This window comes from Euphorbia lathyris, chromosome 1, assembly GCF_963576675.1.
Source record: "Euphorbia lathyris chromosome 1, ddEupLath1.1, whole genome shotgun sequence".
NCBI classification, from domain to species: Eukaryota; Viridiplantae; Streptophyta; class Magnoliopsida; order Malpighiales; family Euphorbiaceae; genus Euphorbia; species Euphorbia lathyris.
Genome location: NC_088910.1, coordinates 28,069,048 through 28,141,136, shown reverse-complemented (window position 1 = coordinate 28,141,136; position 72,089 = coordinate 28,069,048). Strand labels below are relative to the sequence as shown.

At 34.2% G+C, this 72,089-nt stretch overlaps 1 protein-coding gene across 1 annotated transcript; it reads left to right on the top strand.

The window, feature by feature from the left end:
- Positions 1-41,372: 41,372 nt before the first annotated feature.
- LOC136217435 (uncharacterized) lies at positions 41,373-46,429 on the top strand. The gene is made up of 6 exons (XM_066004029.1): positions 41,373-41,992; positions 42,038-42,474; positions 42,543-42,887; positions 42,983-43,030; positions 43,099-44,189; positions 45,790-46,429. Exons 1-6 carry the CDS (start codon positions 41,373-41,375, stop codon positions 46,141-46,143), a joined length of 2,895 nt encoding a protein of 964 aa, XP_065860101.1. The 3' UTR covers positions 46,144-46,429.
- Positions 46,430-72,089: the final 25,660 nt, after the last annotated feature.

The following is a 72,089-nucleotide window of genomic DNA, read 5'->3' as shown; positions in this document are numbered from 1 at the left end:
TGCTGATGACATGCTCATTTTTGGAGTGGCATCCTTGAGCAACTTGCATGCTCTCAAGGATTTCTTCCTGCTCTATGGACAGATCTCCGGTCAGCAGGTCAGTTGGGACAAATCTGCCATCTTTTTTGTTCTCAGATGAGTCCTCCAAGGAGGGTTCGTCTTGCTCATTGTCTTGGCATCCGTTTGGAGTCTCTCCCTTTCAGTTACTTAGGAGTCCCCCTATTCAAAGGAGCTCCAAGGGCTCGTCATCTCAGCAGTCTTACTGACAAATTTCTCTCTCAATTTAGCAAATGGAAAGGTAGCTCTCTCTCCTTTGCTGGGCGTTTAACTCTAATTAAGTCTGCTATTACTGGTTCTCTGGTTCACTCATTCTTGATCTATTAGTGGCCAGTGGGATTGTTGAATAAGCTCAATAGAAGTATTAGGAACTTCCTTTGGACGGGTTGTATTGATTAGAGGAAGCTAATCACGGTTCCCTGGTAGACTTGTTGCAAAAGTTTGGAAGGGGGTGGTTTGGGCATTAAGGACTTTAGGATCTTTAACCAGGCTCTCTTAGGTAAAATGTGTTGGGAATTGATTCAAGGTACCAATCTAGCTCTTTTTCTGTTGAAGTCTAGATTTATGGTTGTCTCTGGTTTGCCTAAAGCTACCATTGCTCCTTCCTCGATCTGGTCTTCTTGTAAGTTTGTTTATTCTTCTATTTGGGACCAGACCTTTTGGTGGATTGGTCAGTCTTCATCGCTTAATTTCTGGACAGATAGGTGGATCGTACCATCGGTGGCAGACAGATTGGGTCTTGATCATCAGGATAAGCGTTCTCGCTATAATTCTGTTGATGATTTTCTGGTAAATTCAGAGTGGCTTGACTTAGGCACTCTTCCTTCGGCTGTTCAAGACAGTATTCGATCTATTCACCGGGGTAGAGATGATATTGACTTCTGCGCTTGGCAGCCCTCTACGAAGGGTATTTTCTCTGCCAAAGAGTACTATTCGGTTCTCAGTCCTAGTTCCTCCTCGGTGGACTGGTATAAATTTGTTTGTCTCGTTGTGCTCTATGTGGTAGAGATGCTGAGTCCATTAACCACTTATTCATTAGGTGTTCTTCTGCAGATTCTCTTTGGAGGGCCATTGAGATTCATTTTGACTGCTCTTTGCCTCGTCATCCCCAATTTATCCACTTCTTCAGCACACTTCGTAGCATTCATTTTAGCTCTTAGGTGTTGATGATCTGGCGTGTTGCTGCTGTGACTTGCATCTGGTTAATCTGGCATTGCAGGAATGAAGCAATCTTTAAGGAAGTTTCTCCTTCTATTCAGCACTCGAAGATCACCCTCTTTCGAATGATTCGAGAGTCCTTGGCCACTTCTAAAGGTTTTGCCTCTTCTCGGAGAGATGCTGCTATCTTATCCCGCCTTCTGGCTTCTCCTAGGCCGCCTCCTGCTCCAAACATTTTTCCGGTCCATTGGCTTAAACCTCCTCCGGGCTGGGTTAAAGTCAACGTGGATGGCTCTGCTTTTGGCACTCCTGGTGAGGCAGGAGCGGGAGGCATTTTTTGCAACTATCGTGGATTTTCTAAAGGTTGTTTTGCTTTTTCTACACCTCCTTCTTTTGCTTATTTGGCTGAATTGAGAGCCGCTATTTTCGTAATTGAACTTGCTTGGGAGAAAAATTGGCATCAGCTTTGGGTTGAGTCAGACTCCATGTACGTAGTTAATCTGCTTCGACATCGTTCCATGGATGTTCCTTGGAGTATTCGACAAGAGTGGTTGCATTGTCTCAGCATTTGCTCTAGGATGAACATTCTTTTTACACACATCTTCAGGGAAGGAAATAGAGTTGCTGATGCATTAGCAAAGTTTGGAGTCTCTTCCTCAGTGATCAATTGGTGGCCTTCACCTCCTGCTTTTTGCCATAGGTTTATCAATGACGACATTTGTAATATTTCTCACTTGCGATTTTCTGGACCTTTTCTAAACTTTTCTCTTTCCCCTTTCTTCTTGTTTGTTCTCCTTCCTCTTCTCTTGTTCATACACTCACTTTTTCTTTTTTAATATATTTTTGGGTTTGTCAGTTCTTGGGCCTCGGGTGCTCACCCACCCAAGTTCTGTCTCGTCCCAATTTCTATCAAAAAAAAAATATAACGGCGTTCAAGATCCAAGAGGGATTTTTCAATTCTTGCGTCTCTTGCCAATCTCTTCGCCTAGATTTCAAGTTTTAACATACAAACTCCATAACTACTGTCTATATTAATTCAAAAATAATTTCTCTAATACATCCATTGACAAACCACACATTACAAGATTGAACTAGAATATTCATAAAATATCACTAACTAGTCCTTAATATAAAATTTCCCTCGTTTGGAAATCCTCTTAAATTTATGCACTTTGAATTATAAAGCTACTTCTCCATTGTACAATAAATATAATTAAGATCAAATTTGATATTTTTGCCCCAAGCAGAATTTGATTTGTTATGGGTTAAATTGTTGCGAAAAAAATGATAAATATTTATTGAATAAATGATGTCTATTTTTTAAATTAAACTAAAATTATGCCTATTTTGTAAATTTAGTTGAATGTAGAATTTGATTTTACATTTATCAAATATTGCCTTTTTATGGGAAAGTTGGAAAACTACGTTTTAAAGTTTAGAAAAACAATATCAAACGACACTAAATTTTGAATATAGTATTGTTAACTAGTTTTTGGCCCGTGCAATGCACGGAATATCTTCATATTACCCAACAAATGTAAAAAAAAATTCAACTTATGATTAATTTCATATAATATCAATCTATAAGGTACAAACTTTTAATATTAGAGAAATGCTAACAATACAATTCATATTCACTTATCGATGACTAATCATTTAAGTAAAAGAGTACTTGTTATAAACAATTTTAGATTAAAAATCACTTGATAATATAGTATGTGTTTTCAAGTTTTACACATCAGTGCAGTGCAGTACAAAGTTTTAACCAAGCTATACAAAAGATAATCAATTGCATGAGAGGGCAAAATATGATTAAAATACAAATAAACCAGCAATACCTGAACATAAACAAAAGACACCTAGTTAATGGCCCAATCAAGAAACCAATAGCAATGAACTATACATTATAAGGAAGCAATTAAATAAACCATAGGCATAAAACTAAAACACTTTTAGTATTGGCAAAAAATCATCAGTAGGTCTCTAATCTTTCTTTCTTTCTTTTTTTGTTCATTAAACATCTGATCATTTATTTGGATACATTAAACTCGTGATCATTTATTTTTTTGTCTCATTAATCCATTGTTTACCAAATTAGTAAGTTATGAACATCCAATTCTGTCAAAAAGATGTTATTAATTTCATTTGTATTTGAAATTATATAAAATATATTTTCTTACAGTTTGAATTAAGGTTTTTACCGTTATCCTATATGCACATTACACATCCAAAACTGCTTTCAAACAGTGAAAAAAAAATACAAATTTTGAATGTAGACGCAATATTGAATAATAGTCTATGATTCTGATTTTTATTTTCTATTTATCTCTGGCATCCGTAATATTTTTAAGAAAATCGTATGTTCTAGCCATCTAACAATTATAAAATAAAAGTAAGAATAATTTATTTTTATTTTTTTGAAACTGTAAGAATAATTTATTAATTATAAAATAAAAGTAAGAATAATTTATTAATTGAACAAAATAAAGAAATAGAATAAAAAATACATGTTGAAGTTTCTCTAATGTGTTCCATATGCTGAATATTATAACAAATTAGAATTAAAAATATTAAAAATAACAACGCAAAATATTAAGAATCAGAATCAGAATTAAAAAAACTGCATGCTGAATATTATAAAAAATCGGATACAAAATTATAGCCATACTTAAAAAAGCAGAACAAAAGCTGCTTATGAAAATATGCAACAGAAAAGAATATGGACAATATTGTTATACATATTGTACCAAAAAGGAAGAGAGGGACCGAGAGAAAAGGTAGAGTTTACCTAAAGAGAATAAAACACATAAAATTAATAACGTAAAATAACAGTCACATTGAATTGCCAGAAATTTATAAAGCTATTCAAGTTTTTTCGAGCAAACTGTCCATACTTAGTTTGATTAGACCGAGAGAAAAGTTTGCCTGAAAGAGAATAAAACACGTAAAATTAACAACGTAAAATAACAGTCACATTGAATTGCCAGAAAATTATAAAGCTATTCAAGTTGATTCGAGCAAACTATCCATACTTAGTTGATTAGATTGAGAGAAAAGCTAGAGTTTACTTGAAAGATAGGTTGAACTGGAATGTGCAAATTTTTTTCGAAAAATTAGAAAAGAAACTAATTAAAAGAGGAGGAGTTATAGTCCCACTTGGAGAAGAAATTATGAAGTTAAATAGTATAAATTGTTATTGTTATTGACTTAATTACAACTTATTCACATGGTTTAAGCAAAAAGAGAGAAAATAGAAGATTGGGGCATCGCCTATTTAAATCATATTAATCATGTTTATTGGATAATTACCACTATGGACTTATCACATTAAATATTTGATTTATGATCAAAAATTAGATTAGATATTTTTATGACTTATCACATTATATAAAAAAAACTGAAAATATTTAATGATAATATCACATTATAGGTAAAATCTAAGAGAAAATTAAGGGTGGGTAACAACTAACTAACAAACCCTTCTCGTTTTCAAAAAAAAAAAAAAAGCAAACCCTTCTCAAAAAGCTATAAATAGTATCATAAACCTCATTCCAAGACTCCAACAAACAATCTCAAAAATACTTACACAAAATATCAAGTTCTTAGATTCTTATATTGTGTTCTTCATAATTTCTAGTTTATTTCATTTCTTAATCTCATTTCAACTTAAATTTAATCTTTTAGCATACTATTTCCAAGTTCCTTACAATCAATTACTAACTCCTAGTCCAAAAGTTTCCAATTCATTAGCTAGAATCCCACTAAAATCACTTTTCTTTAGCTTTTACCAATTTCTGTCCAGTAATTTCTGATTTCTGTTTCCCATCCTTTACTGTTTGTTTTTGCTCTCAAATTGTTATAAATATTCGTTCCTAACTTCCTCAAGTTCAATTTAGCCTTTCGTTTCGCCAGATTTTGTATCCGGAAGTCAATTTTATGAGCTAATCTTTGCACTTCAAAACATTTTACATATTCTGTTTTCAGCTTTTATACAATGCGTCCCCTTTTCATTTACACGTTTCCGATAATCTAAAATTTGCTTCTATCCCAAATTTTCATATAAACTCATTCTTGACTCCCTGAGTTTTATTTTACTCAATTCCGTGTTCACAAACTAACATAGAAGCCATCCAAAATTCAATCCAATCTGCCCCTTACTGAACCACTTATCATGTTTTCAATTCACTCAAATATTGCTTGAATCAGAAATCTACTTATGAAGTCAGCCTCGTTCCTTACCAGTTGATTGTGGTGTTCGTGAATCTTAGGCCAACGTCAATTCAACGTCTTGCCATGATAGCCAAATGTGATTCCGAGTTTGTCGTTGAATTTTTTATTATTTTATTTTCCTTAGTGTAATTATTGCATTTCAATTCATGTTCATTTTATTGTTTTGTTTTATATTCAATTCAATTGATTTAACTATATGTTAATATAGAATTATTTTAATGGTAGTCATTTTAATTATTTGCATTGAACATATTTTTACTCAAACTCATATTTACATCAATAAATATCCACTTTTTTTTTTATCAAATATCGTGTCAATTTCGCACCTTTATTTTCTTATACCTGTCCTTATTTATGCAGATAGCCTAGAAAACATTAATTATCTAGTAAGTTTATAACGGCGTTCAAGATCCAAGAGGGATTTTTCAATTCTTGCGTCTCTTGCCAATCTCTTCGCCTAGATTTCAAGTTTTGACACACAAACTCCATAACTACTCTCTATATTAATTCAAAAATAATTTCTCTAATACATCCATTGACAAACCACACATTACAAGATTGAACTAGTATATTCATAAAATATCACTAACTAGTCCTTAATATAAAATTTCCCTCGTTTAGAAAACCTCTTAAATTTATGCACTTTGAATTATAGAGCTACTTCTCCATTGTACAATAAATATAATTAAGATCAAATTTGATATTTTTGTCCCAAGCAGAATTTGATTTGTTATGGGTTAAATTGTTGCGGAAAAAAATGACAAATGTTTATTGAATAAATGATGTCTATTTTTTAAATTAAACTAAAATTATGCCTATTTTGTAAATTTAGTTGAATGTGGAATTTGATTTTACATTTATCAAATATTGCCTTTTTATGGGAAAGTTGGAAAACTATGTTTTAAAGTTTAGAAAAACAATATCAAACGACACTAAATTTTGAATACAGTATTGTTAACTAGTCTTTGGCCCGTGCAATGCACGGAATATCTTCATATTACCCAACAAATGTAAAAAAAAATTCAACTTATGATTAATTTCATATAATATCAATCTATAAGGTACAAACTTTTAATATTAGAGAAATGCTAACAATACAATTCCTATTCACTTATCGATGACTAATCATTTAAGTAAAATAGTATTTGTCATAAACAATTTTAGATTAAAAATCACTTGATAAGATAGTATGTGTTTCCAAGTTTTACACATCAGTGCAGTGCAGTACAAAGTTTTAACCAAGCTATACAAAAGATAATCAATTGCATGAGAGGGCAAAATATGATTAAAACACAAATAAACCAGCAATATCTGAACATAAACAAAAGACACCTAGTTAATGGCCCAATCAAGAAACCAATAGCAATGAACTATACATTATAAGGAAGCAATTAAATAAACCATAGGCATAAAACTAAAACACTTTTAGTATTGGCAAAAAATCATCAGTAGGTCTCTAATCTTTCTTTCTTTCTTTTTTTGTTTATTAAACATCTGATCATTTATTTGGATACATTAAACTCGTGATCATTTATTTTTTTGTCTCATTAATCCATTGTTTACCAAATTAGTAAGTTATGAACATCCAATTCTGTCAAAAAAAGATGTTATTAATTTCATTTGTATTTGAAATTATATAAAATATATTTTTTTACAGTTTGAATTAAGGTTTTTACCGTTATCCTATAGACACATTACACATCCAAAACTGCTTTCAAATAGTGAAAAAAAATACAAATTTCGAATGTAGACGCAATGAATAATAGTCTATGATTCTGATTTTTATTTTCTATTTATCTCTAGCATCCGTAATATTTTTAAGAAAATCGTATTTTCTATTTATCTCTAGCATCCGTAATATTAATTGAACAAAATAAAGAAACAAAATAAAAAAATACATGCTAAAGTTTCTCTAATGTGTTCCATATGCTGAATATTATAACAAATTAGAATTAAAAATATTAAAAATAACAACGCAAAATATTAAGAATCAAAATCAGAATTAAAAAAACTACATGCTGAATATTATAACAAATCAGATACAAAATTGTAGCCATACTTAAAAAGCAGAACAAAAGCTGTTTATGAAAATATGCAACAGAAAAGAATATGGACAATATTGTTATACATACCTTGTACCAAAAAGGAAGAGAGGGACCGAGAGGAAAGGTAGAGTTTACCTAAAGAGAATAAAACACATAAAATTAACAACGCAAAATAACAGTCAAATTGAATTGCCATAAATTTATAAAGCTATTCAAGTTGATTCGAGCAAACTGTCCATACTTAGTTTGATTAGACCGAGAGAAAAGTTTGCTTGAAAGAGAATAAAACACGTAAAATTAACAACGCAAAATAACAGTCACATTGAATTGCCAGAAAATTATAAAGCTATTCAAGTTGATTCGAGCAAACTGTCCATACTTAGTTGATTAGACTGAGAGAAAAGCTAGAGTTTACTTGAAAGAGAGGTTGAACTGGAATGTGCAAATTTTTTTCGAAAAATTAGAAAAGAAACTAATGAAAAGAGGAGGAGTTAGAGTCCCACTTGGAGAAGAAATTATGAAGTTAAATAGTATAAATTGTTATTGTTATTGGCTTAATTACAACTTATTCACATAGTTTAAGCAAAAAGAGAGAAAATAGAAGATTGGGGCATCGCCTGTTTAAATCATATTAATCATGTTTATTGGATAATTACCACTATGGACTTATCACATTAAATATTTGATTTATGACCAAAAATTAGATTGGATATTTTTATGACTTATCACATTATATGTCATGGACTTATCACATTAAATCAATATTAAATATTTTATGGATTTATCACATTGTATAAAAGAAACTGAAAATATTCAATGATAATATCACATTATATTTTATGGATTTATCTCATTAAACATTTGATTCACGTAAAAAAAGGATTAGTTATTGTATGGACTGATCACATATGATATTAAAAAAATGAAAATATTTAATGATAATTAATTAATATTATTTTAATCAATAAAAATCGAGGAGTCGACACTTCAGTTTTATCGTTACTGTTTTATAAGATATATAGATATGTTTTTCTCTATATAAAAGAATTATTATCATAAAATCTATCTTCTTTTTGTTTAGAACATGATTAGCCTTATCTTTTTTAGGAGTATAGAATATCCATAAACAATATAATGTCTTTTTTTTTTTTTTAATCTTTAAGAGTTTCTTTTTTACAGATAATTATTAGGGTGCAACTGAGTCTTTAAGTTGAAACAGCATTATGGTTTCTTTTTTTCCTTACCAAATTGTGGAAAGTTGTAATTGGACTTCACAAAAGATTTTGTGCAACTTAGCCCATCAATTACTCAGAACTCTGTCTGATCTTAATTGTAGGTAGATCCCAATGATAAGAAATAAAAGGCTGCTGAAATATAATAATAAAGCCCGTAATCTCAAAACCCATCAGCCCACCTTTTACACGAAATCGAGCAATTCCAACATACATAATAATAAGGGAAAATTACACAGAAATTCATCTTTTAAAAACTATTTACAACTATATTAAGTTATAATTTTATGATTATGTCAAACTAATAAAATCAGTACTTTTAATATATTTTAAGGATTAGATTTTATAAATTAAAAGTCTAGAATATATGTGCTTATTATAAAATTGTGCCTGCACTGCAACTTGATTATGACTCCTACATGCAGTAGGTGTGTATCAATTGACTAATTATATTCAATTGCTTAAATTAACCATAATTCCGAATAGCATTTTTTGATACAGATATACATTTTATTTAACATAAATTTAAATTAGATGTCTACGTCATGACTTTTAGATTATATATAATATAGAAAATCAAATGCACTCTTTTGCATAATTATTATTGCCATTCAGTATATGATATATTATTCTATTAACTCTTTATATCAAATACAACTCTTTGATTCTATAAAAATAATAAAATCTTAAATTCTATAAAAATAATAAAATGAAATAAAAAATATGTTACTTGCAATCTTTTTAAGATAGACCACTCACATACTCCAACTCGAATAGATTATTCCAAGATTTTTATGTATAAGCTTCATATTACAAACCGATATTCAAGAATAACAAAATAATGAGGATACTTTATCAAAATACTAGTATATATATTTCATTGTAGAATCTTTAGTATAGTTCTTAAATGAAATAGTAGTATCCAAAGAATGGTATATATACAAGGTTTAATAGGCATCCAACCTTTTAAATTTATAACTTTTTTTCACATGACCCCTTAACTTAGGGGACAACCTCTCAACCCCATCAACTCTCCAAAAACATCACATATAGCCCCTTACATCCATATGTTCGGTCAAAATATTGACCCGTGTAGAAAACGCGCTTGACTGTTGACCACATCAATGCCACTTGTCATTTTTTATTAAATTTTTCCATTGAGACCCCTGCTCGGCGAGCAACTACCAGAGATGGATTTCGATCAGAATTCTTATGCCAGAATGGAAAATTTTAATAAAAAAATGACACGTGACATTGGTGTGGTCAACAGTCAAGCGCGTTTTCTACACGGGTCAATATTTTGACCGAACATAGGTGTGTAAGGACTGTATGTGATGTTTTTGGAGAGTTGAGAGGGTTGAGAGGTTGTCCCCTAAGTTAAGGGGACCAAGTGAAAAAAAGTTACAAGTTTAGGGGGCTGAGTGCCTATTAAGCCTATATACAAATTTCTTTCTGCAATACCAAACCTAGCCAAAATACAATGACAGTTCACAGGATCAATAGGAATTAACACTTCATCAACTTCTAACTAACTTTTTGCACATTTATAATAGCGACCATACATATGATAAGTGTGAAAAATGGCTTTGAGTATAAGCTTTGGTGTGAGTATATTTGTAAATTGTCACTTTGCTTTTAGAAGCTCTTTTTCTTATCCCACATGAGAAACTTATCAAAGTTTCCAAGGATATATAAAGGTTTGAGCTTTATAAACCTTTAAATTGTGTTTAGTGGGTTTTGACAAATATACTACACGCGCGCGACGCTCGCCCTCTCTATTATTTTCTTCAGCTTTGTGAATACACAGTTTTTTCATCTTCTCTTCACAAAATTTATGGGCAATTAAATACTCTTGTTGTTCCACTACTTCGACTTTCAGTACACAAGTTCGAAAGCCAGTTCGCTTTCCGTTTCAATTTCCGATAAGTGTTTTTCTGTAATCCTAATACTTTTCCAACAATAAAATACACATCTGCAATACCCAAATCTATATTTAACTATATGGTCGTTCATGATCTATGTGAACACTAACCAATTAAAAAGTAAAATATTAAAGGAAAAAATATATATATTTTTTTTAAATGAAAGGAAAAGGCTATTAAGATTCTCTATATGTAATTATATTGTAATGACTAAAAGTGATTATCTATGTTGTCCGGATACGAATACGGATACGGTATCCAACACGGACACGGATACAGGAAACGTCATTTCTATAAAACACAGGACACGGATACGTGGGGGACACGTGTAAATATTAAAAATATTGGGGCATATTTATAAATATTAAAAATATATTTTTATATATGATTTTTTGTAATATAACTAAATAAATACATATAAACGAAACTATAAAACTCTTAACTAAACATAATAAAAGCTTTCCTCCTTAACACTAAAAACCTATTTCTTCAATGTTTTCATTTCTATCTTCAGCAACAAGTAGGGATTCTAACTCCGGTTCATCTAAAGTGAGTTCAGCAAACTCAAGAACACCTACATCATCCATACTTCCAAATCTATTTGGAATAACGACGATCGATGATTGAAGTTGAACGGCTGTTTTTTCACATTTGAAGAATCGCTTGTTTTTTTTCCTGGGACACGCGTATCCTTCACTGATACACGTGTCCAACTTTCCGATATTACGGAAACGACCCCGACACCGTGTCACAGGCGTTTCCGGTCGTTTCCCTATCGGATACGTATCCGACACGCGATACGTTGGGTTTATGGCGTGTCCGTGCTTCAGAGGTGATTATAATCATGGTCAACTAAAGCAACGGCTAAGATTAATGATTATGTAAATAGAACTTATCAAACTTATTGAAGTGCCTTTCCAATCTCCATTATAAAAAGACACATAACTTGAATATAATAAATTCCATACATTATATTAAACTCCTACACCATATAGTTTATAAAGGAAAATAACGTTACATTTCCAATGAGAAAACAAAAATAAAATAAGAAAATATATAGTTTATTATAGTATAGTAAACATCCAAACACTAGCAAAAATTCCACATAGGTCGTTCACCTTCTGACAAAAAGCCATCCACCTTGTCATTTAAAAACAATACTACACTTGGCTTCCTATGCTGCTTTTTGTCTTCACCATAACACTTCTATAGAATCTATCTATCTATCTCCGCATTTTATCTTTCATGTGCCGTGCAATTTTCTTGCGCAAAAAAATGGTGTCCAAATTGAATTGCCTTTGCTGCGGCTTTCCTGCCGAAGAATCTCAGCCAACCGTCAGGTAATTATCTATTCCGATTTGAATTCCCTTAAGTTGAATTTCCAACTCGAGAGAAAAATAAACACAAAAAGCATCTTGAAACTCATGATCACTTTGAATTCTTTTGGTTATTGATCTTTCGAGTATTGTTATTTGTGTAGCGTAAGTAGCGAAAAGGATTATCCGTGGGAAATATATAGTTTAAAGGAGCTTGTGCAAGCAACGAATAGCTTTCATGAAGATAATAAGATAGGAGAAGGGGGATTTGGAAGTGTGTATTGGGGTAAAACGAGTAAAGGGGTTGAAATAGCGGTGAAACGGTTGAAGGCAATGAGTGCAAAGGCGGAGATGGAATTTGCAGTAGAAGTGGAGATTCTTGGGAGAGTAAGGCATCCTAATTTGTTAGGTTTGAGAGGTTTTTATGCAGGTGGTGAAGAAAGGCTTATAGTGTATGATTATATGCCGAATCATAGCTTGGTTACTCATCTACATGGACAACTTGCTTCTGATTGTATGCTCGATTGGAATCGCAGGATTAACATTGCTATTGGTTCTGCTCAAGGATTAGCGTAAGTCTTTTCTACTACTTTATTTACACAACATCTTCGTATCTTATTTGAGTAATTATATAATTTAAAACTGCTTTAAGCAATATTATAGCGCAATATTTTGAATAGGTTATAACCGCTAAACCAATTTAAAATCTATGAAGTTTGGTAATTACATGATCTTATAGCAGTCAAATAAGTTTGAATAATGTTTCGTTATAAAAGGTTATTTTGTATTAATAAAATAATTCATGTTACCATTTGAGTGGTTAAGGACCTCAAGTCGTTTAATTATATCTCGAGTTGGAGCTCTAATGTAAGGAACAAGTTTTCATTGGGAGAGTATCCATCTAAAGGGTGTCCGATAAATTTCGAATCGAGAAATCAAACAAACTATCCAAACCAATAATAAAGGGTGTCACATAGCATTAAAGAACTTACATGGCTTGGTTGAATCGACTAAGGGTTACTTAGCATTTTTAATGAGATTTTGCTAGAAAATATTGATAGTGACTTTATTGGTACAAAATGCAACAATAAGTTAGTTTATCGATACAAAATGAATTAGAATGTAGTAATTAAGACATGTTAAAAACTTAAAACTTAATGGATAAGTTACAACAATGGCCCTTTAACTTTTCCTTTAATTTAATTCTTGCTTCTGAACTTTAAAATCAGACATTATAAATTGTTAATTTTGTACTTTTTTAATATCTTTTTTACCATTGACTAAGTCAAAATGATAGATAATAACTTCAAAACGGAAAATTCTAATAATTAGAGCTGTTTGAAATCACATTTCCCATTAAATCATTATTTTTTATTTGCTAAATCACTATTTTCGGAGATTTCTTTCTCTAGACAACCAATTTTTTTCTCCCAACCATACAACACATAAGAATTAGAGTTGCTTAAAATATGATTTACAATCAATTCTACAGTGGAGGGTTACCAAGTATTGGAGTAGTTATCTTGATCATGTGTAAAATGGTCCTTATGATAATAAAATGGGTCATAGTGCTCGGTTTTGAAATTCTAGAACAATAATAATGAAAGTAAAAACAAAATTGAGTAACCAAAGATGTATTTTACCCTAAAATTTGCCTGTCATGATTTTTAGATATACTTTTTTTGTTACACATTTTTAGGTATACTAAATTGCTGGTGTAATTAACAAAATGTCACGGAACTATAAATTATTTACCCAAAATATTTCTACTATATGGAGTAATTTGTAAAGCTATTACTTGAAAATCAGGTATTTGCATCATAAGGCGAATCCACACATAATACACAGAGACATAAAGGCAAGCAACGTTCTACTAGATACTGAATTCCAAGCAAAAGTTGCTGATTTCGGATTTGCAAAACTAATCCCAGAAGGTGTTACCCATTTAACTACAAGGGTAAAAGGAACTTTAGGTTATTTAGCTCCTGAATATGCTATGTGGGGTAAAGTTTCCGAAAGTTGCGATGTTTACAGTTTTGGTATTTTACTACTAGAAATTATAAGTGCAAAAAAACCATTAGAAAAACTCCCTGGAGGTGTCAAACGAGACATTGTTCAATGGGTCACACCATATGTACAAAAGGGTGCTTTTGATCATATTGCTGACCCTAAATTGAAGGGTAAGTTTGATCGGAATCAGCTCAAATCCACGATTATGATTGCGATAAAATGTACCGATGCAAATCCCGAGAATCGGCCTAGTATGATGGAAGTTGTGGATTGGCTTAGAGGTGGTATCAGGATGATGGTAAAAGGGGTATCTAATTATGTTGGTGAAGATGATATTGAGACTGATTATGAGGAGGAAACCTTTGAAATGAAGCATTTCAATAGAAGAACTAATCAGAAAACCTTGAAAATGAAGTAATAAAAATTGAATTTTTTTTTTTAATTCAATCAATGGAATCTTGTTTGCATATTATTTTTCTTTTGAAAGTGATGTAAAAAAAAAATTGTTGCAAGATAATGATGGATTCGTTCTGTCAGTGATAATAAAAGTTATTGACGGATTTTATCTACCAATTTGAATTTTTAAATTAATTCGTAGCAAAAACATTTAGATGTTAATATTTTAAATTTCGGTTTGTTTTCATTTTTTAAAATTGATTTTTATTGGCTTAACATAATAATAATAATATTATTATTATTATTATTATTATTATTTAGGAAATGAAGACTTTTTCGCACTTGTTTGTTTAATTTAAAATTTAGTAGGAACTTCATATATTGAAGATGCATCTAAATGTCATTTAGCTTTTATTTATAAAAAAAGAATGAAATGTTGGAAGAAATATTCAACGAAGGCTGATGTTAACAATAATTGATAACGTTCAAAACAAGAAGACAACTGTAACATCAGCTCATTTCTAGGATATTTTTTCTGCTTACTTCTAATCATTATTATTATTACTTGAGAAGATTCTTATTATTATAAACTTCTATTCTCTTTTTAGTGAGGCTATGATTAATTATCTTGGGGCATCCCATAAAAATTTTCATTTAAAATAGGTTTAATAGGCACCCAGCCCCTTAAACTTGTAACTTTTTTTCACATGGTCCCCTCAACTTAGGGGACAACCTCTCAATCCCCTCAACTTTCTAAAAACATCACATACAACCCCTTACACCTCTATGTTCGGCCAAAATATTGACCCGTATAAAAAACGTGATTGACTATTGACCACACCAATGTCACATGTCATTTTTTTTATTAAAATTTTCCATTGAGACCCCTGCTCGGCGAGCAACTACCAGAGATGGATTTCGATCAGAATTCTTATGCCAGAATCCCAACTCGAATCAACTCATAACACTCCAATTCGACCAGAAGACCCAATCTGACTATGAGGCGACATTGAGCACTATAAATAGGAGTTAAAACTATATTGAAAGACAATTTTTAGACAAGTGTTGTTTTGAATATACAGGTTATGTATCCAAGTGATTTTGTTCAGGTAGTGGTCGTCGAGGTGAACCTTGGATACATAACCTGTATATTCAAAATAACACTTGTCTAAAAATTGTCCTTCAATATAGTTTTAACTCCTATTTATAGTGCTCAATGTCGCCTTATAGTCAGATTAGGCTTTCTGGTCGAATTGGAGTGTTACGAGTTGATTCGAGTTGGGATTCTGGCATAAGAATTCTGATCGGAATCCATCTCTGGTAGTTACTCGCCGAACACAAATGGGCTTACTCGCCGAGCAGGGGTCTCAATGGAAAAATTTAATAAAAAAATGACACGTGACATTGGTGTGGTCAACAGTCAAGCGTGTTTTCTACACGGGTCAATATTTTGACCGAACATATGAGTGTAAGGGGTTGTATGTGATGTTTTTGGAGAGTTGAGGAGGTTGAGAGGTTGTCCCCTAAGTTGAGGGGGTCAGATGAAAAAAAGTTACAAGTTTAGGGGTTGGATACCTATTAAACCTTTAAAATATGATGGTCAGTAATTAAAAAATAAAACCAATATACATAATTAATATAAGTTTATTTAGAATTTTAAACTATTCTTGTATGAATATGCATAGGCATATGCCTATTTAGTTTTTCACTTAAAAATATTGGCAAAAAACATTATTTTATTAGGTATGATCTTTCATTTTTTTAGTTGAATAAGCCCTTTATATTTTATTTGAATATATTAAACCCCAATCATTTATTCTTTATCTTATTACATCCTTGATAACTAAAAAGGTAATTTTGAACATAAAATCTAATTCACAGACGGTTATTCATTACATCTGCATTCGAAATTTGTATTTTCACTGTTTGAAAACATTTGGATGTGTAATTTGGTTATAAGAAAACAATAAAAACCATGTGATGAAGCTCTTAGTCTAGTGGTTGAGAGCTTACCTACGCCTTGGGAGGTCATGGGTTCGAATCACATCCGGGTCTAGTGGGGATTTTTCTTTCTTCTTTAATGTAAGCGCATTGCGCAAATTTAAAAAAAAATAAAAAATAAAAAATAAAAACCGTAAAAATAGATTTTTTAATAATTCCAAATAGATATGAAATTAATAACATCTTTTTAACAGAATTACATATTCACAAGTTACTAATTTGGTCATGAAGGGCTTAATAAGACCAAAAATAAAAAATCAATGACTTAATGTTTCTAAATAAAAGATTAAGAGTTTAATGAACCAAAAAATGAAAGATCAGAAACCTAATAATGCTTTTTGCCAAAAACATTTTCCAACTTCAAATCTAATGATGGGATAAGGTAAAAAAATACGTCTAATATTAATTAATAGTCAGAATAATTTTATTCATAACGTCTAAAATAATCTCTGAAGTTAACAATCAAAAGCAATTTTAGCTCTAATATTGATAAACTGGATCAATCCAGACATCATTCTAAAACATATATAATTTGTTTTTTATTCTCTACTAGTTACATATTAGTTGGTTTTAAAAAAAAATAGATTTCATATTTTTTTTATGATTTAATAATAGAATTAGAGATTAATATTTTTAAATTCGATCAAATATTTGAATTTTTTTATCCAATTCGTAGAAAATACAATACAATTTTTTTTTCTATTTATTTCAGATCTATTCATATGTTTGTGTTTTGTTACTAATAATAAGTGATAAAAAAGACACAAATCTGAAGTGTAGATGACAAGATTCGTGACTGATAAAACATTTTGATGAATTTTTTCTCAAATTAATCCAACTTGCCAATATTAGTGGTAATTTTGTTCTTTGTTACCAACGTTAGACACAAAATTATACAATTTTAGACGTTAAAGATAAAAATAATCTTGACGGTTAACGGTAACCCTTAATATTTTAATAATTATGTTTTGTTTTAAAATGAATAATTATAGATTAAATGTTTTTTATTTAAGAAAGTAACTAATTACTTACCGATTGAAATATATATTAAGCACCGCAATAATAAATAAATCAAGGAAAAATTACAAAATTGGATCAAATGGGAGATTCATTTATATATTTAGCTCATTTACCCAACCTAACCTACTACATATCTAGACTATTTTTGTGTGACTTTTCTAAAATACCCTAAATATATATATAACACTTAAAAAAAATTTAGTCTTTCTTCTTTTTCCCTTCCATCTGACTTTGCATAATTCGCAATATGCGAAATATGCGAAGATAATATTTGGTTCAGAACATGATTTTAATTCGCATATTTCGCAATATGCAAAGCATGCGAAGATAATACTAATTCGCACAATAACTTTTATTTTCGCAGATTTCGCAATATGCAAAGTAAAACACGTTCTTTTAAGCAGTATTATCTTCGCATACTTCGCATATTGTTAAATATACAAAGTGGTATATAACCAAAAAAAAAAGCATAACAACAATGGTGCAACAATGATTCTAACATTAAAATCATAAAATTATCAAAATTTACAACATGATTGCAACAATAACAACATTAAAATCATAACATTATCAAAATTTACAACAAGATTGCAACAATAATTTAAAACCTAAATCCTAAATCCCAGAAGCGAAGAAAAGCCAGCGGAATAAGCATCATTTTGAGATGATAAATGGAACCCAATGTTTGTGGTGATTTTTCTTTTCTTCTCAGAAAAGAATCCAAGAAAAATCGGCAGGTTCCCACCTCACCTCCCATACATCCCAGTACACCGCCTTCTTGAAAGGGATGTTATGTATTCAACCACATTCATAAAAATTAAGTCGTGTTAGCAAGAAAAATGACGATTTGGCTTCACGAAAGAAGATTCCGCGAAGTCTCCAAAGAGAAATGTGCAAGAAAGATGACGATTTTACTTCGCAAAAGACAATTCTGCGAAGTCAGCGAAGAAAATGTAACAGAAAAAAGACGATTTTACTTCGCGAAACCAGTTTACGCGAATGTAAAAATCATGAACATTTCTTTTCGCAGACTTCGCGGAATCTATTTTCGCGAAGTAAAATCGTCCGTTTCAGCCTCTGTTTCCTCGCAGACCTTCGCAAAAATCATTTGGCGAAATGATTTTCTGAAAAAAAAAACAAAGAGAAAACAGTAGATACTTACATTTTTTCCTCCTTTTACCATTAAAATCTTCAATAACCATATGATAAACGCAGAAAAACAATCAAAATAACGTCGAATAACGATGTCTTCGATCCGCACAAGAAGAAAGAAACCAAGAGACGAGAAGAAACAGGAAGATGAAGAACCATGACTTAATTTTCTAGAAATATGAAGATCAAGAATCAAGAGAAAAAGAGAGGAAGAAGAGAAATACGTGATGATGAAGAAATTGGTACAGATTTCGCAATATAAAAGAAGAGAGGAAAATCAAAGGTATGAGAATGGGAAGGGGAAGAGAAACCGTAAGGAAGGGGAAGGGAAAAGGGAAGATGAAAGGTTGGGATATTTTGTTAAAGTAATACAAAAATAGTCTACATATATAGTAGGTTGAGTAAATGGACTAAATATATAAATATGTCTTTCGTTTTACCTAATTTTGTAATTTTTCCATGAATCAGTATATATAGGTTGAGTAAATGGGCTAAATATATAAATGTGTCTTTCGTTTTACCTAATTTTGTAATTTTCCCATGAATCAATAACTGATTCTGATGGATTGGTTAATAAGTTTTAGGAAAGTAACTGATTAAGGAACTTTTTTTGCTAGTGAGTACTTCCATTTTAAAGGTGATATATATGTAACACTTTTATTATTTTATTTATTTATCAGAATTCATTGAAGGGACCAGAGGGTAATTGCATGAAATGGGCTTCCAGATATTAGGTTGGGCTTGGGCTTTTCTCTTAAGAATACAAACATGGAGAAGACGACAACATCAAAAAGCCTGTCCAATTCATGTTTTCAATTACGTACGGACTGCTTCAAACAAATACTAATAATAATATATAAATCAATAATCATCACACTTTTGAACAACACAGAAGCTAGAACACAATACTCCTTGATTCGGCTGCTTTTAATCCGAAATTCTATCATATCTTAACTATTTCAATTTATAGATATTATCTAGCTTAAATATCTACAAAAAAAAAAAAAAAATTGTTTATACTTACCAAAATTGATTCTTTATTATTTGGCACAAGAACGAAAAACAACTTCACTTATAATCGATTTAAAGTCTTTTTCTCTAAAAATGACCATGTTGTTCTAAAATGTGAATACTAATAAGTACGCTAAATACAAAGTAATAAAGAGTGAGTAAATTGTCATTTCCACACGAATTGATTGAACAATACCACATTTCTTGGATTAAACAATCAATTCAAGGGATTTCTTAAAAATGACTTTTGATGATTCGATAGATCTAACCTTTTTATGAGGCAAACTATCAAGTAAATTGAAATGAAAGAAGAACAGTTTGATAAAGTAATTAAGAAATACCAAATATATAATATATGGAACATGTAGAATATAGCTAGAAGAAGTAGTTCGCAGTCATTCGTTTATTCAAATGCATAATTTGTAAAGATCTAAATATCTTCCTACGAAATTCACTTGAGTCAAGTCTAATGTCTTTCCAAGATATCTTATTAAACTTGTTTCCATTGTTTTCAAAATCGGACCAGTTCGATCAAAGAACTCATGTGGGTTTTTTTTTTTTTTTTTTTTTGCATATAGGTACTTGTGGTTTTTTTGTCCTAAAACAAATAATGTGCTTTGCGCTATTAACACAAGACAAATGCCTTAACACGGTTGAAACAGTGACATGGCAGAGGATATTTTTAGAAAAAAAAAGTTTTGACTTTTTTTCTTCTACTCTCTTTCTTCATATTATTTTTTTCTATTTTCGGATTCTAGAAACGACATGGAATTCCAAAATTGGAATTCTGTTTCTAAAATTCTAGAATTATGAAAATTTTGGAAATTCTAATTTAAATATTGATTATGACTTTTCAAAGTCTCCTATATTTTAATAGAGTTAAAGCTTTTGCATTAATTCTGCTAACGACGCAAATCACATGTTTATTTTTGGACAAAAAAATCACATGTACCGAAACAAAGATATGGTTTAAATATTGATTCTAACATTTCAAAGTCCACTATATTTAAACAGAGTTAAAGGTTTTGCCTTGGTTATGCTAACAATGCAAAACACACGCTTGTTTTTGGACAAAAAAAAATCACATATACCAATCTGTAAAAACGTGAACATACAATGTTTTTTTTTAAATTAACCATTTTTATATGCTCTTAAATCAAGCTGAACAGATTGAATCAGCCAGGTTAACCGCAACTCATGAACCGGATCCGATTTAATATCAATAATATAAATATATATTTTATATTACGAATTAAATAGTTAAATACATGAAACTTCTTCACTTTATCAAAAGAATTAACAATGTTGATGATAAAGATAGGCTAAACTATGAAAGCATGTGATATTTGTGTATGTAATGTTAAATTGTGTATTAATTTTAATCTTAACTAGTTTTTGGCCCGTGCGATGCACGGATTCATCTTAACATATAAATATTAATAAAAATATAATCTAATAATTACAATTAATGATATAAAGGTGCTATATAAATTAAATATTATTATTTTATTTTCACATTTACTTTAAATAATCTTTTTATAGATAAATATAATAATATAATTAAAATTAATATAGTATATATTATATTATATTTTTTATCAGTAAAAAAGGAGGAAGTGACACCTCAGCTCTATCGTTACTGTTTTATATTATATATAGATATAGATGCACGGATTCATCTTAACATATAAATATTAACAAAAATATAATCTAATAATTACAATTAATGATATAAAAGTGCTATATAAATTAAATATTATTATTTTATTTTCACATTTACTTTAAATAATCTTTTTATAGATAAATATAATAATATAATTAAAATTAATATATTATATATTATATTATATTTTTTATCAATAAAAAAGGAGGAAGTGACACCTCAGCTCTATCGTTACTGTTTTATATTATATATAGATTATTGTATTAAATCAATTTCTTATTTTTTGATATATGGATTTATATATTATGAGAATTTATTGACTTCTAATTCCATTGTAAATTTATTTCAGTTTTTAAAACATTTGTTTTTTCAAGAAAAACTATTTATGCAACTCATGTTTATTAAATGCAAATGGGCAGCCCTATGCTAATTATATAATGGGTATGAGTATGTATTTGGTATTTGTATCCCAAAAATACACTAGTTATAAACATGATGATTTGGTGTATATCTATAAAGGTTTTTCAAATCAAATGTCAATTAAAATTGGTTTGAGTGGTTAATGATCTTAAATTATTTACATTAGATGTGGAGTTCGAGTCCTAACATAGTAAAAAAATTTAATTGAAAGATGATTCATTTAAAGAGTACATGACAAACCCCGAATTGAAAAATTGGATAAATTTTAGAAAAAATAAAAAAGTTAAATTTTATGTATCGTGGCTTATTGAGAATTACAAATGAATATGAAGCTCAATTATTATTAAAATATAAATATAATCAATATATCAAATAAAAAATTCAAAAGAGTAATAAATTATTTACCTATGATGAATAATAGGTCAACTTAATAATTTAACTTGATTGGTATATGATTGCAAACGAGAGAACCTCTTCCCCCGCCCATAGAATCCTCATCACCTGTCTTTACTAAAATTTCTTAAATAATAATAATAAAAAAAAAAAAACTATTTATACAAGGTAAAAGGATGATCACATTTTAACCATAATTAAATGGTGCAAGTTTTAACCATAATATTTCTAGACAGGATCCATTTAGTTTATACATTATTGGAAGTTTGAAAAAAAATTTGTTTAACTATTGTTTAATAAATTTATTGATAAACCGAAAAACTTCCGTAAACTGAAAAACTTCGGTAGATTTGTTTTTATAGATTTGTTTTTATTTGTTATTTGTAACTATATTAGTAACATATTGACAAAAACAATTTGTGATTAATAGTTAATGTTTATCTTCCATCTTAGTCTAGTATTTGAGAGCACATATGACTTGGAAGGTCATGGGTTTGAATCACATATGGGTGCGGTTAGACATTTTTTTTGTTATATATATAAGTTGTTATCTATTCAGTTTTTGAAGTAAATGTAACATAGTTAGGATGTTAACTCGGTATTAACTCGTTAATATTTCAAACTGAACTTTGCTTTGATTGAATTTGGCCAAACCGAGCTTTAACCATATTCTTCATACATGCATTTGAAAAATAACATCCATATAACATAATTCAAGTGAGTTTAAATGATTACAAAAAAAAAAAATTATATAAAACAATGATGACCAAACTCTAAGAAGAACAGTGTTACTAGTGTGAATGATATAGTAGAAGGAGAATTTTAGGATGGAGAATCTAATTAGTTGTTAGGGTTTCTATTTTGAACTTTAATTTGAATTCCTAATTTTCACAATAGTTAAATGTCTAATTATAGTCTTTGTTAGCTGAGAGTAGTTCATGACTATTTACTCATTTTCTTTTTTCGTCCATGGTGAGCAATTATTTTATTTTGAATTAATTATTAATGAAATACATATAATAATTAAAAATAATCGAACTAAAAGCAGTTCAAGTTTGACTCATTAATGTTTTGAGCGGATTCGAACTCGAGCTACCTACTCAAATCCCAAAGTGCATGTTTGTTGAGAGTAGAAACCTAAACCTAGTTATGCTACTATCCTTAATTAGGTTTAATTATTAGAGACTTCTTTTAATGGATAGATAAACATAAAGCCCATGCATGTCTTCTCTGATCTGAGTCTGAGCTGAGCATCACTTCATTCAGAGCTAAAAAAGAAGTGCAATTATCTGTTAAAAGCTTATATGATAATGGTGATTTTGCATGTGTATGTCCACTTTTCTTTTTATTTAACATAAACACTATAAAAATATGTAAAAAGTGAAAGAAAGAAAGAAAGAAAGAAAGGGGGTTTAGCTGGAGAAGCTATATAGGGGTATGTACAGATGATGGAAAGGAAATCAGCCGCCCTACACTCACTAGACCCCTTGTTTTCTATCAGGTATTCATATGCCATTTCCTTGTCTTTCTGTGTTTTCTTTTTACCATTTACTCTTGCTTATTTTAATTAACTCAAATGTTTTATTTCCCAATTAAGACTGTTTTTGTAATAAAAAATAATTCATCAAGTGTTTTGTAATTTATAATTTGGGTTTCATTAAAATACTCTTGCAATAAATTAAGATTTTAGATGAAAATTTTAATTTTAATCTCTTGTTAGATATTTGCTCTGTCATAAAAAAAAAGGCGGTCCGACGCATTATCCCGTCACCGCTTAAGCAAGGGTCCAGGGAGGGGTTCCACCACAAGGATGTACTGATAGCAAGCATTTCCTTGCCAATTTTTTTTTGCAAGAGGCCACTTCTAATAATCGAACCCGTGACCTTATAATCACACGACAACAACGTTTACCGTTGCGTCAAGACTCGCCCTCATATATGCTCTGTCATAATAAAAAAAATTTAAAATGTAGTATGTACTTATAAATTCACTCATTCAAAATAAAGAAATGAGATTTGATATACCAAGGCTTGTAAGAAGGAAAGGTCCTTCCCTTTTCAAAGCGAACTCGCACCAGAAGCAGAACTCTGCATTTCTTCTAGAAAATCTTCTAATTGTTCTTTTGTTGAATTCTCAAAACTTTTGTCGCTCCATCCCCGCAGGATTCAACGAATTCTCAAGTTTTATCTAGGAGTTTCCGCGCTTGGAAAAAAGAACCTGATGCGTATCGCTCAAATCATTGGACCCGAAATATATCGTCAAATATTCAATTCCACAAGATCTAGTTTCGTCCACGGAAGGAATTCTAGTAAAGAAAAATGAAACGATGATATTATGGCAAAGAAAGAATCGCGTCTTCTATTCAAAGAATCACGAGAAATTATTATATCTTCTATTTAAAGGCAAGAAATAAATATGAATATTCTGATGGTTCAGAAAGATGTAGAGCGGGTAACGGGAATCAAACTGAGAATGGATCAGATTTATCCCGACGATGGGGTCCATAGAGCGGCTATGCACTTGACGTGATCTCCACCGCCCATCCATAAACAGACGGTCAAACAGAAGTAGTTAATCGAACTTTGGGAAACTTGCTGCGAAGCAAGTGTAAAGATAAGCCCATGATGTGGGATGTAGTTTTGGCCCAAGCTGAGTTCGCTTACAACAGATCTGTACATTCAGGAACTGGCAAATCGCCATTTGAGGCAGTATTTAAGAAGGTTCCGAATCATACTCTCGATGTAGCCTATCTTCATAAAGGGAACGCAACCGCCAACCAGCTAGCAAGAGACTATGTACAAATGCACCAAGAGGTGAAGGAAACTCTTGAGGAGAGAAACCATAAATTGAAGACTAAAGCATATGAACACCGCATGGACTTACAGTTTGAAGTTGGGGACGGGGTTATGGTTTATTTAAGCAAAGAAAGACTCGTTAATGCCCCAAGTAGCAAGCTTCGATCGAGATAGTATGGCCCCTACAAAGTGAGCAAGAAGATAAATGCTAATGTCTATCACATGGCCCTACCAAATTGGCTCGGCAAGATGTCACCAGCCCTCAACGTCCGTGATCTCAGTCCGTGGAAGCAAGATAGTCCCTCGAAAACTGCTAACAGTGGGTCTGAGTCCAACTCCTCTAAAGAAAGAGAGAATGACGTGGTCATCCTGTCTAGATCCATCAGCCAAGCCCAACCTGGTGGATCCTCACCTCTGGCGGACAATACGAACAACCCATGTACCACAAGTTATCTCTATCACGGCGAATCCTAGGGGTATATAAGGACTCATCTTTCATGGCAGATCCTCGAGATACTTCCTTGCGAAGGAAACCAGCCAACAACCCTGACAGTCCTTGATTGTACATTCAGTACTATTTGTCTATACGTATTACCTATTTTACCCTTCTTATCTCTTCTTTATTGTAACCCCAGTAGGGGTATTTCTTATCATTTCGTTGTCTTTATGGAAGTATTTAAACTCCCATTTTTATAAAGATATACAATTTTTATCAATCAAATCAACTCACTATTTGAAAACAAGGTTATACCTTTTATTTGAGATTCACTCCTTCTAGTTTAGTTAGAGAAGAAACATCTTTATTAGTTTACGATTAAAACCTTTACTATCGTCTTTCAATCTGTATCAGTGTGGTGAACTCCGTGGGCCAGGGGTTGTTTTTGTTTCTTTGAGTCAGGACTACTTTTTGTTTCTTTGGGCCAGAAGTTATTTTCTTTTTTTCGGATAAGCTAGTAGTTCTTCAATGTCATGTTCAGCCTGAGGGTGAGTGTAATGAATTAATGATAAATATGAATTATTGTTAAGTATAAAGAATTCCTAAGTACTAGTATTTTCTTATTTATATTATTCCTAGTTGCTACACATTACTTGCCTATATAGTATTTGATTGTATATTATGTTAGAACACCAGCTTCCCTTATACAATTTTAATAAGTATATACTAGATTTGACTTGTTTGATAATATTATTTAAAATTTTAAATGAAGTAAAAAAAACACTTAACGCAGTACTCCCTCCGGTCCACAATAGAAGTCTTTCTAGATAGTTTTTTTTGTTCCACAATACATGACATTTTGTTTAAATCTATACATATCAATTTACTTTTATCAAATATAGCCCTATTTAAGTTGACTTTTTATCTTGGGAATAGATAAAGTTACTAGTGGATGCAATTATTACAAGGGTAACAAAGTCTTTTACTTAAAATTAATTGCATTTCTTAATTAGTGTGCATTAACTTTAAAAGACTTTTATTATAGACCGGAGGGAGAATAATATAGGGGAATATGTCAACATTAATTAATGTTTATAAGTGAAAGAAAGTAAAAACATGAGTAGAAGTTGAAATGTGGAAACAGTGGAAGCAGAATTACAGAAAGGTATGAGTCTGATGACTGACAACATAACAAGAACTAAAAGCCTGGAAATGTAGAACAATAATGGATTAAAAAAAGAATTCCTAAAATTTACACAAGAAAGTAAGTAATAAATAAGAGCAATGTTATGTTGGGTTGGGGTAACAATTTCAAGAAAACATCATGAAAAAGACTACTTAAAGAGACACAAACAAAGGACCCCCTCCCTATATAGGGGAGGAGAACCTACCTTTCTTTTTTTATAAAAAGAAGGCAAAAAGCAAAAGGTAGGATTAATTTAAATTTACTACTTCAAATAAATTTTATTTATGGGTAGTTATTATAAGAATTACTACTACTCGTCTCTGTGCGGCGGCTTGCATGTCTTTCCTTGCCTCCTAGCTTTCCTTTCTTTAACAGACACACAAATTAATGTATTTGAATTCAACCACATTTACTTATTTCCCACACTTGTTTGTCGTCTCCACTATATGTCTTGCCTTCAACAATGCATTAATGCATTCATACTATTACTAATTTCTTTTATCAATATTAATTGTCCATATCTTTTATAATTGTACATTTTGAAGATAGCCATAGTCAGAGGCATATATAAGGATCCGGGTCTCTCCAGCCACTGGAACCACCATGATTGGTTCCGTGATCAGATATAGTTCAGGCCCCTGTTTTCACAAAATTTAAGAATTAGAGTGCTAAATTGGTGATTTGATTAGGTATTTGATAAATTGGACATTTGACCTAGAATTTTGATTGAGTATTTGATAAATTGATCTGATCAATGACAGTTTCAGCCCTGTCTCCAAAAAATATTAAAGGTGTGTTGGTTTAGCACTCCCAAGATGGCTCGACAAGTGTTAGACCATTTATGTAGTACTATACAAAATGACCATGTTATTATGCTATTTTATGTCTCTCTATTTATACCAAAATATAACGGTTAAGAATCTAAAAGTTATAGAGAAAAGGACCAAATGGTTAATATTGACAAAAGATATAGACCTCATAATGCGTTTTTCGAAATATAAGAACTAAATTGTGTGTTAAATAAAAAGGAGGGGCTAATAAATTATTTATCCTAAAAAAACAGATTTTGCTACGGGCTTCTTTTGTGCCTGTGAGTGGCGGAAAATTCACACACGAAAAACAATTGTTTATTATTTGATTTACCCTTTGGGATTTTTGACTTTACCATTATCGAGCTCACTCCGTTCTCATGGTCACCATTTCCTACTTTGTGTTTCTTTAGGAAAGGATCTTCTTAAGGATGATATTTTACGATATTTTGTGATTTTGAGTTTCGGTGAACGGAACGAACGTCTATTTTCGAAGAGTAATGAGAGTCGTCACATGGTTTTTTCCACTATATATCGAGAAATAATTAGTACAGCAGACGCCAGAATGAGACTACCATACTTTTCAGAAAAAGAGTTCGTGGAATTTCTATCTACTTTACCGTAATTTAGAATATCTTAAACATCTCTTAATGAGTTCGTTTTATGAATTTCTACTTCACTTTCAGCCATAAATAATTACTATGATGCTAACACAATATATCAATAGTTGTTATTTATTTAGAGAAATCGGGACTTTTCGATTCTCGGGTTCGTTCAGACAATTATACAAACATGACAAGAGAATGCATCAACGAATAACATTGAGGAAAAGAGCACGCAATGAATGAAATGTATTCAAGGTTTTAAATGATGAAGAAATTGGTGTAAAACCTTCTAATGATCAAATAATAGAATGTCGCTCCAAATCATTTATAAAACATTTCCAAAAGGTGTTGAAGAAATAGTTTAGGAAAACTATGTTACGAGACATATAGTATGTACGATAACTATCCCATATTTCGAGAAATATTCTATAACCTTGTACGATTGTTACAGGAATGCTGTAGTAGACGAGATGATTACTGGTAAAATACCATTTTAGTGAAAATCTAAAAAATTTATGACAATTACCTAAGTACGCTTGAAGTATGTTTCAATGAAAAGAATATCACATTTGATATCCTCAATAATGAAAATAGGACTTTCGTCGATAAAATTCTGTTTTGGTTGATTGAAAAGCTAATAAAGCTAACTGAAATTTAGAATATCATTATAATTTGCCTAGGTATCCTCAAATTGAATTCTGAATTGAAGAATATTGATTTCAATATTCTTGAAATTATTGAGAATGAAAATAAGACTTTTATCAATAATATTACATTTTTATTGAAATAAAATGCAAAGTATTTTATAATAATCATCCACATATTCCCAGAAATATTTCATAACCTTATACATTTGTTACTTCGTTCCGGAAATGCTATGGTAGATGGGATAATTACTGATAAAAAAAAGCCCGCTTATTCTGGTAAAAACTTAGAAAATTATGATAATTACTTAAATATTATCGAGATGTACTCCAATGGAATGGAAAGAATATCAGATTTGATATTAGAATCTCCGAGAATAGAAATAAGACTTTGATTGATAAAATTCTATTTTTATTGAAATAAAAGAGCTAATAAAGCTAGTTAAAAACTTAAAAAATTATGACAATTGCCTAAATATCCTCAAATTGAATCCCGATTTGAAGAATATTGATTTAAATATTATTGGAATTATTGAGAATGAAAACAGAGCTTTCACCAATAAAATTCTATTTTTTTCAAAATAAAAGCCAATAAAGCTAGAAAAACTTAGAAAACTATAATAATTATCCAAATATTTCCAAAATAATCTTCCAAGTATTGAATATTTATGGAATTTTTGAGAAATAAATGAGACTTTTATTAATAATATTTTTGTTTTTAACTATTAAAAAACTTAATAAAAGCTAGAAAATTAGGATTAAAATAGTAAAAAGCTCTATATGTGTTCCAAAAATATGTTTTGGGATATTTTTCATGATTTGGAAATATCTATAATTGATGAGAATTTTCTTTTGATTTGTAGTAATTAAAAAACATTCAGTAAATGGCCGCTCTCGTTGAAACCTAACACCGCGATCCACCTATGACCGACGATGGGACTCCGTCGGACGGTGGAGGCTCCCCCGAAGAGATGGACACCGTTGAACCCAGATCCTACAGAGACTCCATTGTCGGTGTGAGACCGATGGTGGTTGACCGCACTCCAATTGATTTAGCAGCAACAGGCCTCGTCTCAATATCGATGGAAAAACCGTTAAAACCAAGCTTCATAGTGGCTCCTGAATTAATGCTAAAATGGGGAAAACCTTGGAAAGATGCCTTGATTGTCAAACTCTTGGGGGAGAAAATTGGCTTCATTGCTTTATAATGCCGGGCATTGGAGATTTGGAAGCCTACAGGGATAGTGGAAATAATGGATATTGGATACAGTTTCTATCTTGTCACGTTTGAAAATATAGATGATAGAGCAAGGGTAATCTAAGAGGGTCCTTGGAGTGTGCAGGGTCACTACCTCATTGTTCGCACGTGGTCAGATGATTTCGTTGCAGCCACAGCCACCATCTCGTCAACTCTGGTTTGGGTAGGATTTCCTGAATGGCCAATTCAGCTCTATAATGTGGATTTTATTTTGACAATTGCCAGCTCGCTTGGGAAGGCTGTTAAGGTAGATAAAAATACAATCAAAGCTCTCGGGGGAGGTTCGCAAGGGTTTATGTTGAAATTGTCTTTTAAAGCCATTGATTATCGAGTTTGAAGTTAATGGTTCTTCTTATCGCATTGAATATGAGGGGTTGTATGTTGCATGCACCAACTGTGGCTAATATGGTCATACCATATTGGGATGTACTACTCCCCATATCCTAACCAGTAAGGCAATGCAAACGCCTAGGGACACAACCATGCCTCTTTCAATTGACCAGATGAGAGTTGAAGCTCAGATCAGAAATGTTGAAAACATGGACTCTAGTTTTCTCAAGGGCCCTGCTAACGTTGGAGGCGAGCCTGTAGGGGACTATGGACCCTGGATGATGGTAGCATAGAAGAGGTGGCCAAATAAGGGAAAGACTAACACAGGGGAAGAAAAAAACATTGTGCACACAAGTCCGAGTATACAGATTAGCACCTCTAAAGATATGGCAAGTACCTCAAGGTTGAAATCTTCTGACTTTGGGGGGTTGCCCTTCAATATGGGCCCGAATCTGATCTTCTCTGCTGCTAAAAGCAAAATACAGGGTGGGGGAAAGCAGTTTCCCTATATGAATACTAACCAAATGAAACATAAAATTGTTAGGAATGTTTTTGGGGTGCTCTGTAATGATGTGAGTGACTCAATCAGTGGACACACTGCGTCAAGAGGGAGTCCAAAATCGTGGTAAAAGGAGTCGTATGGAATCAGGGGCAATTGTTGATCCACACATTGTTATTGAGACATTGAAGATCAGCACCGGGAAACCATTGGGAGAATTATCAGCCAATGAGAGAGTCTTGACTGATATCACAAATTATCCAACTGAAGAGCATGGGGGATCTAGTGTAGCTGGACGGGTTTGAGCCTTGTTGTTTCCGTTTTTGTTTTTGATGGGCAGTTTTTGCGTTTGTCTCCTCTTTTATATATTGAATTCATGAAAGTCATTTCCTGGAACTGTTTTGGTGTAGGGGGCACCACCTTCTTCCGCGCTGTGAAGCATCTTCTTTCTGTTCATGATCCGGATATCATTACAATCCTTGAACCTAGACTATAGGGCAGCAGGGCGCTTGCCTTAGGCCGCAGGTGGAACTTCTCGAAGGTAGAAATTGTGGAAGCGGAGGGATTTATTGGAGGTATTTGGGTTTACTGGCACCTTGAGAGAGTCAGGTTGGTAGTCAAAACTAGTAATTCTGAGTTTCTCCATACTTCTGTGAGCTGCTTGAGTGACTCTATCCCTGAGAGACGTTTTGACATTACTTTTATATACATTCGCCCTCAAATGATCTTCAAGAGATTGGTCTTGAGAGAGCCTTTTGCCCTTAAAGAAACTTTGAGTGATAATATGGGTCAAAAACCCCTATCTTTGGGTACGGTTTTAGGACGATTTTTAGAGTTATTTGGTTAATAAGCGAGCAATTCTCGCATTTAAATGCTTTTGTGTGAGTTAGTTAGAAATTGGAAACGTTCTATTTACTTTTCGTCATTTAGGCTCGTTTTGTGATCAATTTAGGCAAATACGGCCGAAATAGCATGCATATTAGAATTCCGTTATCTTTTGAAGCTAATTGGTCCGTCAAAAGTCGCACCAAACGAAGCGTTTGCTCAAAATAAGCGATTGACGGATCAATTTGGCTTTTGGACTAATGTTTTCTGGAGTTTTTATGCATGTGCAGGTGTAAGTTCGGACGAAAAAGGGTATAGAAGTCACTCGGCACGGATCGAGCATGCTTCGGGCGAATTGAGCATCGACGCGCAGTCCGGGCGCTGCTCAGCGAGCAGCCCAGGCACTGCCCAGGCACTGCCCAGGCACTGTGCCTGCTCGTCGAGCAGGCCACCAGGCGCCTGCTCGGCGAGCAGACTTGCGGGAATTGGTCAAAAAGACCAATTCCGCCCCCACGAAGCCACGTTCGGCCCCACGTCTTCCTACACCAACAAGGACACGAAATTAGGTCAAAACGAGGCCCGAGACGCATCTATAAATAGGGGTTTTCAATTGTAATTCAATATCTTTCGTTTTTGTAAATTGTTTTAGCTTTCCCCTTGTAATTTCTCTCCATCTTCTCCATCTTCCTCAAACTCCATTGAAGCTCCTTCAAAGCTTTCTACCGAGGAATTACTAAGGTTCATCCTTAAGATCAAGTCGCCGGCTGCAGAGTAAACAGGTTCCCTGAAAGGGATTTTTGTATCTTCTTTCATCTTTCTATGTTTGTACTCTTTGATACAGTTGCCGAACTTGTCTTATTGTATCTTGTGACAATCATCTCGCCTTTAATAACAATTTAGCTCTTGTTTTGTTCTATGTTTATTGTCTAATTCTTGTCTTACGCTTTATTCAATTGGTTTAACTCATTCCAAAGCCCCAAAATCTAGTAGGCACATATTGCGAGCTGAATCTGACCTAGTCAGAGCCTAGGAGATTGACAACCTCTTAGTTGATTAAGCGCCAATTTACTGAGCCTTAGACCTAGTTTTGGCCTTAGGGAATCACGCGCTAGGAACCTCAGGAGGGTAAGTAGGGTTAATCGCCTTGAATACAAGTGACTTAGATTAGGTCTTTATTCAATAGACTTGATAATCTATCTTTATTATTACCGTTCATACCATGTTCCTTCGAATAGTTTCATTAATGAAAGATCAATTAGGGGTAGAGTAACTTAGTTAGGCTTAGAATAATTTAGTTAGAATTAGATAATTTAGCTAGGATTAGCACAATTCAACCTAGGAGTAGATTAATTTAACAAACCAAACTCAAAACCCCCTAAGCCTAGATAACATTCGAGACCGAGTAGCTTGATACTTGCAGAAATAAATCCTGTGGACGATAACCTGGACTTAAACCAGAAATTTATTACTTGATAACGACGGGGTACACTTATCCCTTAGTGAGTCCTCATCTCGAGTTAGGTGAGGGCGCATCAAGTGACCCCTGGCTTCTGATTGGAGATTTTAACTGCATCAAATCTCCTGAGGAAAAACAGGGTGTTTCGTGTCGTACGTTGGATAAGTGTTTCCTGTTCACTAATTGGATTAATGATATGAGCCTTGTTGATCTTGGCTTCCAGGGCCCGGGTTTCACTTGGTATCACGGGTTATCTAAGAGGACTAGAGTTGCTTGCCGGCTTGATCGTGCACTTTGTGGGTCAGATTGGAGGATTACTTTCCCTGATGCCCTTGGTCAAGAAAATTCTAATTCTTTCATTTTAATGAAAATACTAAGATTTCTTCCTCCTAGATTCAGATTTGGCATCTCCAAGTACCAGAGAGAATTTACGTTTTCATCTGGCTGACTCGACACAATGCTATTTTGGTGAACAAAAACAGAGTCTGAAGGCATATGGCAACTGATGATAGATGTGGTGCTTGTGGGTCGAGCGAGGATATACTGCATGCTTTATGGGACTGTAGTCGAGTTCAAATGATTTGGAAGCAGCTCATTCGGTCGGCTACTGCTTAAACAGATTTTTTTTTGCAGCTAATAGGGCGGACTGGCTGGACAAAAATATCAGCACAAAAGCAACGCTTCAAGGTATCCCGTGGCCAACTATTTTCGGTTTGGGAATTTGGTGGATCTGGAAGGAACGAAATGCTTCATGCTTTAATGATGGTAGTGCTTGGAATCTCAATTCAGAATTCATTATGGGTCATGCCAATGAAGTTTTAAAAGCTACAAATCTGCCTACAATCTATCCTACTAGCCTGAGAATGGAGCGTTGGATCAGATGGATCCCTCTGGATGTCGATTGGGTGAAGATCAATACTAACGGGGCTAGTAAAGGTAACCCGGGATTGGCCTCTACTGGGGGGACTGATCCGCGACAATGAAGGAAATTGGATTGGGGTTTCACAGCGAATTTGGGTGTATGTACGACTATGCTTGCATAATTGTGGGGAATTTATTTCAGTCTAAAAATTGCTTGGGGATAGCGGTCATAGACGGGTCATTTTGGAGATGGACTCAGCTTCGGCTCTGATGTTCATACAGACAGACTCGAGTTTTCGAAATCCTATCGGGTGGTTGATTCGTGAATGTCGAAAACTACGGGACAGAGCTTGGGAGACATAGTTCCACCATGTTTATCGGGAAGGAAATCAGGCAGCTGACTGGTTGGCAAATTTCGCAGGCACTCTAGCCTTGGGTCATCACGTGTGTGATGCGTCTCCTGCAGACCTCCAGCACATTCTCTCTGAAGACCGGCGCGGTCGGATCGTCTCAAGGATGGTTACGGTTCAATCTGAACCCTCATTGATTTAATTCTCATACTCTTACTTGTTCTTGCTGTTATCTTTCTCTCTGTTTTATTTTTTCCTTTTTCTGGGCTTCTAAGCCTTCCATCTATAAAAAAAAAAAAAAATTAAAAACATTAAGTAGTTAAAAACCTATTTAAAATAAGAAAAATACCAAAAAAAGTTCTAATTTCTTCAAGAAAATTACCCAAAGGGTATTTATATCATGTCGAACATCCTAAAATTTTATATATATTATTCATCATTTTAATGAAAATACTAAGATAGTCTAATTCTATCAAGAAAATTCCACAAGGGGTATTTCTATCATATAGAACATCCTGGAATTTGTTAGATCAAAATAATAAATTCAATATTTAAAAACCACTTTAACTCTAATGAAAAAATATAATCCTAAACAAAAACCGTTCTCTTCTCTCCCTCTCCAAAAAAAATTTCTAACTGCTCCTTCCTCCTCTCTTCAATTTTCATCAATTCTTCACCAATTTCATCCATTAATATTTCAATTGATTGAATTTTTCTTCTTTTTCAAGTTGTAGTCTTCTATTTGAGGGGGAAGAAGGAAGATTGTCTTCCTTTTTCCTCCTTGCACCATCCTGTTGTTTTATTTTTCTTCTTTTTGTTCAATAAATTATAGTTGAATTGCAATATATTTCACCAAATCTCTTATTCCGCTTGAATTGCATATGTTGTTTGTTATCTTTTCATTGGTAACTTTTTTCTGTTTTAGCAAGAGCAGAAATGGTAGATCTTATACGTAGATCACTACATCTACGTGATTGCAAAAGAAGGGATTTGGATCCGAAGATTCAGAAGAGTTTAAATGCTGAAGATGAGATTACAGATGTTTTTCTGCAAATTTGGTATTTGAAGAAGTATATATTTCATCTATTGTTTGTTTTATCTGTACCTTTGATGGTTTATTTTGCTCGTTGTAGCCGTTTTTTTACCTTTATGGATTTTGTAATAGGCATAGCCTGTAATTATATAAGGTTTTATTCCTTACTTTTCTTGTTGTACTTGATGTTTTCGTATCTATAAAATGATGTATGTATTTTTATCAAAAAAAAAAAAAAACTCTAATGGGCTCTTAAAATAAATAAAAAAAATTACCAAACATATTTCAAATATTCTCTAATTTTTATCCAAATCTCTACCAATGGGAGCTTACTTGACTTTTGGGGGTTAAAAGGAAGATGTTTGCTATTTAAAGCAAATTTTACAATGAAAAGTATAAAATAATTGTTCAAAAATACTAAATAACTTTGAAATAAATATTTCTCATATTTACAAAAATCCTTTAGACCAAGAAGTCTCAAAGTGAGGATTTTTTATCGGAAGTTTAATCTGAAAGCATAAAAAAGTGGATTAAGAGCATCTCCAAGGTAAAATTTTCATTTTGCCTTCCCTATCCCCAATTCTCTATATTTCTATCTCTAATCCCTATTTCTTCTCCAACCCATTTATATATTTTCTTCCCTATAAAGTATATTCCATAATTTATTCTACTTTATCTACTTTTTATCTCTAATTTATTATTTTATTTATTCCCCAAATTAATGGGGAAACATAGATTCTTCCCCAATTGTAGGAAAGAATTGATTTCTTCCCTATAATTAGGGAAAACAGTGGGGAGGGTTGGACTGCCAACTCTCCCCAATTCCACATTTCCAACCCTCCCCATATGGAGAGGGTTGGAGATGCCCTAATAACACCCAAGTGAGGAAAAAATATTTTTGAAAAATCATTTTTGTAAGAAATCGATGATATTGATTATCAAACCATAGAAATATCAAATAAAACACAAATGATGGTACATTAAGCAATTACCTTGAAGACTTCGTCAAAATCCAGATTTGGGTTTTTTTTAAGCTCGAGACCCGTGAATGTGTGGAAGAGAGTATCTTCCAACACATTAATTCTTAGAATTTTAGGTCAAATGGTTAGATCAATAAAAAAGAGTCACTACAAGAAAATAGCTAGTTAGCTACTGTTTTTAGCAACCGTATAGATTTTGGTCGCTATTTACCGACTAATTTCGTCGCCCATAGTTTTTCCTGGTCGCTGCATAAGGTGGCAAAATTTCCGGCCATTGCAACTACTGGAAATTTCATCCAGCGACCAAGCCTTAGTGGCAAAATAGGAAAAACCAAAATTATATATTAAAAAGAAAAAGAAAATTAAATTAAATTAAAACCTAAACCTAAACGTGTGCGTCTCTCTCTTCTCTCTCTCTCTTCTCTCTCCTCTGCGATTTACTTCTCTGTTCTCTCCTTTGCGATTTTCTTCGACCTAAGTCCTAAGTCATGAACAACGTCTTCTTCTAGTCCCTTCTCTCCTCAACGTTTTCTTCTGCTCGCATCTTCCTTGACCCAACTCCACCTTCGACCTTCGACCTTCGCCCTAACCCCCCTCCATTCGATGTAGCCGATTAGCTCATGGGGTGAAGGTTTGTATTTGTTTTTTCTAGATTAGGGTTTTGATTTCTATTAATAACAATAATATTAATGTTGGGAAAGTCAGAGAAGAAAATAAATAAAATAATTAAAGAGAAAAAAAGTATAATAATAAAGGGAAAGTACAAAAATAAATCTTATGGTTTGTGTCATTTTCAAAAATAGATTATGTGGTTTAAAAATTGGCAAACAGGTACATTGAGGTTCATTCCATTAGAGAGCTATGAAGCACCGATTCAGGTGCGGACATGGGTGCATGTGCGGATGTGGGTGCGGCAAACAACAATTTTAAAAAATATAAGCATGGGTGCGGCGGGACACGAAATTTTTTGTATATATTACATATAAAAATATATAAAAAAACTTGATAAATCACAAATTACTTATAAACCATAAAAACACATTCATAATAAGATAACTCATTAATTCATAAAAAACAGCATCTAATACTTCAAATAAAATTAAAAATCAAACTAAAGTATTTTAAGTTTTTTGACAAAAAAAAATTGCAGGAGAAGAAAGAAGCCCTATAGTATCGCCATAACAGGAGGTGAGAAATGTATTTTAGGTTTTCTTTTTCAAATTTTGTAATTCAACCATATGCTTTAACAACTTTTACATTTTTTCACTATTAGTCGTGTCCCGCCGTGTCACTGTGGAGTCCTCGCCGTGTCACTGTAAAGTCTTCTCCGAGTCCTGCCGTGTCCTCGAATCCGGCAAGTCTGACACCGCCACGGCGATCCTGGGAAGAGTCTGCGCTTCATAGATAGAAAGTTTAGAGCTTTTACCAACTTGTACTTCATAGGGCCTGGTACATTTAGAATGAATATTGAGATTTCTTAACTTCGAAGTCAGATGATGAACTGCACCCGAATGAATGACCTATGGTTAAGGAGCGGCAATGCTTAAAAGGAGATATAAGAGCATCCATAATAGATGTTATTTTATTATTACTAAGAGGGACTTGGTTGTTCTCAACCATTAGGTAGTTTGTCATTTAATTTAGTTTGTTATCAAAAAGAGTAACAACCTTTATATTTTGGAATAAACACTCACATATAAAAGAGTGGTCATCACTACCATCATACAATAAGAGTGGCCTACGCTACCATCACTAGGAGACTTGGGCGTAGCATAAAGTATAGGAGAAAAGTTAGGCGTATCATAAAGTATAAGGGAAAAGTTACTTTATAACGGCTAAATTCTTGTCAAGTCCTTTTTGTTTATTTCTTGTTTTGTTTTTTACTCTTCTAGTTTGAAGTAACAAAGAATCTAATAGAATATTACTTTTAAGTCCAACTTATATCTAGATGGCATCACTTAGGTGTTACCACCATCAGATGCTTTAAGAGGTAGGCTGAATAGAATTATTGTACGTGAAACATGCTCAAGACCCTTGCAACTGTGGTAAGTCAATAAATTATTCACACATAGTAGGTGAAAACAAAGAACCAGAATAGTTGATGGTCAATGGTCATTGAGGGACTAGATGTTTGATTTTGAAAACCACCACCATGATTGACTTGATGTCCACTACCCCATCAACGATAGTTAGATTCACAATGTACATGGTCGTTGGTGGTATTAGATCAATAATGTAGTCTCTCTCTAATTTTCTTTCTTCAAGTCGTTCTTCAATTGCCCTAAAAATTTGTCTATATTAGGGTCCTGGACCCATGATAATGACACCAACAAGATCTTATTCGCTAGTAATATGTTGAAGGGATGTAAGTTGATCAAAGATTCCATTGGCTTTAAGAATATATATAGGTGGAAACAAGGTCATTACCTCGACACAAATTTTTGAATTGAGCACGTAAATTTCAGCTTTGAGACCAACACATAGACCAATATGCAGGAACCAACTTGTTCCATGCATCATAGGTTGAAGGAGCACCAGTAACGACAATAGAAGCACTGGCACCAGTAGTGCCTGAAGTTGCAAATGCGGCGGAAGTGTTAGACATGGCTGACAATACACTAGGCTTAGGATTAAGGCTCTGGTACCTTAAAAATATGCAACAACTTATCTTATTAACAATGTACAGGAGAATATATATACAATAAAATTAGGATTTTCATCAAACCTTATATACGATATTCCTATGCAATAAACATTTCAATTATGTAACTCTATCATCATTCTCGTTAAAAGGGACAAAATACGGCTAGAGAGAATGCATAGTTTTATGAAGCTCCAACATTTTCACTTCAAGATGGAAAAAAGTTTTATCTTCAATAAAATTATAGATAAGTAGAGATTGTTTAGGTATTTAATTCAACCATATAAATTTCTTGCTTTTCTATTCTGTGTTTAATTTGAGTCAAGAGAGGGGTTCGTCAAATGCAATACAGACGGTGTGAAGTTCTCGGATCCCGAGGCGGGTGGGGAAGGAGCAGTTGTTCGTGATGATTTTGGCCAGTTTAAATGGTACAGGAACAGATTTCTCATAGGCAATTTTAGACCTCAAATGATCGAAGCCCTCGTGATTAGATCAAGTATGTTGTGGCTTCGAGCAAAACAGGAGAGTCGAATTTGAGTCGGATACAAAACTGGTAGTTGATGCAATAAATTGCGGATCGGAGGATTTAACTGAGTGTGGAGCGGTAATTCAAGACTGTAATAGAGATATTTTTTTTGCCTAATAAAAAGTTCTTAGTGTTTTATGTGTTTCGATTTGCGAATGATGCTGCTCATTTAATTGCTAGGTAAACTTATTCTCATTGATTTTAGTTTTTAACGTAATATAAGTTTAGTTAACATCTATAATAAGTCAGGAAATCAAAATCGTTTTTGAATCCCACTACATGGGCATGATTGGTGGAAAGAGAAATATATATACACGTGTCATGGATTGATTGGTAGGAAGTATTACTCCAGGAGTACCCTAAAATTTTCCTATAATCGACAACGAATTCAATTTCTAACAACATACAAATGAACAGGAAAAGAAAACCTACCATATCTCTCTCGCCACCTCATTCTTCAGGAAATCTCCATCTCTCCCTGGCTCCATCTCCTTCATTCTTTGGTTTCTGGAACTCTTCTTCTCTACTAAACCTTAAATTTCCCACTTTTGCGGATTTTTTGAGGAGGAATAACCAAGCTTGTCTTCCTTCTTTCTCCTCCCACCCATAGTGTTTTTTTAGTTTTTTTGAGTAAAGGCGGAATCGGGGAAAGGAAGAAGGACATCCCAACTATGTTGGCACCCCGAAAAAACCTTACCTCAAGCCAATATTATTAAATCAGAAACCAAAAAAGAGCATTACAAGAGGAAAACAAAAGAAAAACCAAAAAACAAGTGAATCCGTACACAGAACGACCACTCAAATTACAAAACAAAAAAAAGGAGTACAAAAGGTAGGAGGTGCCTCCACCACTCATATCCAGATGAAGTTCTTCTGAAATTAGCTAGCGAGTCTACTACTTGATTTCCTTCCTGATAGACATGAGAGACCACGAAAGTTTTAATATGAAGAGTTTGCACTCATTGAAGCTAGTCTTGGCGAATATACCAAGGAACAGAGAGAGATTTGGAGCGTTGGAGATGAACCACATAGGTTGACTAGTGTTTTTTTAGTTGAAATTTATATATTTTATTGAATCTCTTTTGTTTGGCTCAACTCCATGTGTTATCTATAATTTTATTCATTTATACATTTTTCAGATTCAGTAAAAGTGGAAATGGTTGATCTTGTTTGTAGATCACCACATCTACGTGGTTGCAGTCAAAGAAATGATTCGGATCTGAATATTCGGAATTACTTTAAACGATAAAAGTCTTATTGCAGCTACTTTTGTACGGATAAAAAAAAAGCAAATAAAATGAATAATACAATGAGTAATTCAATTAGCAAATTAGATATTTACATCTAATTTTGTTGTTAATCCACAATTCAATATATTAATTAATCTATGATGTAAAACAATATTAAGAAATAAAAGTTAAAAATGCAATATTTACTGTGATTAAGAAAAGTAAAAAAAGGTAAAAATGGAGAGAGAGAGAGAGGGAGAAGCAAATAGAAGAAACAAAAGAAGGCATAAGAGACAAGAGGCACCAAGGCAGAGAGGCATTGATTCGATATGTCCACATCTGACTTTTTTTGCTTCTGCTTCTTTTCTTTTCTTTCTTTCTTTCTTTCACATCTCACACTCCCTCCCTCACTCCTCGCGGGGATTCTTTCTTTCTTTCTTTTTGATTTCTCTGTCCCCATAAAAAAAAATTAAATACCTCAACCTAAAACAATCTTAAAAGTTTTCTTTTTTCTTCTCATAAGCCGCTCTTCTCAGACCAAGTACAATCATCACCTTTTTTCAATCATCTACTTACATATACATATATACATATATACTACTACTACTCTCCTCTCTTACTTGTCTATATCACACATTTTTGTAGTTTCTTGCATTAACTCATTAATAATCAACTGAAGTGTCTTATTCATCCCTCCTGCCACTCCTCCTCTTTCTATTTCTATTTTTCTATTCTTTTTTCCTTTTCAAGAATCAAATGATACTGAACTAAGTTAGTTTAGTTCTATAAGAATGGTTCTTGTTCTTCTTGTTCCAGTTTCTCTTAGTTTCAACCCAAGTGAAAACTGATTTTTCTTTTTTTTTGTTTGGGCCCATTTTGAGATATGGTGGACAACAAAGGAGAAACAACTAAGAAACAGTCACAACAATCACACTCATCTTCCCCAAAAGACCCACTTGAGGAATCCCCAGAAGCAGCAGCAGCAGCAAGGTCTCACCATCAGCAGCAGCCGGCGGCGGCTGTTGTGGTCACTGGTGCAGCTCCTTTCATTTCTACTCCATTGTATGTTCCTTTATGCTCAACTTCATCTCCTTTTGACCCACATTTTGAAACAGTCACCCCTAAAAGACCTAGGTATGCTACTGCTCAGTGGAAACTATTACCTTCCCCCTCTCCAATTGGTACAATTGTGGGTACTGAATCAAGCCCATCTCCGACCACCAATTCAGCCCCAATTTCAACCCCCAAACCACAAAGTCAGCAACTTCAGGGACAGCTTCATGCTCCGGCACCTGCAGCTTCTTCCTCCGACACACCATCTTCTCCTCCTCACTCTCCAATTGCTTCTCTTTCAGTGGCTTCCGGTCAAGACACAAGTAAACCAGAATCTCAGTCTCAGCAGCTACACCACCAGTTCAGAAAAGGAAAGTATGTGAGCCCAGTTTGGAAACCAAATGAGATGTTATGGTTAGCTAGGGCTTGGAGGGTTCAATACCAAACAGGGTATGAACCAAGTTCAAGAAGTGATCACGTGGAGACTCAGAACAGCGGCGGCGATGTCAGTGGAGGACAATCCAGTAGAGGCAAAACAAGAGCTGATAAAGATAGAGAAGTGGCAGAGTTTTTACAAAAACATGGTGTAAATAGAGACGCTAAAACCGCAGGTACTAAATGGGACAACATGTTGGGCGAATTCAGGAAAGTGTATGAATGGGAAAGAGGCGGAGAAAGAGATCAAGTAGGTAAAAGCTATTTTAGACTTTCTCCTTATGAGAGGAAGCTACATAGATTACCAGCTTCATTTGATGAAGAAGTTTTTGAAGAATTATCTCAATTTATGGGTTCTCGCATGAGATCATCATCTCACGGCAGAGTAATATCGCCAGGAAATGTCTCCGGTGATGATACTAAAACTGCTTTAATTTCTGGTGCAAAAGCTCTCCCTCCACCCCATCCTTACAAAGAAGAAGCTTTCACCCACCAAGGTATAGTCATAGTCACTCAATTTACTCTAATTTAATTAAAGTTTCAATCTTTTCCTCTTATGTTACAGGAAGGACAAAGCAACTGGTGACAACAAGTGGAAGTTTGTTAGGGTTTGAAGAGGGTGCAGGAACATCTTCTAATAAGGAAGTTCGTAGGATTGGGAAAGTAAGGATGACATGGGAAGAATCAGTAAGTTTATGGGGTGAAGAAGGAGAAAGTAACAATAGAGGGAGAATAAAAATTCAAGGATCAAGCTTTTTAAACGCAGATGAACTTACTTTCTTTGATGAATCTATGGTTGCTTGCACCATGGAATCATTTGAAGATGGACCCCTAAAAGGTTTCTCAGTTGATAGATTCGTCTCTGGACAACAAGTCAAAGTCGTTGGCAGACGAAAGTCTTCAACTTCTGGTACGAATACTTTTTTATTTTCTTTTTTTGTCTTGACCTCAAATGTTTTTTTTAGTCTTGGAATCCACATCTTAAAACTTTCTATTTTCTACCAGGTTTCATTGAAAGAAACCAGCTTCCATCTTCAGAACCCTCAATAAGATGTAAGTTTTTCTTTATAGTAATCCCTAAATCCATTAATGGTAGAACCTAATTTATTAAACAATTGCAGCAAACCCTCCATTGGAATATCAAGATCCATCTGAGTACTACATAGGTTGTCTCCGTGTTCCACCACCGGCACTTCCAAGTTTATTCGAGCTTTCCTGGTATTTGCAAGAGCCACCGCCGGAGGAACTACGCTTCCCGATCAGGAGAGACATTTTCCGAGACTTACCTCAAGGAAAAGACACTTTCTTTACAACTTCTACCGAACCTTTAGATTGTAGAGGCTTCGTTTGTGAAATCTTAAGCTCACTAATCCGATCAAACCCTACAATCACAACCTCATGTAAAGACTCATTTATAGGACTTTGGGATGATTGTATCAATCGAGTCATCTCCAAATTCTGCTCCGGCGAAGTTGTCATTGTAAGAAAATCCTCTTTTCCTCCATCAGATCATACATTACAAGATCAGTGGCCAAATGTCACCGGATTTATCAGAAATTTCTGCTTATGGAGAGGGGAAGAAACCGATCAATTAAGAGAAGGCCAAGTAGATCCATCTTCTTCAATAGTAGAAAAGTTGTTATGGACATACACGGACATTCCATACATTCTCGGGTATTACGCAGTTGGGTATTTAGTTACATTCTGTGCATTATGTAGATCACAAGATCGGATTCTCCGTACAGATTTATACACTCTAGACCTTTCTTCGCCGGCGGAGAGAATAAAAGCCCTAGTGCCTTGTTATAGAATAGCTGGGTTACTGCCATTGTTAGCTGAACGGTGCTTGAATAATGTGAACAATGGAGGAGGGTTTATAAAGCAATTAACGTATAGTGATTTTGAAAGATTGGATTTGGGAAATGGGAATATAATTGAAATGACGCCGAATACAGTGACAAGATTCTTTCCGAGTAAGAGAAAATGGGCAGCGGTGAAAGAGATATATGATTATTTTGATCAGAGAATCCCGCATGCTGAGTTCATATATAGATCACAGGAGAAAGATTTAGGTTTGGTGTTTAAGCCGCGAGGGGTCAAGTTGAAGCCGGCGAATTGCGAGCAACTTGTGGAAGCGCTTAAATATGTGACCAAAGCGTTGGTGGCGTTGCACGATTTATCTTTCATGCACAGAGACTTGAGCTGGGATAAGGTAATGTTATTAAGAAACTACTCCAAATTATTTATTAGCATCTGTTTAATTTATTACATTACTCACTTTAATATATATTTCAACATTATTAAAAAGCTATAAGTTTTACTACATGCCTGATACACATTGGTACGCGTAGGTTAATAATTTGATGTCACGTTAACATTTCAATCAATAAAATATTAATAATATATATTAATTAATTATATGTGTTTAGTTAATTATATTTATAAAATTGAAAACTTTAAAATATAAATCCTAGAACTTTAAAAATAAATTTTAGAAATCTAAACCTTAAAATTTATGAGGTTGGGTGATGTAGTGCTTCAGGTTTATTGTAGAATTTTTACTTTAGTCTAATTTATTTTGTTACATGAAAGTATAAAATTGATCTTAGTTATTTAAACCGTAAAAACTTATCTTTTTAGTTTTAAATTTAATTAATGAAATATATATAGTATATATATCAAATTTTTTAGACTAAATATAAAAAAAAAACATTATTTATTCTCTCAAATTTTTATTTTTAGGGTAAATAATTTATTAGTCCTCTAGTTTTTACCTAACACACTGTTTAGTCTCCCTATTTTGAAAAACACATTTTAAGGTCCCTATCTTTTACCAATGTTTACCCTGTGGTCCTTTTATCTATTTTTTTATATATTTTTAACCGAACATATTTAGCTTTTAGGACAACCATAGTACAATACAAGTTGACTATGTTACTCTGTTATTTTATATATGTCTATTTATGCTAAAATATAGGGACCTTAAATTAAAATGTGTCTTTTAAAATAGAAGGACTAAACAGTGTGTTAGATAAAAACTAGGGGATTAATAAATTATTTACCCTTATTTTTATGATCTTTATTATTTATTAAAATATTGTTAAATTAATATTAATAATCTTTAAAACTTTATGAAATCTTATTCTTTTATCCATAAAAACTTATTAGAAATGAAAAAATTCACATTGGCAATTTTATAACTTTGGAATTAATTTAGGCCCTGTTTGGTTCAGTTGTTAAGTAATAGCTGTTGCGGTTGCTATTAGCTGTTTGCAGTTGCAGTAAGCTGTTAGTTGTTGTTGTTAGCTATTTGTTATTAGCTGTTTAAATATTAGTGTTTGATAAAATTATATTAAAATGTTGTTGTTAGTATTTAAAATGTCTAATATGGACATGTTTTAAAAATATTTTGTGAAAATAAGAAGAATAATTTTGTCAATAACAAATAACTACAAACAGTTGTTAATGAAAAACTCTTCGTGAAAATCTCAAAAACGCTGCAGTTTGCAGAGAAAATGATAAACGGTGCAGTTATATAAATCTAACTAATTTCATGCGGTTTGGAGTTAAACGTTAAAAATGAGTTTTATACCATTAAAATAAATTTTTATATTTCTCAATTTTTTTTTATAATTATGTAATAAATGATAAATATTATACTGGACTATATTATGTGAGAAATAATAAAAAATAATAATATTATTTTAAATTTAATTTAACCATTGACTTTTTGGGGGATTTAAAGAGTTGACCCATGAAAAGTCTTTGTTTCTAAAAACAAAAGGATTAACCATATATGATCTCTAACACAGGTAATGCGAAGGAGCGACAGGGAAAACGAGTGGTTCGTGTGCGGGTTTGAGGAGGCAGTGGGAGCACCACAGATATACCCGTTGCCGTGTGGGGTGGTGGGGGAGGGGCGTGGGAGACACGCACCGGAGATGGGGAGGGGTTTACATGGGGTGAAAGTAGATGTATGGGGTATAGGTGAGATGGTAAAGACGTGTGGATTAGGGTCAAATACAGTACCAAAGATGCTTAGAGAGTTACAGAATAGGTGCTTAGAGTTAAACCCAGAGCAGAGACCCACCGCCGCCGATTGTTACCACCACCTGCTGCAGGTTCAGTCGTCTATGCAATCATCTGCTTCTGGAGGACCCTATTGATACCTCTAAATGTTGCTTTGCTACCTTTGTTTATTATTATCATTATTATGTTATTAGGTCTTGTTTGTTTGGTGGTGTTTCTTTGACACGGCGAAGGGAAATGTTTGGGGGCAGTAGTATTTAATAGCTTTAACTAAGTTGGTTCCCTCTGATTTTATTGCATGAGAAATTGGCGGCTGCTAGTAAAGGGCGGCTTCTCGGTTTAAGCACTTCTCAGTCCAATTTTAAATTTTTTTAATAAGATAAATTTGTCTCGATTAGCTGAATTTCAATCATCTACGTTCAAAGTGTTGCTTCTAGGAACAATGTTAATTTTTCAAATTAAAGAGAAATAATTATTTACGGTTGTAGTAATTTATTTTCGATGCTAAAATAATTGTAGGATGAAATTGAAATTTTGTATGCATATGAAACCTCATCTTATAATTACAAAGTAATTGCAGGATGAAAAAGCTGAAACAGTATTTGTTAGGGTCCCTATAATTTTCAGCTTTTGTGTTACGTCCCTATAATAGTGTAAATGAGTAAGGGAGGTGTCTTCCAATTAAAAGGAATTGGAGAATCAATGATTCGTTGAATCAAAAGATTTTTCGCTTGAGACTTGAAAGAGCTCGAGAGCTTTTTGTCCAAAAATCACTAAAATTTGGTTTCCCAATGATAAATGTATTCGTTTGGTTTTGGATAGGGGTCTTTAATGTTCGTGGGATCATAATGACAAGTGTTTTGGTGTTTGTTTAATGTGATATACATTTTCTGAATAAGCTCCTTAGTTATGATTTGATCATTAGAGCTCTTCCGCAGTGTGTTGATCTTTCCAAGGTGGAGGTGGTGCAATTTTTTTATGGAAAAACTCTCGAACCTTTTGATAGTCTTTTTGAATCACTTTTTTTGTATCTCCATCACGTGACTTTGTGTTTTTGTGTATTGTGTCTAGACGTGGGCATGGGCCGGCGAACCCGCCCGCCCGGCCCGGGCCCATGCCCATTTAGCCGGGCCTGGACACATAAAAATGTATTCAGGCCCGGCCCGGCCCAAGCCCGTTAAATGGACGGGCTTGGGCTTTACATATATTACATCGGGCCTGTCCGGCCCGGCCCGATACAATATATACTATTTTTAAATATTATTATTAATTATATAAATATTATTATTATTAATGATTTATTATAATATAATTATATAAACAAAAAAACAAAATCTTTGTCTTAACCCAATCTTTCTCCATCAACAAAAAAAAATGCTGTCCTTCACGATTTTGATTTTGGTTTGTTTTTTGCCATATTGTATGAAAATGTTATATTTGATTTTGATTTTGTATTTTTGCCATATTGTATTGTTTTGCAGATTTTTTTGACATTTTAATTTTTTTTTTTTAATATACAGATGGGCTTGGACGGGCGGGCTTGGGATTCGTATCTCAAGCCCGAGCCCAGCCCGAGCCCGAGCCCGATAAATTTCCTGCGGGCTGGGCTTGGACTCAGCAGGCTTTATGAAAAGCCCGACAGGCCCGGCCCGAGCCCGGCCCAGCCCGGTCCATGTCCAGGTCTAATTGTGTCTAGGAGGCCTGGAAACTCCGTAGTATCAAAATTATACTCGGATTTGTAATAATCTATAATAATCTCACTATTTTCAAATTCATCATTTATGGATGTTTCTTTTTGTTCTTTTTATGCTAATCATTTATTCTAGAGCATCTCCAATTGAGGGTGAGTGTCAAAGCTTAACACACAATCCTAAAATATAATATTTTATTGTCTTTTTCATCCAAATCACTTTGACAACCTTTACTTAAAAAAATGCTCCAATTGCTTGAAAAGTCGCCATTATAATCCTACAAATTATTATTTTATTATAAATATTAAAAATAAAAGGCTTCAGATTTTATTATTTCTAAGAGAGGGACCACATATTTTATATTAAAAAATAATAAATAAGGTTGCCAAGAGGTTGCCAAAAATTGGCAACTTTCTTTGGCACCCACAATCACTCCAATAGTGGACATCCTTTAAAAGTTGCCAAACATGATGCCACATCAGCTGACACTCTTTTAGGCACCCTCTATTAGAGATGCTCTTATGAGGAAGGAGGAGGATTACCAACATGTATTTTTTTTAAGAGGAGATAAATTTTAGTTTCAATTCACATTAATCGCACTAAATGATCGGAAACATCCAAATATCTGACTGACTTCATAAGATTTATACATTGTGATAGGCTTATGTAGAAACTCAAATGCTAAAGTTGATAAGAGATGATACGTAAAGAATTTAATAGTGTGATGCGGGTACTTAGTCCACGATATGTGAGGAGACAAGTGGTGGACGAAGTTGGATCAAATGGACAACACACCAAAGTAAAGAGAAGATCCTTTGTTGAAAAACAGGTTCACAAGCCGTGTGAAAACCCACACGTCATGTGGATTTTAAAATTCAACATCAGAGACTCAGCACCAAGCCCACACGCCAGGTGAGCTCTTTAAAAAAGCCTTACAGATCATATTTGAGCATCACTCCAGCTTTCTCTTATGTAATTTATTCTTTTGGGTTTGAGATGATATAAATTCATTTCTTTCATTTGTAATATTTAAATTTTTATTAATCAACTTATTATCTTTCTCTTCGAGAAGTATTAGGGTTCATCCCTTTTATCAATGGGGATTTTTGCTATCTGAACTTTATCATGTTTATACTTTGATACATGAAATTTATTTTTATACCTAAAAGCTTGTTTGGCAAATAGAGTAAAACCTCGATATATGCATATCTTTGGGACCAGAAAAAATATTCATTAAAGCGAGATTATTTATTTATCGATAAATGAATAAATTATTCATTTATCGATAAATCAATATTTATTATTTTACAGATAATTTTTCATTGTAAGACGCATACAGAAGAAAAAATTATCCAATCAATAATGAACAATTGTGATGGAAATGATCCAGAGCCAGATGATAGTTGTGTTGCAGCAAATGTATCGTCAAAAGAGGCATTTCAAGCAATGGTCACCTTAAACAACTACTTGTTACAACATGAGCAAAATATACCAGAAGTTGTGTTTGCACTGCAAAAAGTTAAGGATGGTGTTCATTTTAGTTTAGGTGAAAAGAAAAAACAATCAACTATATATGCATTTTTTCAGAAGAATTAACTTCTAGTTGATTGATTGAAAGGTTTTGGTTTATATATATATATATATATATATATATGGGGTTGTTTTTAATGGTGAGCACTAAATTATCTTCATGGGTGGTGAGTGATTAATATCCATTGGATCAAGATCCAGTGGTCCATGATTTAAGTTGTGATTTAATATTAAAATTGGTTTACCTGATGACATGTCAGTTGTAACTTGAAATATTGTGCTTTGAAAAACGTTTTCACTTTCCTCAAGATATAACTAACTTCCAAGAAATAATTTTTTTTCCGCATGTTTCTATTTTACATAAGAAGACGTCTTCTTTTAAGTAATTTTATATCCGTCTAATCAATGTTATATGCATTAAATCTTAATAAATGACTATTCATTGGGAACACGAAAAGTTTGACATTAAGAATGTACAACATTATTTATGATAACCAAATACAACATTAATGATGTTCTAATTAATGGTGTTGTCCCCCTATTTATTACCTTAGAATTGTAAGTTCAATTTATAAATTTCTAGGATTGTAAGCTCAATTTGTAAATCCATAGGATTCCAAGATCAATTTGTAAAACCTTAATTTTTTATTTTATTTCTTTAAGCATTCATTTATTTATAAACAATCATTAAACTTACAATCTCTATAATTCATATATTCTAATGCCTTGCTAATGACAATAATAAATGTCTAATGTCATCCATTTAGATTTTGTATTAAATACTACTCCCTTCATGCAATTGATTTATATCCTCACACAAACATAATGTAACGTAACGTAAATATCACTGAACAAAAAACTTTACAGAACTCAAACATCACTGAACTGAAACATTACTGAACTGAAATATTACTGAATTGAAATATTACTGAACTGAAAAATTACTGAACTGAAACATTACTAAACTAAAACATCACTAAACTGAAATATTACTGAACTCAAATATTACTGAACTGAAACATCGCGAAACTGAAACATCACTGAGCTGAAACATCACTGAGCTGAAACATTCTGAACTCAAACATTACTGAACTAAAACGTTACTAAACTAAAACATTACTGAACTGAAACATCACTCAACTGAAACATTACTGATCTGAAATATCACTCAACTGAAACATTACTGAACAGAAATATTACTAAACTGAAACATTACTCAACTAAAACATCATTTAACTGAAATATTACTAAACTAAAATATTACTGAATTGAAGCATCACTGAACTGAAATACTACTAAACAGAAACATTACTCAACTGAAATATCACTAAAATGAAATATTACTAAATTGAATATCACTGAACCAAAACATCACTCAACTGAAACATTACTAAACTGAAATATTACTGAACTGAAGCATCACTGAACTGAAATACTACTAAACATAAACATTACTCAACTGAAACATTACTGAACTGAAAGCTCACTAAACTGAAACATTATCGAATTGAAACATTACTAAACTGAAACATTATTGAACTGAAATATTACTGAACTAAAACATCATTGAACTGAAACAATACTGAACTGAAACATCACTAAACTGAAACATCGTTGAACTGAAACATCACTGAACTGAAATATTACTAGACTGAAACACCACTGAACTGAAATATTACTAAACTGAATATCATTGAACCAAAACATCACTGAACCGAAATATCACTGAACTAAAACATCACTAAACTTAAACATCACTTAACTGAAATATTACTAAACTAAAACCTTACTCAACTGAAACATTACTGAACTGAAACATTACTGAATTGAAACATTACTAAACTGAAATATTACTGAACTGAAATATTACTGAACTAAAATATTATTGAACTAAAACATCACTGAACTGAAATATTATTGAATTAAAACATCACTAAACTGAAACATCACTGAACTGAAACATCACTAAACTAAAACATCATTGAACTGAAATATTACTGAACTGAAATATCACTAAATTGAAACGTTACTGAACTAAAAAATTACTAAACTGAAACATTAGTGAACTGACACATCACTGAACTGAAATATTACTGAACTAAAATATCACTGAACTGAAACATCACTGAACTAAAACATCACTGAACTAAAACATCACTGAACTCAAAGATTACTAAACTGAAACATTACTGAATTAAAACATTACTAAACTCAAATATTATTGAACTGAAATATCACTGCCTTCAAACATAATTGAACTCAAACATCAGTCAACTGAAATATTACTGAACTGAAACATTACTAACTAAAAAACATTACTAAACTGAAACATTATTGAACTGAAATATGACTAAACTGAAACATTACTGAACTGAAATATTACAGAACTAAAACATCATTGAACTGAAATATTACTAAAATGAAACATTAATGAACTAAAACATCAATGAACTGAAATATTACTGAACTGAAACATCACTAAACTGAAACATTACTGAACTAAAAGATTACTAAACTGAAACATTACTAAACTCAAATATAACTGGACTGAAATATTACTGAACTCAAACATAACTAAACTCAAAAATCACTCAACTGAAACATTACTAAACTGAAACATTACTAAACTGAAACATTACTAAAGTGAAACATTACTAAACTGAAACATCATTCAACTGAAACATTAATAAACTGAAACATTACTGAATTAAAACATCACTGGACTGAAATATTACTAAACTGAAACATTAATAAACTAAAACATCACTGAACTGAAATATTACTAAACTGAATATCACTGAATCAAAACATCATTGAACTGAAACATCACTGAACTGAAACATCACTGAAACGAAATATCACTGAACTGAAACATTATTAAACTGAAACATCACTTAACCGAAACATCACTTAACTGAAACATTACTCAACTGAAATCTTACTCAACGGAAACATTACTGAACTAAAAACTCACTAAACTGAAACATTATCAAATTGAAACACTACTAAGCTGAAACATTACTGAACTGAAACATTACTGAACTAAAATATTATTGAACTAAAACATCACTGAACTGAAATATTACTGAACTAAACCATCACTGAACTGAAATATTACTGAACTGAAACATCACTAAACTAAAACATCACTAAACCAAAACATCATCAAACCGAAACATCACTGAACTAAAAAATCATTGAACCGAAACATCACTAAACTGAAACATCACTTAACTGAACCATCACCATAACGTAACGTAACGTAACGTAACGTAACGTAACGTAACGTAACGTAACGTAACATAACGTAACGTAACGTAACATAACATAACGTAACTTGACATTGTTGGTCCCTTGTTTAGTTGCAAGTATAGTTCCAAGGGGGGGGGGGGGTTAGGAACTATTTAAACTTTTTGCAATTTAGGCAGACTTCTTTTTCTAAAGAAAAAGAGTTGAACAGCGGCGTTGAGTAAACAATAAGATACTGGCTTAGTCAACAGGTGACTAGGTCAGTTTCTTAGCTTGAGTCAGGAAATATCACTTAGAGTCTATTCCTGAGCTCAGACGTTCAACGCGCACAACTCAACTTAACCTCTTTACTTGTTCAGTTTTGATTATTTAAAGCAAGCAATATAAATAATGAGTTAAGGTAAGAAATACTTCACTTAGCAGATTTATCCAGGTTCGGCTTCTTCTAAGCCTACGTCCTATCCCCGGAACACGTTCCGAGATTTCAAATACTCTACCGAGCTCTTTAAAGGTAGAGCCTCAAACCTTTTACAATATCAGCAATTGAGTATGACAAGAGTACCTTCCTCTATACTTCTACTCAATCCTAATCTCTCCGCTGAGTACTTAAAACCAAGTACTCAGCCTCTCCTTTCTATCTCTAGAAATGATAAGTGTTTTGTCCTAATACAAAGATGTGCTAAGACACTTTAGACGATTTACAATCACTCTAGACTTTTACACAGATATGAGAAATGTAGTGTAAGAATTTTTGCTTTTGCTTCTTGCTTGCAGAACTTGTAGAGATTTGGTCAGCGTAATGGCTTGATCAAGTTCTGTGTAGAATGAAGCTTGTGATGGCACTATTTATAGAGACGTCTGGGCATTGGTCATTTCGAATTTCGAAATAACCGTTGGAGGGAAACGGCTATATGTCGTTGTCATCCTGACTTGCTCAGAGCTCTCGGCCAATCATAATCGTGTATCTTCTGTCCTCGGTCAGCTCAGCAAATGGTCTCTCCTTTTATGGTAAGGTCAACTGGACAGCATACTGTGTCGTCTGAACTTTGCCAAAAGAGGAAACACTTTGTCTGGAAGTTTTCCTTCGTCAGCTGCTGTCTTGTACGTTTGTCGAGACTACTCAGCAGCTTCATCTTGAAGTTGTTCCCGAAGGTCTTCTAGATCCTTCCGTTTGCTGAGTTGCGTTTTGTTCAAAACGGCAACGTCTTGACATACGCGGGCCGAGTGTACTGAGTTGTTTGACTTGGGCCTTGGCTTCCGTATTGGGCTTGAGCCTTTTTATCCTTATATCTTATAACAGTTTTAACTCAACATTGAACAAACACATTAGTAGAATAAATCAAAGCATTTAAACTTAGTGTGTTTAGAATATGTATTTTAAGTTATACTTAAACAATTTTGTCAAATCCAAATTATGTGGAAAGGTGTTTCAACAAACTCCCCCATTTTGATGTTGGCAAAACTATTCAGCAAGGAACTCAGTATGAGCTCCCCCATGATAGTTGACCTAGTATAATTTAGCAAACTCCCCCGTAAGGGTTGAGCTACTGACTTAGTTTTACTTAAGACATTTAAGGATTTAAATGAGTAAGTCTAAGGTCAGTTTTCAGATATAGGTTAGCTATTTCAACATATTCTATTTACTCAGTATAAAGCGGAAGGTTTAGTCATATAGAGTGTGCTGAGTAATTTGTTGTTCAATGAGTACTTATCAGAATATTTCATAAGTGTATAGGTTCATGTCAAACATGTTGTCAGCATATCATTTAGTCAATAAATATTATAAGTGTTAAACAAAGCTGATATAAATGAAGATACATAATAACTCAGTACATATTAGTATATATCATAACTCAGTATTTGAATAAGAAAAGTAAGTATGATATATAAGTTGAAAGAAGTCAGCAGTTACACAGAAAAAGAAATAAACATAGCACATAGATTACAAATGTTAAGACCTAGCCTATCTATTTCTTTTTCTTGCCCTGTGACTGACTTCGCTCGTACTGACATTGCTCATGCTGAGCTCTAGCAGCTTGCGCTTTCTCCCCCGTTTTGTCAACTTCAGGGAGCTTAAACGCATCGGTTAGGACAGCGCGAGTCAGTTCTTGTGAAAGCTCTTTTAGTTTGTCAGCACTTTCATTGACGCCATAAAAAATGGCAACTCCATCAGCTGATACTTCGACTGGTATATGAAGAGCAGCAGCACTGAGCATATTTACACTGAAAGCTTGAGCTTTGGCTTGCCAGATGAGAGCTTCAGAGAGGCCAGCAAAGACTTGGTGGAAAGTTTTCAAGAGAGCTGAGTCATAATGATGACGCTGGATATTATTATGACGGATGTGGTTGAAAGATTGCTGTGCGAGAGACATCAACTCATTCTGCTTCAAAGCGTCAGTATCCATCTCTTGCTTATTGAGGTTAAGTAGCCTGATGGCCTCACCGATTTGCTCGACTGAGCACTGACTATAGGACAACATTTGCTCATTTGTCTTAAGTTGCTCAGTATGAAGCTGAGCAAAAAGCATCTTGAGTTCAGAGGAAGTGGCGTAGTCAGTGTTCACAGCAGACAACTTCTGAACTTGTAGATGGAGTGAGTTCAGGTGTTGAATTGTTGACAGCTGTATCTCTGCCAACTTGGCAAGTGAATCCTGCTTAGCTTGCTGGGCTTGGAGTGACAAGACTACATTCAGCAGATCCTTGAGTCCCTTGACTTCGTTGAGAACTAGAGTGACCTGGGAGAGCTGAGTTGTCTCAGGAATTGAAGATCCAGCAGCAGGCGAAGCGGAGTGTTGAAGATCGTGGATGAGTGCTTGCACTGAGTCAATGAGCTTTTTGCCGGACTCAGTGGCATCCCGATGTACATCAGTATGACCAGAAGAAGGTGGAGTGAAGGGAGTACCCTGGTCAGTGACTAGATGAGTTGGCTCAATCTGCACTTGAGTTGGAGGAATTATTGATTGATCAGCAGAGAGGTTGTTGATGAAAGACATAACTCGAACACTGTCTGTGCTGACAGTAGAAAGATGGGGAGTCAGCACCATGCTTGAGGAGACAGCATGAGCAGTGGTCGGTTCAACCTGACTAGTTGATGTGGTTGAAGTGTTATGGTCGTTATGTTCCTGTTGAGAAGAAACAGAGGCTTGTTTTTCCAATGGCGCGGAGGAAGTTGAAGTGGATTGCCGCTTGAAGAATGTCAGTTTGACAGTAGAAGGATCCTTTGTTGTCTTGGAGAGGACAAGTTCAGGAATAGATGGTGATTGCACAGGAGGTTCACTGACCATTTTCTCACTGGCCTTAACCAGCTTTCGCCTTCTACGCGGTGGAGTGGTATGATGAGCAGGTTCTTCTGAGTGAATAGGAGAAGGTTCCTTGTGCTCAGTATGGGTCTGGTCAGCTTGCTCATCTTGCTCAACTTGCTCAACTCCAGCAGCTAACTCGGTGTCAGTTTGCATAGCTCCACACTCTAACCCAGTGTTAGCATTTTCAACCTCGATTTCGCTGTCATACTCTTCAGACTCCTCAGCGTCATCCTGACCGCTGGCTTCAGCTTCTTCTTCAGCAGTGCTGTCTCCATCAAGTTCTTCCTCAACTTGGGAGATGAAGTGGTCATCTAACTGGACCTCAGTTTCCTCAGCATCAGTACCCTGGCATTGAGTGAAATGAGAATCACTCGGTAAGATGAAATCAGTGGGTATGGCATGTAGAGGAGTCATAGATGAAGTCTTCTGCTTCTTCTGAGAGAGCTCAGCAGCTTCCTCAGTTCCAGGCACATCTTGCCTGGTTCTCTTTTCAGCAGACTTTCCAACTGACCTCTGCCTCTTTGCAGGAGACTCAACATTCGATGAAGGAGTCTCAGCAGACTTTCTCTTGCGAGAAGCTGGGGCCTTAGATCGTCGCCCTTTCTGAGGCACAGCAGTGGATTCCTCAGCTTGGTCAGTTTGACCAGCAGCAGCAACTTTTCCCTTCTTCAAGGGTTGTCCAAATTTAAGTGCCCTCAGCGAGGCAGCTGTGATCTCAGTTCCTCTGAAGGATTCCTCGCCTTTGAGATCAATCTTGTGGTCAAGAAGAATTCGAGTTATGAGTGACCCAAGTCTCATCGTACCCGTGCTGCGTAGGAACCCAGCAACTAAGAAGACCGGCATGTTGATGGGGGTGTACGTCAGCATGTGCCATATGAAGCACTGTTCAAAGTTGGTTGCTGATCTAGTGCAGTTGATCTTTGGGTAAATGAAATAGCTCAGCAGGTAGTGAGCCATCTTCTGGTGCTGTCCCATTGAAGATGCTGAGATCTCTCCTGAGTGACCCTCAGGTTTGCAGAAGGTATGGACGTAGTTGGTTTTGTCCTGATCTCCTGACTTCCTCAGCCGTACTCCCTCAGTTTTGAGCTGGAGGAGATTTCCTATGTACAGTGGGTTGATGAAGATGGTTTTCCCTTTTACTTCAGTGCTTAGGTAGTCGGCGGAGTCACTGGCAACCTTGAGGTTGTGGTAAAACTCCCTCACTAGGTCAGGATATGTCTCATCCCTGATCGAGAACAGCCCAGTCCATTCGTTTTTAGAAATCCATTCGGCAAATGGCTAACACAACATGCTATATTCTTAATAAGGCTCTAGTTAGACCTATATTAAAGAAAACCCCCTATGAACTTTGGAAAGGACGAAAACCCAATATTGGATACTTTCGTGCCTTTGGCTGTAGATGTTTTATTTTAAATACCAAAGATAGCTTAGCAAAGTTTGATTCAAAAGCTGATGAGGCTATCTTTTTGGGCTACTCAACAAACAGCAAAGCATACATAGTTTTTAATAAGCGAACTCAAGTGTTAGAAGAGTCAATACATGTAGAGTTCGATGAAACTGACCCTGCAGGTAGATACCAGCCGCTGACCGAAGATGATCTAAACTCAGTAACCATCGCTGACCCAGAACCAGCTACTGAGTCATTCACGAAAAGGCTGACCAAGAGTAAGAGTGAACCTAAGATTACTTTTACTGACCGATCTACTTCTGCAGAGATTGTTGAAACATGAACAACACAAGACATAAATCTACCTAAAGAAATAAGGATTCCAAGAGGGCACTCCGAAAGTGCAATCCTTGATTCTGCTGGGAATACCCTGATGACGAGGAATCAACTCAGGAAGTACCTCAGCAATGTTGCTTTCGTCTCAGTACAAGAACCGAAGAATTTCGCTGAAGCTTAGTACGATGAATTCTGGATGAACGCAATGCAAGAGGAGCTCGATCAATTTCGAAGAAATGATGTATGGGAGTTAGTGCCTCATCCAAAGAGTCAAAAGACCATCGGAATAAGATGGGTCTTCAGGAACAAGATGGACGAACAAGGAAACGTAGTCAGGAACAAAGCAAGGCTTGTAGCTCAGGGCTACAGTCAGCAAGAAGGTATAGACTACGGTGAGACCTTTGCCCCAGTGGCAAGGCTAGAGGCAATTAGAATATTATGTGCATATGCATCTTACATGAATTTTAAATTATTCCAAATGGATGTCAAAAGTGCATTTCTTAATGGAGTTATAAACGAGGAGGTTTATGTAAATCAACCTCCAGGTTTTGAGGACCCTAAGTTCCCAAACCATGTTTACAAACTCAAAAAGGCTCTGTATGGCCTCAAGCAAGCACCACGTGCTTGGTATGAGAGGCTGACCAGTTTCCTGCTGACTAGAAATTACGTCAGGGGTAAAGCTGATACAACCTTATTCATTAAGAAAAAGGGTAAAGATACCCTGCTGGCCCAAATTTATGTTGATGATATAATATTTGGTGCAACTAACGAATCAATGTGCAAGGAGTTTATCAAACAAATGCAGACTGAGTTTGAAATGTCTATGATGGGAGAACTCAACTTCTTCCTCGGTCTTCAAATTAAACAAGGAAAGAATGGCATCTTCATCAGTCAAGCCAAATATGCCAAGGAGATATTAAAGAAATATGACTTGGAGAATTGCAAGCCAATATCCACTCCTATGGGCACTGACACTGTCCTCTACGCTGACGAGAATGGTAAGTCAGTAGACAGCAAATTATATCGAGGTATGATAGGCTCTCTACTTTACTTAACAGCCAGTAGACCGGACATTCAGTTTTCAGTATGCTACTATGCTAGATACCAATCTAACCCTAAGGAATCTCATTACATTGCTGTAAAAAGAATCCTTAGATACTTGCAAAGCTCAGTGAATGCAGGTTTGTGGTATCCAAATACTCATGATTTTACACTCATTGGATACACTGACGCTGACTATGGACGAGATAAGCTGGAACGAAAAAGCACCTCTGGAGGATGCCACTTCTTAGGAAGCTGTCTTGTATCCTGGTTCAGCAAAAAGCAGGCGTCAGTAGCCTTGTCTACCACTGAAGCTGAGTACATTGCTGCTGGTCATTGTGTTGCTCAAGTCCTATGGATTAAGCAACAGCTTGAAGACTATGGTGTTCAAACAAAAACAATTGAAGTCAAATGTGACAACAAAAGCGCAATTGATCTTTCCAAGAACCCAATTCAACACAGCAGAATGAAGCATGTCAGCATCAGACATCACTTCATTAGAGACCATGTACTCAAGGGTGAGATCAAGCTGACCTTTGTCCCAACGGACGAACAGCTTGCTGATATCTTCACGAAGCCACTGGCCCGTGAGCAGTTCAGCATACTGAGAGAAGCAATTGGTATGTTTAATCCTCTTCAGTAAATTCCTGTGCTGAATGAATACGAATGCTGAGTGAATTACATGCTGAATGATTTTTTGTTTGCTGAGTATCTCATTGAAACTGACTGAATTTACAATACTGAGTAAACTTGCACACTGAGTAAATTAGTTTAGAACTTGAACTTAAAATCATCCTTAAATAATGCACTGACCACTCAGAATATCAAACGCTTGACATTCGAAATACTGAGTGATTAATCCGTTTGCATAAATGCAAAGCACGCGTATAGCCTAGGATGACGTATTCGCCGTAATGTGTCATAAATGCCAGGATCATTGTCGGTACATGATCCCAAGGCAAAACTGACACATGGATTCGATTAAGATCCACACCGTTCATTTCGTCTATAAATTATGGGTATTTCTCCATCTTTTACTCTTTACGCTTAATCAATTCTTAAGGCAAAGAAATCACTTAGAACTTCTTTTCTTTCAAATTCCTCAAATTCCTCCATCTCCGAAGAATGACTAAGTTATCTTTCAAAGTCTCCGGTGCCGGCCACCAAAAGTCCAGCTCCGATGAACCATCACAAAACCCTTCTACACCGAGCAAGGGTAAAACTGGCCAAACTTCTGGCAAAGAGAAAGCTGTTAAGATCAGGACCTACTCCAAGGTCTTCGACAATATATCTGAATGGAAGGTAGAACCCTCCAGATGGGTACTTTGGAAGCCTATGCTCATCTAGCATTGTCCTGGCTATTTCAACCAGAGTTCTGTTCTTCCTTTCCACAACCCCATTTTGCTGAGGTGTTCTAGGAGCAGAAAAATTATGGTCAATGCCGCTGGCTTCACAGAATTCAACAAACTTTTGGTTTTTGAATTCTCCACCGTTATCACTACGGATATGAGCTAATTTTAGGTCTTTTTCATTTTCTATTTTTCTAACCAAATTTGAAAATGTCTCAAAGGTCTCATCCTTGCTGGTCAGCAAGATAACCCACGTATACCGAGAGAAGTCATCTGCAATGACCAAGGAAAATCTTCTTCCACCCAGACTCAGCGGCTAGACTGGACCAAAGAGATCCAAGTGTAGCAACTCTAACGGACGTTTAGTTGAGACAATGTTTTTACTGTGAAAAGATTGTTTGGTTTGTTTTCCAGCTTGGCAAGCGTGGCATAATTGATCTTTTTGAAATTTAAGTTCGGGCAGTCCCTCAACCAATTGCTTTCTTGCTAGTTTGGCCAGGAGGTCCATGCTTACATGACCAAGTCTCTTATGCTATAGCCAGGAATTTTCTTCCTTTGTTACTAAGCACACAGTTTTTGAAAACTTTTTCTCTAAGTCTAGCATAAAGACATTATCTATCCGAAGGGCAGTTAAAATTAACTCATTTGTTTTACCCTCGTATATTTTACATCCAGTAGCATCAAATATAACTTTTCTCCCATTGTCATATAGCTGATCTACGCTGAGTAAGTTATATTTGAGTCCGCTGACTAGGGAGACAGATTCAATAGTAGGATTACCTCCGATGGTTCCTGAGCCTACTATCTTACCCTTCTTGTTGTCTCCAAAACTTACACTTCCTCCTCGTTTACGTTCAAACGTGATGAACTGAGTTTCATCACCCGTCATATGCCTTGAACATGCGCTGTCAATATACCACATCTTTGACTTCTCGGCACATCTCAGGCTTACCTGCATTGTAACTAGTTACTTTTAGGTACCCAATTCTTTTTGGGTCCTGACTTGTTAGGTGCAACAGGTATAGCATCATAGTTTATTTTATGGCGGCATACATGGACAGTATGGCCATTCTTTCCACAGAAGTCACAACTGACCTTCTGTTTAGGATTTTTTACTGGCTTGTCAGCACCCCAGTGCTGAGCGTGCCAGCACACCTTAGTGGTGTGTCCTAACTTCCCACAAAAGTCACACTGGACTTTTCGCTGGGGATTCCATCTCTACCGAGTACCTTGGTACTGAGTTCTCAGAGGAATGTTATTTTTATTTGGAACCTTTAGTTGGTTCTGGATGGTTGTGATGTCCTTCCTCAGTTTCTTTGAAACTGACTGGACTTCAGAGACATACTCATGCATGATCTTCATATTATCATGCAGAGTCGAATTGTCCTGAAGAAGGTATCTGAGGTCACTTAGTTTGACCTCTTCCACTTCGTCACAGCGCCTGCTGAGTGCTCTAACTTTCTTATTACACTTCTTGACAAGTGTATAGAGATCACTCAGGGTATTAACCATATCGTTTTTGAGCTGGGGAAGAGAAATTACCTCATTTGATTGTTCCTCATCATCTGATGCGATGGATGGGTCAGCATGCTCAAAGACGCATGGCTCAGCAAGTTCGTCAGCCATGAAGCATATCTTCGCTGACTCGGTGGCCTCAGTTTCTGTGGATGAAGACTCATCGCTGTCGCTCCAAGTAGCCACCATTGCTTTCTTCCCACTTTTCTTGTCTTTCCTCAGCATGGGGCAGTTTGACTTAATGTGGCCAGTTTGATGGCACTCAAAGCATGTAATAGGCTTTGAGCTGTCCTTTCTGTATTTGCTGTCACTTGAGTCAGCCTTATACTTATCAAACTTTCTGTAAGGCTTTTTAGAGTATTTGTCACTCTTCTTGAATAGCCTTTTCATCTTCCTTGTGAACATAGCCATCTCCTCATCATCAGTTGAACTCCCGTCAGTGGAGTCAGCTTTCATGACAAGTGACTTCTGCTTCTTGTCTTCAGATTTTTCCTTCACCTCAAAGTTTTTCATGGATATCTCATGGGTCAGCAATGAACCGATGAGTTCGTCATATTTGTAGGTGGTTAAATCCTGAGCTTCCTCAACTGCTGTCTTCTTTGCTTGCCAGTCTTTAGGAAGACTCCTGAGTATCTTTTTGACTTGTTCTTCCTCAGTGAAGATTTTTCCAAGTCTCTTGAGCTCATTAATGATGTTGGTGAACCTTGCGTTCATGTCTGAAATGCCCTCATCATTGTTCATCTCGAACAGCTCGTACAGTCTCATCTGCTGATTCACCTTGGATTCTTTTACTTTGTTTGTTCCCTCGTAGGTGACTTCCAGCTTTTTCCAGATCTCTTGCGCCGACTCACAACCTGAGATTTTGTTATATTCTGCAGCATCGAGCGCACAGTGAAGCATATTGATAGCCGAAGCATGGTTTTAAAGCTTCTTAAGATCATGGTAGGGATCAGCTCAAGGTTGTTAGACCTTTTAAAGTGAGCTTTTAGAGCTCTGATACCACTTGTTGGTCCCTTGTTTAGTTGCAAGTATAGTTCCAGGGGGGGGGGGGGTTAGGAACTATTTAAACTTTTTGCAATTTAGGCAGACTTCTTTTTCTAAAGAAAAAGAGTTGAACATCGGCGCTGAGTAAACAATAAGATACTGGCTTAGTTAACAGGTGACTAGGTCAGTTTCTTAGCTTGAGTCAGGAAATATCACTTAGAGTCTATTCCTGAGCTCAGACGTTCAACGCGCACAACTCAACTTGAACTCTTTACTTGGTCAGTTTTGATTATTTAAAGCAAGCAATAGAAATAAGGAGTTAAGGTAAGAAATACTTCACTCAGCAGATTTATCTAGGTTCGGCTTCTTCTAAGCCTACGTCCTGTCCCCGGAACACGTTCCGAGATTTCAAATACTCTACTGAGCTCTTTAAAGGTAGAGCCTCAAACCTTTTACAATATCAGCAATTGAGTATGACAAGAGTACCTTCCTCTATACTTCTACTCAATCCTAATCTCTCCGCTGAGTACTTAAAACCGAGTACTCAGCCTCTCCTTTCTATCTCTAGAAATGATAAGTGTTTTGTCCTAATACAAAGATGTGCTAAGACACTTTAGACGATTTACAATCACTCTAGACTTTTACACAGATATGAGAAATGTAGTGTAAGAATTTTTGCTTTTGCCTCTTTCTTGCAGAACTTGTAGAGATTTGGTCAGCGAAATGGCTTGATCAAGTTTTGTGTAGAATGAAGCTTGTGATGGCACTATTTATAGAGACGTCTGGGCATTGGTCATTTCGAATTTCGAAATAACCGTTGGAGGGAAACGGCTATATGTCGTTGTCATCCTGACTTGCTCAGAGCTCTCGGCCAATCACAATCGTGTATCTTCTGTCCTCGGTCAGCTCAGCAAATGGTCTCTCCTTTTATGGTAAGGTCAACTGGACAACATACTGTGTCGTCTGAACTTTGCCAAAAGAGGAAACACTTTATCTGGAAGTTTTCCTTCATCAGCTGCTGTCTTGTACGTTTGTCGAGACTACTCAGCAGCTTCATCTTGAAGTTGTTCTCGAAGGTCTTCTAGATCCTTCCGTTTGCTGAGTTGCGTTTTGTTCAAAACGGCAACGTCTTGACATACGCGGGCCGAGTGTACTGAGTTGTTTGACTTGGGCCTTGGCTTCCGTATTGGGCTTGGGCCTTTTTTATCCTTATATCTTATAACAGTTTTAACTCAACATTAAACAAACACATTAGTAGAATAAATCAAAGCATTTAAACTTAGTGTGTTTAGAATATGTATTTTAAGTTATACTTAAAAAATTTTGTCAAATCAAAATTATGTGGAAAGGTGTTTCAACAGACATGACCTAATGTGATGTATCCTAATGTAATGTAATGTGTCGTAACATAAGTAACGTAACGTAACGTAACGTAATGTAACATAACGTAACATAACGTAACGTAATATAACGTAACTTAACGTTTTGTTATATTACATTATGTTATGTTACGCTACGAGAAGTTGTGTTATGTTAAGTTGCATTATTTTATGCTAAGTTATGGCAAATTAAGTTAAGTTACGTAAAGTAACGTAATATACTGTAACATAATATAACTTAACGCATAAAATATCCAGTTAGTCCCATGAACTTGTGTAAAATTTAATCAATTAATCACTCAGTCGTAAAAAACTAAGTTAAATATTCAGTTAGTCCCATGAACTGAAACATCATTGAACTGAAACATTACTGAACTAAAATGTCACTAAACTGAAATATCACTGAACTGAAACATTACTGAACTGAACAATCACTAAATCAAAACATTACTAAACTGAAATATTACTGAACTGAAACATTAATGAACTGAAACATCACTGAACTGAAACATTACTAAACTGAAACATCGTTGAACTGAAACATCACTAAACTGAAACATTACTAAACTGAAATATCACTGAACTGAAACATTACTCAATTGAAACATTACTGAACAGAAATAATACTAAACTGAAACATTACTGAACTGAAACATTACAGAACTGAAACATTACTGAACTGAAACATGACTGAATTGAAATATTACTGAAACGAAATATTACGAAACCGAAACATTACTGAACTTAAATATCACTGAACTGAAACAACACTGAACTGAAACATCACTAGACTGAAACATCACTGAACTGAAAGATTACCCAACTGAAACATTACTGAACTGAAACATCACTGAACTAAAACATCACTGAACTAAAACATCACTGAACTAAAATATCACTGAACTGAAACATCACTGAATTGAAATATTACTATACTGAAACATCACTAAACTGAAACATCACTGAAGTGAAACATTACTTAACTAAAATATTACTAAACTGAAATAATACTCGACTAAAACATCGTTGAACTGAAACATCACTGAACTGAAACATGACTGAATTGAAATATTACTGAAACGAAATATTACGAAACCGAAACATTACTGAACTTAAATATCACTGAACTGAAACAACACTGAACTGAAACATCACTAGACTGAAACATCACTGAACTGAAAGATTACCCAACTGAAACATTACTGAACTGAAACATCACTGAACTAAAACATCACTGAACTAAAACATCACTGAACTAAAATATCACTGAACTGAAACATCACTGAATTGAAATATTACTATACTGAAACATCACTAAACTGAAACATCACTGAAGTGAAACATTACTTAACTAAAATATTACTAAACTGAAATAATACTCGACTAAAACATCGTTGAACTGAAACATCACTGAACTGAAATATTACTAAACTAAAATATTACTGAACTAAAACATCACTGAACTGAAACATTACTAAACTGAAACATCATTGAACTGAAATATTACTAAACTGAAATATTACTGAACTGAAACATCACTGAACTAAAAATCCTTAAGATTGTAAGCTCAATTTATAAATCCTTAGGTATTTTTTTAAGCTTTCAACTTAATGTAATGTAACATAACGTAACATAAATTAGCGCAATTTAACATAATGTAACCTAAATTAGTGTAACTTATCATACCATAACTTAATACAACGTAACGTAACATAATGTAACTTAACCAAACTTAACATAATACAACTTAGTGGAACTTAACGTAACATAACTAAGTTGTAAAGTAACTTAATGTAAGCTTAATTTATAAATCCTTAAGATTGTAAGCTCAATTTATAAATATCTAGGATTGTAAGCTCAATTTGTAAATCTTAGAAATGTAAGCTCAATTTGTAAATCCTTAGGTTTTTTTTTATTTCTTTAAGCTTTCATTTATTTACAAAAAATCATTTAGCTTAAAATCCCTAATGTAACATAATGTAATAAATAATAAGCTCAATTTATAAATCTTTAGGATTGTAAGCTCAATTTAAAATTTTGTCAATGTTAGGGGTGAAATTACTCTTCACTGCCAAGGTTAGGGGCAAAATTGCACTATTTTAGACGTTATAGAAAAAATTGCTCCTAGACGTAAACTTTTGAAGTTCAGAGAGCCAATCAAACTTTTTAGACAAGTTTAAGGGGCTTTTGATGTATTAAGCCAAAAAAAATAAGGGATAAGATACCAAAATAAGCCTATGGTTTTTTAGGAAGTATCACACGGACAAAATATCATCAATATATGCTTAACATTTAAAAAAGAGTATCAATTTAGGCCTCGATAGCGGAACGAGACACATCATTGATATTACTCCGTTAAGTTCTGTCAATTGTACATGGAGGAGAAATCAGAACTTAATGGAGTAATAGAAATGATGTGTCCAATCCCAGGGGCGGAGACAGGGGGCCGCGGGGGGCCCCTCCGGCCGTCGGAACTTCCATGGTTACGAGTAGTTTCGGTCCCTGAAACATCACTGAACTAAAACATCACTGACCTGCAACATCACTTAACTGAAATATTACTAAACCGAAACATCATTAAACTGAAACATCACTGAAGTGAAACATTACTTAGCTAAAATATTACTGAACTGAAACATCACTAAACTGAAACATTACTCAACTAATTATTACTGAACTAAAACATCACTAAACTGAAACATCACTGAACTGAAATATCATTGAACTGAAACATTACTAAACTGAAATATTACTGAACTAAAACATCACTGGATTGAAAATCCTTAAGATTGTAAGCTCAATTTGTAAATCCTTAGATTTTTTTTTTATTTCTTTAAGCTTTCAACGTAACGTAACGTAACGTGACGTAACGTAACGTAACGTAACGTAACGTAAAGTAACGTGACGTAACGTAACGTAACGTAAAGTAACGTGACGTGACGTGACGTAACGTGACGTGACGTAACGTAACGTGACGTAACGTGACGTAACGTAACGTAACGTAACGTAACGTAACGTAACGTAACGTAACGTAACGTAACGTAACGTAACGTAACGTAACGTAACGTAACGTAACGTAACGTAACGTAACGTAACGTAACGTAACGTAACGTAACGTAACGTAACGTAACGTGACGTGACGTGACGTAACGTGATGTAACGTGACGTGACGTAACGTAACGTAACGTAAATTAGCACAATTTAACATAACGTAACCTAAATTAGTGTAACTTATCGCAATGTAACATAATGTAACTTAACCAAACTTAACATAATACAACTTAGCGGAACTTAACGTAACATAACTATGTTGTAAAGTAACTTAATGTAAGCTTAATTTATAAATCTTTAGGATTGTGAGATCAATTTCTAAATCTCTAGGACTGTAAGCTCAATTTGTAAATCCTTAGAAATGTAAGCTAAATTTGTAAATCCTTAGGGTTTTTTTTTATTTCTTTAAGCTTTCATTTATTTACAAAAAATCATTTAGCTTAGAATCCCTAATGTAACGTAACGTAATAAATATAAGCTCAATTTATAAATCTTTAGGATTGTAAGCTCAATTTAAAAATTTGTCAATGTTAGGGATGAAATTACTCTTCACTGCCAAGGTTATGGGCAAAATTGCACTATTTTAGACGTTATAAAAAATTGCTCCTAGTCATAAACTTTAAGGGTATTTAGAAAAATAAATTTTATATATATTATAATCTTTATTCTTTTAGTTATTATAATGTTTGTTGATATTTCATTTAAACATTTATCATTTTTATTTATATAGGTAAATGGATGGAGATCATTAATAATGTGAACATCTTAATTGTTTTTATAGAGTTTCCTATACACAAAGTTTTTAAAATATTTAATGTATTAACTATATTATTCACTAATATTTTTTTTGAAAGAATTTAATCTTTCATCCAAATTAATTAATTTGTTTTTCTGTTTAAAATTGGTGCTGTATGAGTTGAAAAATATATTAGAACACATTATAATTTACAATGGAGAAAATTTATAGGCAAGGAATATAGAGTGACATGATTTAATTTGATAATAACATTCCTTTTGTGTAAACCCTTTACTTAATATATTTTTTAAAATCATTCACTTTTCTTAAAAAAAAAAGTATAAAGTCCAAACCAGCCTTAAACTATACATCCAAAATCAATTAGGTCCACATACTCCTAAAATAAGCAAATCACTCCCTATTCTTTATTAAAGCCACCAATTAGATACATATTAACCAAAATAGCTAAATAACATATTGATCCCGTCAAATTTACACCTACTGCAAATGTCTCTTCTATCTTCAATCCTAAAAAAAAATTCCTCTGAAAATAATCAGAAACCTCTGTTCTTGACGTCGGAATAAATGGCAGCGCCTTTTTATCCTTCATTGCTTTTGTCACACCTAGGGATGCACACGAGCCGAACCGAGACCAAACAGGGACAAGCTCGGCTCGGCTCGAGCTCAATTGTGCCTAATTAACATTACATTATTTATTTGGAACAAATACTCCTTCAAATGCCATGTGGCAGCACACGATTGGTAACACGTGATAATAGGGAGGTTATTTATAACACTTTTAAGTTCATATCATGCGCTGCCACGTAACATTTGATGAGTTATTTGTTCCAAGTAAGCAAATTGAATAAATTATTATAATTTTTGAAGTTCAAAAGGTCCGTTGCAGTTTTGAATAATTTAATGGCCCCAAATGTAGTAGGTTTATTTTTAAACAATTAAAGGAAAGATTGATTTTTTAAAAAGAAAGATTTTTTTTTGTTCGCATAAAAAAGAAGTGTTGTTTTTGTTTGTTTGAGTAGGATCTTAAAAATGATTTAGAGCACAATTAGTTAAATTAAGTCTGCAACTAATAGAAAAAAAAAACAAAGAGAATCTTATATCAAGGCCATCAATTTTTTTTGGTGGAATTTAGTTTTATTTTTTTTTCTTAATGATTTTCATATATAATTATATGTACCAATCATTTTTATGGATTTATTATGGAGAGATAGTATTTTTGAAAAATGTGGACAATCATTTATTATAGAGATAAATATGTCTTTAGGTAACTTGATACCCTATTAATAACCTTCTATAACAGGTCATTTAATCAAAATATATTAGTCCCCATGAATGGAGACTCACCATTGAGAACTCTTCCATATATATATATATTTATTTATTGTATGTAATTCAATAATTATTAATTTGTATTTTCATTGGGCCTTTAAGAATTTAAATATTTTTATTACTTAATGCATTTAGCGAGGTTACTACTTTAGTCCGTTGACCCAAGTCGGGACCGAAAGAATTTATTATATAAATAAGGTTATTACTTTATTGAACATTCATTTATCGAGTGTTGAAATTAATTGGATATGGATCCAATTAGGCCCGCCGGAAATGGAACGGGTCCAAACCCAATAAGAATTAGGGTTAGGTTATCTATTTATTCAGTATAAATAGAAACCCTACCCAACACTAATTCTAAGAGAATAAGGAATTAGGTTTTAGAGATACAGTATCTCGAAAACACAGAAAAGAGAATTTTTCTCTCCTGCTTCCTCATTTTGGCCGCCGACCCCTCTCTCTCTTTGGGATTCGTCGTCGCTTTAGTTCGTGAACCAATTGTCGTCCTCTCCCAATTCTATTGGCATGGTTGAAGGCTTGACCGGTGATACTAGATCGGGTGATTGATCCGAATCCTTCCGCTGTAAATCAAGAACGGGATCCGCGCTACAAGAGGTAACCCGTAAACCCGGTTACTTATTCGGATAAATATATATGTTGTGAATATATGCTTATCCCAACATTGGTATCAGAGCCATTGGATCTAGTATTTCGTCTTTACCGCGAATCCGTTTGCGTTTGAATCTTTTTTGAAAGATTAAAAATAATTCATTGTTATTATTTTTTATGATTATACACTGGAATTGATTGATTGCGTGATTAAATTGAATTAGGGTTTGATTTAAACGTTTTTTACTCAATTAAACCCGTTTTAGGTTTATGTTACCTTCTGATTTTTCGTTCCGGTCGTCAAATCGAAAAACCGACCACACCATCGAGTCCAGAGACCCCGAAAACCCTAGGTTCCATATATTTTTCATCGCCGGAATCGGCCGGGAAGGCGGCGCGTGGCCTTCACGCGCCATCTAGGGGGGGAGAAAACGTGTGTCTCCCCCCAGCCCGCCACGCGGCAGGCACTGGTTGGCCAGCCGGTGCCGCGCTGGCGCCAGCTGGACCAACCGGCGCGCGCCATGTGACAGAGGCCCCTCCACAGGCGCCAGGCGCGTATGGGCGCGTGGGGCCTCTTCCCGTGACCAATTTCTTCCCGTTTTTTACAGAAATACGCTTCTGAATTTTTTTGATTTTTTGGGTATTTTTTCAAAATTTTTGGATGAGCAGTTTATACAATCTCTTTTAATTAGGGTATATTAAATATTTTAAATGTGTTATAAATGTTTTATAAACTCTCTAAAAATATTTTATAAAATTGTTTATGTGTTATAAATGATTTTAAATCAGATTTAAGGAGGTCCCTACCACTATGACAATCGAGATATGTTTTGATTGGGAAAAGGTCTATGCATATGGCACTAACCTTTTCTGGTGTTTCTTTGTTTTTGGATAGTCATGGCAATCATTAGATTCACCCCATTGGAGCCTGTAACGGACAATCAAGTGGCTATCAGGGAGATATTTCGCATTAGACTTTTGAAATGCAGAAAATCTAAGGAAGTGTGATGGGATGATGCAGATGCTATTGTGCGTCACCTGATCGAGGTACAGGACCTTATGTAGTGCCTCATCCTTATGGGAGATTTTGACGGAGGTCATGATCAAATAATATTATTCTCCGACCTTCTTGAAACCTTAAAGTCCTCTCCAATACTCCATAGGTTATATTTGCATAGCTTTAATAGTTCTGGCTTGAATTATGAACATTCCATGTTATTGTTCTAAAATGAGCTAGATGAGCTGAATGTCACCTTACCTGTAAGTGACGATGGAGTGAGACTGAGGTCCGAGAGACAACTTAGGTTTGTCCAATACAGGAGGGTTTTCGGAGAGATGCCTGAAATATTAAGGAGATCTGTGATTCGTTCCTTCCCTCGCCCGTTCCGTGTAGGAGAAATTCCCTACATGGAAGAGATGGAAGATTTTTATGTTGGTTTAATGAACCATTTTTGTTTTTGGTGTGGTTGTGGATTTAATTTTTGGAACAAATTTTTTCTTTGGGGTTTATTATTCCAGTGTTATAATTTTTGTTAGGATTTCTATTGGAATTTTTGTTTTCTAATGGATTTTTAATAAAAAAAAATTTCAAATATGTTTGGATAATTTTTTATTTATGGTGTGATTATTCAAATATGTTTGGATAACCATTGGGATCCTAATTTAATTATTATTCGATTTTGATTGGATAATTTTTGGTATGTTGGATTGGAATTGATGAGCTTAAATAATTTTATGTGAGCATTTAATTGCGATTTATTAAATCAGTGATTAGTTATTATTGATTTAATGATTATCTTCGACCGGAGCTCATTTTTTTGAGGGAATGGCGACTTGACCTAGCTCCCATGGAGGCTTCTTCGACGCCGGCGACTCGCCGATTGCCATAGCTCACCTTTTTTATCGCAAAGCTTTTGCAGAATTCTCTTTGAATGTCAATGGCCCAAACAAAAACCACTGCCCTCCTCCTCAATCTCGTTTGGTGATTTCGTCAAGGGCACCATTCCCACTGCGATTCCAGCACCATCTCTTCCGAAAATCTCTGAGGAAGGGGGCTTCAGAGCGGTTCGTATTCCTCAAGACATTTATGAGGAAAGGATTAAGGCTGTACAGTTCTCAGTCATTGGATGAGTCACTCTGAGCAAAGGAGATAGACCATGGCGTCATGCAGATCTCAAGCATAAAGTGAACAGTGTATGGAAACAGAATTTTGATTGGAAATTGATTTCTCTTGGAAAAGCTTTCTTTCATATCATCATGCGCAACGAAAAGGCCATTCAAAATATCTGGGGGCATGGAGCAATCGCCTTGAAGCTGGGCATTATCAGATTTTCCCCCTGGACTCCGAGATTCAACCCTGATACACACAAAAACTCCTCTGCTCAGGTATGGGTTCGTTTCTATAATCTACCCTGGGAATTCTGGGACACCAGAATCATTGCCGACATAGCTAGTGTCGTTGGAGTTCCTATCCGTTTTGATCAGAATACGATGAATGGCGAATTTGCGCACTATGCCAGAGTATTAGTTGACATTAATCTGTCCTGCAAAATTCAAACAGAACTCCGTGTTGAC

What these genes read in the sequence shown, in the direction of transcription:
- LOC136217435 (XM_066004029.1), top strand. Translation starts at nt 41,373, where the DNA reads ATGGTGGACAACAAAGGAGAAACAACTAAGAAACAGTCACAACAATCA. An exon ending in AGAAGCTTTCACCCACCAAG is followed by an intron (nt 42,475 to 42,542) that starts GTATAGTCATAG and finishes CTTATGTTACAG; the next exon opens with GAAGGACAAAGCAACTGGTG. An exon ending in GAGACTTGAGCTGGGATAAG is followed by an intron (nt 44,190 to 45,789) that starts GTAATGTTATTA and finishes TCTCTAACACAG; the next exon opens with GTAATGCGAAGGAGCGACAG.